The 72,089-nt window shown below is 35.8% G+C and overlaps 3 protein-coding genes across 3 annotated transcripts in view; all 3 read left to right on the plus strand.

Annotated features, from left to right (window-relative positions):
• Positions 1-22,786: 22,786 nt before the first annotated feature.
• LOC142347008 (protein lifeguard 2-like) lies at positions 22,787-56,351 on the plus strand. The gene is made up of 8 exons (XM_075398904.1): positions 22,787-23,059; positions 27,833-27,942; positions 28,752-28,894; positions 29,206-29,296; positions 32,240-32,277; positions 33,139-33,316; positions 33,793-33,840; positions 55,585-56,351. The coding sequence occupies exons 1-8, from the start codon at positions 22,942-22,944 to the stop codon at positions 55,735-55,737; spliced, it is 879 nt and encodes a 292-aa protein (XP_075255019.1). The 5' UTR covers positions 22,787-22,941; the 3' UTR covers positions 55,738-56,351.
• A 1,720-nt stretch (positions 56,352-58,071) lies between these two features.
• On the plus strand, positions 58,072-61,515 carry LOC142347024 (adenylate kinase 8-like). Its single transcript, XM_075398905.1, has 3 exons — positions 58,072-58,438; positions 58,873-59,034; positions 60,331-61,515. The coding sequence occupies exons 1-3, from the start codon at positions 58,268-58,270 to the stop codon at positions 61,453-61,455; spliced, it is 1,458 nt and encodes a 485-aa protein (XP_075255020.1). The 5' UTR covers positions 58,072-58,267; the 3' UTR covers positions 61,456-61,515.
• Positions 61,516-71,692: 10,177 nt separating this feature from the next.
• LOC142347040 (uncharacterized) overlaps positions 71,693-72,089 on the plus strand; it is a 15,063-nt gene continuing 14,666 nt past the window's right edge. Inside the window, exon 1 of the mRNA XM_075398907.1 lies at positions 71,693-72,089. This exon is cut by the window's right edge and continues 472 nt beyond it. Within this exon, the coding sequence (XP_075255022.1) occupies positions 71,946-72,089 (144 nt within the window). The 5' untranslated portion in view covers positions 71,693-71,945.

Consider the following 72,089-nt stretch of genomic DNA (forward strand, 5'->3'; position numbering starts at 1 on the left):
CCATAAAGAATTCTGATCAGAAAGAAAAAGCTATCTTACTAGTTCTTCTATCTCCTTCACAGCCTTGCGTCTCCTTTTGTCTGCGTTGTTTTTGAGGACGTCAGCAATTGCTCTAGAGCGGACCATTCTCTGCTCGTGTCCCACCAAAAACTTTTTGAAGTTGTCGCACACTTCACTGCACTGTGCCCTAGATTCTTCTTGCGTTGCAGTCGGCTCAGGTTCGTTGCTGACACCAGTTGGTGAATCGTCAAACAGAAGAGCTCTACATGGCTTCGAAGCCTTCTGTTTTCCCGAACTTTGTGTTGCCGTGGCCGTTTCACGAGCGCCATCTGCGGTATTCGAAGGCAAGGCAGCTGCACTCTTTTGAACCTGAGTCGGTACGTGAGTTGCGGGAAGCCCTCTTTTCAGTCTGTCCAATGTCTGTTTTTGGTGCTCAGACACGAGTTTTGATGGCCCCTTTCCCAAGAAGATACAATTCTGCGGCATGGATCGATGCCACATGTCAGTCCTTTCTCCGGCCTTCAAAGACAGTTTGAAATCCGTGGTTGTCTTGGCTGGCCAGTTATCAGCGTTCAGATAGCAAGAGAATAAAGCTTGCGAATAATAGAAGAGGAACTTCGTATCTCTGTTCTCTTCTTGCAAAGATCTTTCAACAACTGTCTCAGGATCAGTTTCGAATTGTGTGCCTTTAATAGGACGGCCAGATGATGACTTTCCGGTATTTGACTTTCTGGTCTGAGACATGGTTCTGAAAAAAAACAAATTCCGTTTTAATTTGATCGGAGAAAAAATTAATTTTGTTAACAATTTTAACACCATGAAAACTAAACATTTGACAAGAACTAAATATGTTAATCTGGAACTACTACGCCTTTGCTGTGATTTGTCATGAAATGGTTTAAGAAAGAGACAAAAACTCTGCACAAGAATCAACTACAGAAAGTTCAAAAAAAATCTGATACAAAACTTAAACAAAACTGGAATTTCAAAGACATGCTTCTAATGGAGTACTTTCACAAGTGACAATATGAATACAAAATCTAAAGCTATATAAAACAAAAACGTTCACATAATGAAGCTACAATTTAGGCTGCAATCAGGCATCAAGCAAAGTCAAAAATCATCACATGCAAGCTAATCTTGGTTCCCTGCACTTGCATCCTTTCCTTGAGCTCTTTTTGCTTTCTGAGATTTATTTCTCTCAGCTTTACCAGCCTCACTGTATTTGCCCGTCCCCAGCACCCGCTGTCTAGCATTGAGCCCTGTTCTATTAGCAGCGTTCTTTGCTTGCAGTTTTGCTTTTGGATACTTGTCTCTTGGGAACTTTCTTTCAACAGCTCCTAAAATTTAAAATAGCATTTCAACAACATAGAGAAAATATGTTAACTATGGGTTTGTACAGGTTATATTAGGCAAATATAAAAAAAACTAGTGGTCAAATTTTCCATTCATAAGTGCAAAGACATGTTGACTAATAGGTTGCATAACTTATATTTAGGATGCATAAGATCAGGAAAAAGTAATTTTAAAATATTTGTAAAATCTCACGGAAGAACGTTAGCATGGATTCCTTTGAAGCGCATTTTCGACCTTCTTTAGTATGTTTTGCAGGCATGATCATTTCAAATGCCAGTCCATTAACTCCGAAAATCCATTTTCTAAGAGCAGTTCCATATTGTGAGGGTAAATGGCCATTGTACACCTTGTCCAAATTTTGACCATTTAATCCGCATTGAACCGGTGGATTCCTCTCTACAGCAAGAAACAAATTCGTATCATCGGCGTCTACAGCCGCAATTTCTTCATCCGAATCCCCGTTTTTGTCAGGAACACTTTCGGTTACATCAATGGAATGAAAAACGTCGTTCACCTAGTGAAAACAAAAACACTGAGAATCAGAAATGCGAACTCATACTTAAAACTTGAAATCTGCCTTACAATAGTGGCCACACTTTGCTTCAGGTTCACAAATTCCTCAGATGACTGGTTCGAGGACTTCTGCATCATATCCACGACCTCATAAAAACGTTTTTCGTTTTGTAAGAGTACTTCTGCAATTGCACGATGATCCTGGCAGCACTAAATCGATCAGAAATTGATGGTAAATAAAACAAACAAAAAATGAAAGACCTGCACTGATTAAAACATTTGCGCTCATTTTAAAACCACAATAGAACACGATAGTGACTAAATTACGACGATAATAACCAAATCTTTAGAATAATTTTAAATGACATTAAAATTACCGTTACGGAAACTGTGTCATCATTCAGGGGCAGCTGGGATGACGATGAGCACGAGTGCGGTTGCGGTAACAATTTAGCTCTCTCTTTCTGAGAAGTGGCATCATTAGATTCCATAAGATTCACGTTCGCTGAGGTAGGTTGAATAGACAGATCTTTTTTCAAATTCTCCAAATCCTTATCAAAGTTTGCCATCCCTTGCTTTACTACTATATAGGGAACTTCAGCACCACCTATGAGAAGGTTTACTACTGTCCCTTCTGATTTCCTCAATTTCTCATAATATGATAGTGAGCCCCCAACGACGAATTTTTGTCAATTATCCTAGCATCATCTTTGTTTGCTGACATTACCAACCACACGATCGAACAATTCAGAGAAGTCATTTCAATGATCTGAAAAAGTCAAAATCAGCGTTAAACAGAATAAAACAAACTTCAGGGCGGATTTTATCGAAAAGTGAGGCCAGGAAAAACGAGTTTATATCAGAATAAAATTGATTTGAAAATTGTCTGGATGTAAGTGCTTCTGAAAAAATCTAACATAGACTAATGACTTTAGCTAAATCAACCAATGATAACAAACAACATCAAGGCAAGAATAAGCCACGTTCACAACAAAACAAAAACTATATGTCTGATCTACTTGAATTTAGAGAAATTGACCTTCAAAAGCCATTTTCCACAGGACTCATATCTTCGGAATGAACAGAGACAGTTGTGCTAAAACTGTCGTCTCCAGTAAGATCGACAGTTTCAATGGCAGCTTGCTCGAGTTGTCTTACGCGCCTCGTAAGATCTTCTACTTTAGCCTTTAGTTCTTTCACTTGCTCTTCCAAACTACTGTCCTGAACTAACCCCTCAATTTGACGCAAGTTTGATGCACGAGGTCTTTCTGCAATAATTTCATTTTGCCTGACAACAATAGTTGTTTGTTGCAACATGTTCACTGAAAAGTATTTGAGAAAGTGTAAAAACTCTTCACCAGATAAAAAATAACTAGTTTGGAAAACAAAATAAGCAATGAGTGAAATAATAACTTCCTTCTAGGAACGCTAGGCGGATCATTCTTTCTATTATACAACTACACACTACTGGTATTCTGGGATAACAATTCGGTTCACTTTCAACAACTCTTTGATCCAGTAAAGTTTCTCTTTGAAAAAATAAAAGCGAAAAAGTCGAAGTCGAAATTTCCGAAAGACATATTTTTTGAAATTCAATAATCTAATTTGAAAAATTGCAAATTTCCGTATGAAAAGCTAACTTTTTTCCTAGGCACGCTATGCCAAAAATTCTTTTTGTTTTAGACTCTACATGCACAGTGGATACTCCACACCAAGTTTGGTACAATTTGGACAAGTCCTTGACCCAATGAAAACGGCCTATTTTTAAAATTCAATAATCTCAAGTTATTCGAAATAATTGCAAAATTCCGTATGAATAACTAACTTTTTTCTCAGGCAAGCTATAGCAAAAACTCTTTTTGTTCTAGACTCTGAATACACAGAGGATACTCCATAACGAGTTTGGTTTGATTTGAACAACTCCTTGACCCGATGAAAAAGACCTATTTTTAAAATTCTTTAATGGAAATAATCGCAAATTTCCGTATGAAAAACTAACTTTTTTCCTAGGCAAGAAAGAGCAAAAATACTTTTTGCTTTAGACTCTAGGTACACACGGGATACTCTATACCGAGTTTGGTTTGATTTGAACAACTCCTTGACCCGATGAAAAAGACCTATTTTTAAAATTCTTTATTCGAAATAATTGCAATATTCCGTATGAAAAACTAACTTTTTTCCTAGGCAAGTAAAAGCAAAAGTTCTTTTGGCTTTACACTCTAGGTACACACGGGATACTCTATACCGAGTTTGGTTTGATTTGAACAACTCCTTGACCCGATGAAAAAGACCTATTTTTTAAAATTCTTTATTCGAAATAATTGCAAATTTCCGTATGAAAAGCTAACTTTTTTCCTAGACAAGCTATGCCAAAAATTCTTTTTGTTTTAGACTCTACATACACAGTGGATACTCCATACCAAGTTTGGTACAATTTGGACAAGTCCTTGACCCAATGAAAACGGCCTATTTTTAAAATTCTTTATTCGAAATAATTGCAATATTCCGTATGAAAAACTAACTTTTTTCCTAGGCAAGTAAAAGCAAAAATTCTTTAGGCTTTAAACTCTAGGTACACACGGGATACTCTATATTGAGTTTGGTTTGATTTGAACAACTCTTGACCCGATGAAAAAGACCTATTTTTAAAATTCTTTATTCGAAAAATTCGCAAATTTCCGATTGCAAAACTAACTTTTTTCCTAGGCAAGCTATAGCCAAAATTCTTTTTGTTTTAGACTCTACTTGCCCATGGTATACTCCATACCGAGTTTGGTTCACTTTGGACAACTCTAAGACCTAATCAAAAAGACCTATTTTTTAATATTATTTAAAATTAACTATTCGAATTAATCGCAAATTTCCGTATGAAAAACTAACTTTTTTCCTAGGCAAGCTATGACAAAAATTCTTTTTGCTTTAGACTCTAGGTACACACGGAATACTCTATACCGAGTTTGATTCGATTTGAACAACTCCTTGATCCGACGAAATAGACCAATTTTTAAAATTCAATAATCTCAAGTTATTCGAAATAATTGCAAAATTCCGTATGAAAAACTAACTTTTTTCCTAGGCAAGCTATAGCCAAAATTCTTTTTGTTTTAGACTCTGCTTGCCCATGGTATACTCCATACCCAGTTTGGTTAGATTTGAACAACTCCTTGACCCGATAAAATTTCTATATTTTTGAAAATATAATAAGCGAATAACTGGATATTTCCGATTGAAATACGAACTTTTTTCTAGACAAGCTATAGCAAAAACTCTTTTTGTTCTAGACTCTAGGTACACACGGGATACTCTATACCGAGTTTGGTTTGATTTGAACAACTCCTTGACCCGATGAAAAAGACCTATTTTTAAAATTCGTTATTTGCGAAATTCGCAAATTTCCGTATGAAAAACTAACTTTTTCCTAGGCAAGCTATACCAAAAATTTCTTCTGTTTTACACTCTAAGTAGACCTAAGATACTCCACACCGAGTTTGATCCGATTTGAACAACTCCTTGACCCGATGAAAAAGACCTATTTTTAAAATTCTTTATTCGAAATAATTGCAAATTTCCGTATGAAGGGCTAACTTTTTTCCTAGGCAAGCTATGCCAAAAATTCTTTTTGTTTTAGACTCTACATACACAGTGGATACTCCATACCAAGTTTGGTACAATTTGGACAAGTCCTTGACCCAATGAAAACGGCCTATTTTTAAAATTCAATAATCTCAAGTTATTCGAAATAATTGCAAAGTTCCGTATGAATAACTAACTTTTTTCTCAGGCAAGCTATAGCAAAAACTCTTTTTGTTCTAGACTCTGAATACACAGAGGATACTCCATAACGAGTTTGGTTTGATTTGAACAACTCCTTGACCCGATAAAATTTCTATATTTTTTTAAAATAGAATAACCGAATAACTCGATAATTCCGATTGCAAAACTAACTTTTTTCCTAGGCAAGTAATAGCAAAAATTCTTTTTGCTTTAGACTCTAGGTACACACGGGATACTCTATGCCGAGTTTGGTTAGATTTGAACAACTCCTTGACCCGATAAAATTTCTATATTTTTTAAAATAGAATAACCGAATAACTCGATATTTCCGATTGCAAAACTAACTTTTTTCCTAGGCAAGTAATAGCAAAAATTCTTTTTGCTTTAGACTCTAGGTACACACGGGATACTCTATACCGAGTTTGGTTAGATTTGAACAACTCCTTGACCCGATAAAATTTCTATATTTTTTAAAATCGAATAAGCGAATAACTGGATATTTCCGATTGAAATACGAACTTTTTTCCTAGGCAAGCTATAGCAAAAATTCTTTTTGTTCTAGACTCTAGGTACACACGGAATACTCTATACCGAGTTTGGTTTGATTTGAACAACTCCTTGACCCGATAAAAATTCTATATTTTTGAAAATCGAATAAGCGAATAACTGGATATTTCCGATTGAAATACGAACTTTTTTCCTAGGCAAGCTATAGCAAAAATTCTTTTTGCTTTAGACTCTAGGTACACACGGGATACTCTATACCGAGTTTGGTTTGATTTGAACTACTCCTTGACCCGATGAAAAAGACCTATTTTTAAAATTATTTAAAATAAAATAAGCGAATAACTGGATATTTCCGATTGAAATACGAACTTTTTTCCTAGGCAAGCTATAGCAAAAATTCTTTTTGTTCTAGACTCTAGGTACACACGGGATACTCCATACCCAGTTTGGTTAGATTTGAACAACTCCTTGACCCGATAAAATTTCTATATTTTTGAAAATAAAATAAGCGAATAACTCGATATTTCCGATTGCAAAACTAACTTTTTTCCTAGGCAAGCTATAGCAACAATTCTTTTTGTTTTACCATCTAGATACCCATGGAAAACTCCATACCGAGTTTGGTTCACTTTGGACAACTCTAAGACCTAATCAAAAAGACCTATTTTTTAAAATTATTTAAAATAAAATAAGCGAATAACTGGATATTTCCGATTGAAATACGAACTTTTTTCCTAGGCAAGCTATAGCAAAAATTCTTTTTGTTCTAGACTCTAGGTACACACGGCATACTCCATACCCAGTTTGGTTAGATTTGAACAACTCCTTGACCCGATAAAATTTCTATATTTTTGAAAATAAAATAAGCGAATAACTCGATATTTCCGATTGCAAAACTAACTTTTCTCCTAGGCAAGCTATAGCAACAATTCTTTTTGTTTTACACTCTAGATACCCATGGAAAACTCCATACCGAGTTTGATTCGATTTGAACAACTTCTTGATCCGACGAAATAGACCAATTTTTAAAATTCAATAATCTCAAGTTATTCGAAATATTTGCAAAATTGCGTATGAAAAACTAACTTTTTTCCGAGGCAAGCTATAGCCAAAATTCTTTTTGTTCTAGACTCTAGGTACACATGGGATACTCCATGACGAGTTTGGTTTGATATGAACAACTCCTTGACCCGATAAAATTTCTATATTTTTTAAAATAGAATAAGCGAATAACTGGATATTTCCGATTGAAATACGAACTTTTTTCCTAGGCAATCTATAGCAAAAATTCTTTTTGTTCTAGACTCTAGGTACACATGGGATACTCCATAACGAGTTTGGTTTGATTTGAACAACTCCTTGACGCGATAAAATTTCTATATTTTTTAAAATAGAATAAGCGAATAACTGGATATTTCCGATTGAAATACGAACTTTTTTTCTAGACAAGCTATAGCAAAAATTCTTTTTGTTTTAGACTCTACCTTCCCATGGTATACTCCATACCCAGTTTGGTTAGATTTGAACAACTCCTTGACCCGATAAAATTTCTATATTTTTGAAAATATATAATAAGCGAATAACTGGATATTTCCGATTGAAATACGAACTTTTTTCCTAGGCAAGCTATAGCCAAAATTCTTTTTGTTCAAGATTCTACATACACATGGGATACTGCATACCAAGTTTGGTTTGATTTGAACAACTCCTTGACCCGATAAAATTTCTATATTTTTTAAAATAGAATAACCGAATAACTCGATATTTCCGATTGCAAAACTAACTTTTTTCTAGGCAAGCTATAGCAACAATTCTTTTTGTTTTAGACTCTACTTGCCCATGGTATACTCCATACCCAGTTTGGTTAGATTTGAACAACTCCTTGACCCGATAAAATTTCTATATTTTTTAAAATCGAATAAGCGAATAACTGGATATTTCCGATTGAAATACGACCTTTTTTCCTAGGCAAGCTATAGCAAAAACTCTTTTTGTTCTAGACTCTAGATACACATGGAAAACTGCATACCGAGTTTGGTTCACTTTGGACAACTCTAAGACCTAATCAAAAAGACCTATTTTTTAAAATTATTAAAAATTAACTATTCGAATTAATCGCAAATTTCCGTATGAAAAACTAACTTTTTTCCTAGGCAAGCTATGACAAAAATTCTTTTTGTTTTAGACTCTAGGTACACACGGGATACTCTATACCGAGTTTGGTTTGATTTGAACAACTCCTTGACCCGATGAAAAAGACCTATTTTTGAAATTAAATATTCGAAATATTCGCAAATTTCCGTATGAAAAACTAACTTTTTTCCTAGGCAAGCTATAGCAAAAATTCTTTTTGTTTTAGACTCTACTTGCCCATGGTATACTCCATACCCAGTTTGGTTAGATTTGAACAACTCCTTGACCCGATAAAATTTCTATATTTTTGAAAATAGAATAAGCGAATAACTGGATATTTCCGATTGAAATACGAACTTTTTTTCTAGACAAGCTATAGCAAAAACTCTTTTTGTTCTAGACTCTAGGTACACATGGTATACTCCATACCGAGTTTGGTTTGATTTGAACAACTCCTTGACCCGATGAAAAAGACCTATTTTTGAAATTAAATATTCGAAATATTCGCAAATTTCCGATTGCAAAACTAACTTTTTTCCTAGGCAAGCTATAGCAAAAATTCTTTTTGTTTTAGACTCTACTTGCCCATGGTATACTCCATACCCAGTTTGGTTAGATTTGAACAACTCCTTGACCCGATAAAATTTCTATATTTTTGAAAATAGAATAGGCGAATAACTGGATATTTCCGATTGCAAAACTAACTTTTTTCCTAGGCAAGCTATAGCAACAATTCTTTTTGTTTTACCATCTAGATACCCATGGAAAACTCCATACCGAGTTTGGTTCACTTTGGACAACTCTAAGACCTAATCAAAAAGACCTATTTTTTAAAATTATTAAAAATTAACTATTCGAATTAATCGCAAATTTCCGTATGAAAAACTAACTTTTTTCCTAGGCAAGCTATGACAAAAATTCTTTTTGTTTTAGACTCTAGGTACACACGGGATACTCTATACCGAGTTTGGTTTGATTTGAACAACTCCTTGACCCGATGAAAAAGACCTATTTTTGAAATTAAATATTCGAAATATTCGCAAATTTCCGTATGAAAAACTAACTTTTTTCCTAGGCAAGCTATAGCAAAAATTCTTTTTGTTTTAGACTCTACTTGCCCATGGTATACTCCATACCCAGTTTGGTTAGATTTGAACAACTCCTTGACCCGATAAAATTTCTATATTTTTGAAAATAGAATAAGCGAATAACTGGATATTTCCGATTGAAATACGAACTTTTTTTCTAGACAAGCTATAGCAAAAACTCTTTTTGTTCTAGACTCTAGGTACACATGGTATACTCCATACCGAGTTTGGTTTGATTTGAACAACTCCTTGACCCGATGAAAAAGACCTATTTTTGAAATTAAATATTCGAAATATTCGCAAATTTCCGATTGCAAAACTAACTTTTTTCCTAGGCAAGCTATAGCAAAAATTCTTTTTGTTTTAGACTCTACTTGCCCATGGTATACTCCATACCCAGTTTGGTTAGATTTGAACAACTCCTTGACCCGATAAAATTTCTATATTTTTGAAAATAGAATAGGCGAATAACTGGATATTTCCGATTGCAAAACTAACTTTTTTCCTAGGCAAGCTATAGCAACAATTCTTTTTGTTTTACCATCTAGATACCCATGGAAAACTCCATACCGAGTTTGGTTCACTTTGGACAACTCTAAGACCTAATCAAAAAGACCTATTTTTTAAAATTATTTAAAATAAAATAAGCGAATAACTGGATATTTCCGATTGAAATACGAACTTTTTTCCTAGGCAAGCTATAGCAAAAATTCTTTTTGTTTTAGACTCTACTTGCCCATGGTATACTCCATACCCAGTTTGGTTTGATTTGAACAACTCCTTGACTCGATGAAAAAGACCTATTTTTGAAATTAAATATTCGAAATATTAAACTTTTTTCCTAGGCAAGCTATAGAAAAAATTATTGTTGTTTTACACTCTAATTACACTGGTAACCGTACTGTTGGAAAAAAACTCACGTTCCCACAAATGAGGTGCACAAAATCCCAGCGGGGGGGGAACCGACTAACCGGCGTCTCAACGGGGCAGGGGGGGGTGCACCTCAAGCGGCCCCGATGCCCTCACCTTAGAGTAATAGTAAAACTTTTTTGCTAGGCAAGCTATACAAAAAATTCTTTTTGTTTTAGACTCTACTTGCCCATGGTATACTCCATACCCAGTTTGGTTTGATTTGAACAACTCCTTGACTCGATGAAAAAGACCTATTTTTGAAATTAAATATTCGAAATATTCGCAAATTTCCGATTGCAAAACTAACTTTTTTCCTAGGAGAGCTATAGCAAAAATTCTTTTTGTTTTAGACTCTACTTGCCCATGGTATACTCCATACCCAGTTTGGTTAGATTTGAACAACTCCTTGACCCGATAAAATTTCTATATTTTTGAAAATAGAATAGGCGAATAACTGGATATTTCCGATTGCAAAACTAACTTTTTTCCTAGGCAAGCTATAGCAACAATTCTTTTTGTTTTACCATCTAGATACCCATGGAAAACTCCATACCGAGTTTGGTTCACTTTGGACAACTCTAAGACCTAATCAAAAAGACCTATTTTTTAAAATTATTTAAAATAAAATAAGCGAATAACTGGATATTTCCGATTGAAATACGAACTTTTTTCCTAGGCAAGCTATAGCAAAAATTCTTTTTGTTCTAGACTCTAGGTACACACGGGATACTCCATACCCAGTTTGGTTAGATTTGAACAACTCCTTGACCCGATAAAATTTCTATATTTTTGAAAATGTAATAAGCGAATAACTGGATATTTCCGATTGAAATACGAACTTTTTTTCTAGACAAGCTATAGCAAAAACTCTTTTTGTTCTAGACTCTAGGTACACATGTGATACTCCATACCGAGTTTGGTTTGATTTGAACAACTCCTTGACCCGATAAAATTTCTATATTTTTGAAAATAGAATAAGCGAATAATAAGCGAATATGTCGATATTTCCGATTGAAATACGAACTTTTTTCCTAGGCAAGCTATAGCCAAAATTCTTTTTGTTCTAGACTCTACTTGCCCATGGTATACTCCATACCCAGTTTGGTTAGATTTGAACAACTCCTTGACCCGATAAAATTTTTATATTTTTGAAAATAGAATAGGCGAATAACTGGATATTTCCGATTGCAAAACTAACTTTTTTCCTAGGCAAGCTATAGCAAAAACTCTTTTTGTTCTAGACTCTAGGTACACATGGGATACTCCATACCGAGTTTGGTTTGATTTGAACAACTCCTTGACCCGATAAAATTTCTATATTTTTGAAAATAGAATAAGCGAATAATAAGCGAATATGTCGATATTTCCGATTGAAATACGAACTTTTTTCCTAGGCAAGCTATAGCCAAAATTCTTTTTGTTCTAGACTCTACTTGCCCATGGTATACTCCATACCCAGTTTGGTTAGATTTGAACAACTCCTTGACCCGATAAAATTTCTATATTTTTGAAAATAGAATAGGCGAATAACTGGATATTTCCGATTGCAAAACTAACTTTTTTCCTAGGCAAGCTATAGCAACAATTCTTTTTGTTTTACCATCTAGATACCCATGGAAAACTCCATACCGAGTTTGGTTTACTTTGGACAACTCTAAGACCTAATCAAAAAGACCTATTTTTTAAAATTATTTAAAATAAAATAAGCGAATAACTGGATATTTCCAATTGAAATACGAACTTTTTTCCTAGGCAAGCTATAGCAAAAATTCTTTTTGTTCTAGACTCTAGGTACACACGGGATACTCCATACCGAGTTTGGTTTGATTTGAACAACTCCTTGACCCGATGAAAAAGACCTATTTTTGAAATTAAATATTCGAAATATTCGCAAATTTCCGATTGCAAAACTAACTTTATTCCTAGGCAAGCTATAGCAAAAATTCTTTTTGTTCTAGACTCTAGGTACACAGGGGATACTGCATACCAAGTTTGGTTTGATTTGAACAACTCCTTGACCCGATAAAATTTCTATATTTTTGAAAATATATAATAAGCGAATAACTGGATATTTCCGATTGAAATACGAACTTTTTTCCTAGGCAAGCTATAACCAAAATTCTTTTTGTTTTAGACTCTACTTGCCCATGGTATACTCCATACCCAGTTTGGTTAGATTTGAACAACTCCTTGACCCGATAAAATTTCTATATTTTTGAAAATATAATAAGCGAATAACTGGATATTTCCGATTGAAATACGAACTTTTTTTCTAGACAAGCTATAGCAAAAATTTTTTTTGCTTTAGACTCTAGGTACACACGGGATACTCTATACCGAGTTTGGTTTGATTTGAACAACTCCTTGACCCGATGAAAAAGACCTATTTTTGAAATTAAATATTCGAAATATTCGCAAATTTCCGATTGCAAAACTAACTTTTTTCCTAGGCAAGCTATAGCAAAAATTCTTTTTGTTCTAGACTCTAGGTACAGAGGGGATACTGCATACCAAGTTTGGTTTGATTTGAACAACTCCTTGACCCGATAAAATTTCTATTTTTGAAAATAAAATAAGCGAATAATTCGATATTTCCGATTGCAAAACTAACTTTTTTCCTAGGCAAGCTATAGCAACAATTCTTTTTGTTTTACCATCTAGATACCCATGGAAAACTCCATACCGAGTTTGGTTCACTTTGGACAACTCTAAGACCTAATCAAAAAGACCTATTTTTTAAAATTATTTAAAATAAAATAAGCGAATAACTGGATATTTCCAATTGAAATACGAACTTTTTTCCTAGGCAAGCTATAGCAAAAATTCTTTTTGTTCTAGACTCTAGGTACACACGGGATACTCCATACCGAGTTTGGTTTGATTTGAACAACTCCTTGACCCGATGAAAAAGACCTATTTTTGAAATTAAATATTCGAAATATTCGCAAATTTCCGATTGCAAAACTAACTTTATTCCTAGGCAAGCTATAGCAAAAATTCTTTTTGTTCTAGACTCTAGGTACACAGGGGATACTGCATACCAAGTTTGGTTTGATTTGAACAACTCCTTGACCCGATAAAATTTCTATATTTTTGAAAATTAAATAAGCGAATAATTCGATATTTCCGATTGCAAAACTAACTTTTTTCCTAGGCAAGCTATAGCAACAATTCTTTTTGTTTTACCATCTAGATACCCATGGAAAACTCCATACCGAGTTTGGTTCACTTTGGACAACTCTAAGACCTAATCAAAAAGACCTATTTTTTAAAATTATTTAAAATAAAATAAGCGAATAACTGGATATTTCCGATTGAAATACGAACTTTTTTCCTAGGCAAGCTATAGCAAAAATTCTTTTTGTTCTAGACTCTAGGTACACACGGGATACTCCATACCGAGTTTGGTTTGATTTGAACAACTCCTTGACCCGATGAAAAAGACCTATTTTTGAAATTAAATATTCGAAATATTCGCAAATTTCCGATTGCAAAACTAACTTTTTCCTAGGCAAGCTATAGCAACAATTCTTTTTGTTTTACCATCTAGATACCCATGGAAAACTCCATACCGAGTTTGGTTCACTTTGGACAACTCTAAGACCTAATCAAAAAGACCTATTTTTTAAAATTATTTAAAATAAAATAAGCGAATAACTGGATATTTCCGATTGAAATACGAACTTTTTTCCTAGGCAAGCTATAGCAACAATTCTTTTTGTTTTACCATCTAGATACCCATGGAAAACTCCATACCGAGTTTGGTTCACTTTGGACAACTCTAAGACCTAATCAAAAAGACCTATTTTTTAAAATTATTTAAAATAAAATAAGCGAATAACTGGATATTTCCGATTGAAATACGAACTTTTTTCCTAGGCAAGCTATAGCAAAAATTCTTTTTGTTCTAGACTCTAGGTACACAGGGGATACTGCATACCAAGTTTGGTTTGATTTGAACAACTCCTTGACCCGATAAAATTTCTATATTTTTGAAAATATATAATAAGCGAATAACTGGATATTTCCGATTGAAATACGAACTTTTTTCCTAGGCAAGCTATAACCAAAATTCTTTTTGTTTTAGACTCTACTTGCCCATGGTATACTCCATACCCAGTTTGGTTAGATTTGAACAACTCCTTGACCCGATAAAATTTCTATATTTTTGAAAATATAATAAGCGAATAACTGGATATTTCCGATTGAAATACGAACTTTTTTTCTAGACAAGCTATAGCAAAAATTCTTTTTGCTTTAGACTCTACTTGCCCATGGTATACTCCATACCCAGTTTGGTTAGATTGGAACAACTCCTTGATCCGATAAAATTTCTATATTTTTGAAAATATATAATAAGCGAATAACTGGATATTTCCGATTGAAATACGAACTTTTTTCCTAGGCAAGCTATAACCAAAATTCTTTTTGTTTTAGACTCTACGTGCCCATGGTATACTCCATACCCAGTTTGGTTGGATTTGAACAACTCCTTGACCCGATAAAATTTCTATATTTTTGAAAATATAATAAGCGAATAACTGGATATTTCCGATTGAAATACGAACTTTTTTCCTAGGCAAGCTATAACCAAAATTCTTTTTGTTTTAGACTCTACTTGCCCATGGTATACTCCATACCCAGTTTGGTTAGATTTGAACATCTCCTTGACCCGATAAAATTTCTATATTTTTAAAAATATAATAAGCGAATAACTGGATATTTCCGATTGAAATACGAACTTTTTTCCTAGGCAAGCTATAGCAAAAATTCTTTTTGTTCTAGATTCTACATACACAGGGGATACTGCATACCAAGTTTGGTTTGATTTGAACAACTCCTTGACCCGATAAAATTTCTATATTTTTGAAAATAAAATAAGCGAATAACTCGATATTTCCGATTGCAAAACTAACTTTTTTCCTAGTCAAGCTATAGCAAAAATTCTTTTTGTTCTAGATTCTACATACACAGGGGATACTGCATACCAAGTTTGGTTTGATTTGAACAACTCCTTGACCCGATAAAATTTCTATATTTTTGAAAATAGAAAAAGCGAATAAGTGGATATTTCCGATTGAAATACGAACATATGAGAAAGACGATTTGATAATTTTCCTATAGGCCAGTCTGTTGGTAATCTAGGGTTTCCCCTGCAGACTGGCCTCAAAAATTGAATATAAACATCATAAATCGTAAATCTAGAAAAAGATAAACCGTGGTGAAAGCTGTCAATTAGGGCAAATTTCAATGAATCAAATTCCAAACATCAACAAATTCCAAACATCATCAAATTCCAACTATCAAAACAAACTAACAAATTTCTGATCAAATCTAAAAATTTGGGTGCGGCTTGACAATGGGTTTGTCATTCTTCGCTGGTTTCTTTGAAAATTTAACCATTCTGACCAGTTGTTTGGTTCCATCGCCGTTATAGCAACTCGCAGGTTGCACTCTCTTCTGCTCTTTCTTCTTTTCTGAAAACTCACATACCAGTTCGCGCACTTTTCCAATCTTCACTATCTGCATCCCATTCGTTTTTTCTTCGTTGTTTCGTATAGCCTCCATAGCTCTATGACAATCACCAACAGAAAAAAAATTGATCCACCCGTTATATCGGTACTTTGTCTTGTCGTTTTGCTTATCGTTGGGCCTCAATCTACCCAATTTAACATCCGTTGTTCCCTCGAAAAGATTGAAAATTTTGTCCTGAGCCTCGCCTGGCAAGCAGTTTCCAACATACTTTTGAAACTTGAAAGATAGGGCGTACTTTTCGTCTTTGGGTTTCGGGGGAGTACGCAAGAACTTGCTAGTTGCTTTCTCTTCTTCGCACTCTTTCATGCGTTTTAACATCAATTGCTTCTTTATGCCTCCAGGGTTTATCACTTCATCACTTCGGGTGGTTTCCCCAAACTCATATTCACGTTCTTCTGCGAATAGAACCTCCATTCTGCTCTGAAACAGGTGTATTTGACTACAAGAACCAATGCTTCTACCCTCACTGCTTCTACTGCGCGCACTAACTGGCTGCGCAACTACCCTCTGGCTGCTCAACTGCTCTTTCGCTGCTCAACTACCCTTAGCTGATGCTAATTTCCTCCACACCCACTAATCCGAAACTGATAAACTGATGCTATACACAATCTGAACTTCTTATTTCATTTCATGTTTATTTATACCTCCTTTGTTCGCAGTCACCAGTGTACTGTCTTCGCTGTCTTCATACCCCTCTGCTGTCCACCTAATGAGCATGTGAACTGTGGCAGACTGCGGACAGCTTCGAATATTTCACAAGGCGAACGCAGGTGATCTAGGACGAAGGAGGACCAAATTTTAAGTGGTATCAAATATATATCGTTGAAAAGCTCTTGATAAGGCGAGTTCAACTAACTGAACGGAATCTATTTTCGAGGCCGGGAACATCATTAAAAACAGCTATAAAGTTTCTGTTATAAATAGTTGCGTTTCGGCAATTTCATATGTATTAGTCCACGTATAAGCCCGAATTTAAGGACACGTTACCAAAATTGTGAAACTCACAAAAAAGGCTATTTCTCCGAAACTACTGAACGAAAATTGATAAAAATTAGTGTTCTGAACTCAAGATGAACCGGGCTTGGATGCCATATAAAAATATAGCACTTTAACAAGGTTTTCATCTTGACGATTTTAGCCCCAGACACCGGAATTTGGTCAAATTGACTACCCCTTGAAAAAGGTTAAAAATTCCCTTTGAAACTAGTTTTAACATATTGAATATATATATATTCAGAAAGACCGTTAAAAATGCAAGAAAATGAGCTATAGTACGCGTCTTAACTCACAAAAACCTAAAAGTTATTAAAGAAAGAAACTTTGAAAATGACCAAAATTTATCAAAATTTGCAGCTCTTTGTAGCACTACAGAGGCTTCTTAGGGCACGAAAATGGAGAGAACTACATTATTTTTGTTTTGTATTGTGAGAACCAATAGAAATGCTAAATTTTGGTTATAAAAACTTTGCAAAACATTGCCTGAACAAAAAGTTATTAATGAAAGATTCTTAAAAAAACCGTAATTTTTGTTGACAAAAGTTACTCTTTTACAAAATATTTGGTTCAAACTGAAAAAAAAGTATTTAATATACATATATTCAAAAAGTACGTTAAAAATGCAAGAAAATGAGCTATAATACACGTCTCAACTCTTTCTAAGTGAAAAATTATTGAAGGAAGAATTTTTAAATATGACCAAAATTTCGAAAAATTTGCATACTACAGAGGCTTTCTACGGGACAAAAAAGGCGAGAACTACATTATTTTTGTGTTGCATTGTAAGAACCAATAGAAATGCTAAATTTTGGTTATAAAAACTTTGCAAAAGATTGCCTGAACAAAGTTATTAGTGAAAGATTCTTGAAACAACCGTACTTTTTGTTGATAAAAGTTACTCTTTACAAAATATTACGTTCAAACTAAAAAAAAGTAAATAATATACATATGTATATATATATATGTTCAGAAAGAACGTTAAAAATGCAAGAAAATGAGCTATAATACGCGTCTCATCTCTTTCTAACTGAAAAATTATTAGAGGAAGAAATTTTTATAAATGACCAAAATTTTGAAAACTTTGCAGCTGTTATTAGCAATACAGAAGATTCTTACTACAGGAAAATTGTTAAAACTACAACGTTTTTTTCATCGCGGGACCTATCCAAAAGGCTAAATTTTCTTTATAAAAACTCCAATAAACAAAGCTTACTTAAGAAAATATTGGTGAACGATTTAAGAAAAAGATGACTACTAATTACCGTTATTCAAAACAATTTGCATCATAAGCTTTTCAATTCTCTTTTTACATTTTTTTTCGTTTCTTATCAAATAAAATTCTTTTTGATTGATAGTACGTCCTCTCTTCTTAGACTTTTTCTGAAAATTGAGTAGGAGTAATTGAAACAAATTACTTTTTGAAAATTTTTGAAAAAATTTCATTATTTTGATCAATATCAGGGGCTGTTTCTGAAGCATTTTTACATCAAATCGTCAGCAAAAAGATATTTTGTTTTCGAGAAAAACTTGCTTTATATTTGATATTGTCCGATGGCGTTAGTGTCTAAAGAAGAACTACAAAAACCAAAAAGAAATATTTACTAAAATTTTACAATGTGTCTTTTTTATGATCTGACCATCAACTCGATTTGCAGAAACAATAGAAACTTTCTGCAGAATTATGAAAAAGGTGCAATTAGTAATATTTTGTCAAAAAAAGTTTGCGATAGTCAAAGATTCATAGCAAAAGGATGCTCAAGACGTTAAAAAATGTTTAAACTTAGCAAAACAAATTAGTTAACTTTTTAAAGTTATTCCGATTTAAAATTTAGTTGATTTGTGTTATATGTCTGATTTGGCGTTGAAACTAGCGTTTTGTGCGTATCAGTTAACAGGGAACACGTATATTGTTGGAAAAAATTTGGAAGCCGAAAATGCTTAAAAACTTGAATGTAGTTTTTGTTTTTTTATTCACTTTGCGGGATGATTATTCATATATATCAGTTAGGCAGACCACTCTGATTGTTTGAAAAGTTTTATATTTATGGTAGTCTGGGGAATCAATTCGGTTTACTTTAAGCAACTCCTTGACGCGTTTTTTTTTTCATTTTTGAAAGTGAAATTAGGTAAAAATAAAATAAACTTGAATACTTCTTGAGCTTTCATGAAGAAACAGTCATATGTATGAAAAAGCAGTTCACTAAAATAGATACATTGAACAATAAGCATTACGATGATTAAAATAAACTTGAAGAAACAACAAAATTAACAAAAAAAGAACATCTATTTGTGAAGAACAAGTTAAAAGAATTTAAAAAGAATAGAGGATAATTCATTTTAAATCCATATAACCATAGATTGTTTTAACATGGATTTTTTCAAAATATATTCATTAATAAATATAAAACAATAAGAACCTTATTTTAAAAAAGGTAAATCAGGTAAAATATACGAATTCTCCGCATATCTCTAAATACTAATGTAAGTCTGGGGCAATAGTACTGTAGGTCAAGGGGCAAGTTTAAAGTTAAACAAATTGTTATCTTAGACTTGCAATAGTATTTAGAGATATTTGGAGAATTCATTTATTTTGTCTGTTTTACCACATTAAAATAAGAATCTAAATGCTCTTTTATATTTATTACTGAATATATCTTGAGAAAATCTATGTTAAAAAAATTTATTGTTACATGGGTTTAAAATCAATTATCCTCTTTTCTTTTTAAATTCATTCAACTTCTTCTTCACAAATAGATGTTCTTTATGTGAATTTTGTTGTTTCTTTATGTTTATTTTAATCATCGTAATGCTTACTGTTCAATGTATCTATTTTTAGTGAGCTGATTTTCCATACGTTGTCTACAATACAATTGTCAATTCACTAAAATTAGATACAATGACCAATAAGCATTTCGATGATTAAAATAAACATTAAGAAACAACAAAATTCACATAAAGAACATCTATTTGTGAAGAAGAAGTTAAAAGAATATAAAAAGAAAAAATGATAGTTCATTTTAAATCCATGTAACCATAGATTTTCTTAACATATATTCATTCATTAATTTTTTTCACAATATATTCAGTAATAAATGTAAAAGAACATTCAGAACCCTTTTTTAAAATGGTAAATGAGGTAAAATATATGAATTCTCCGCATATCTCTAAATACTATTGTAAGTCTGGGTTAACAATTTGGTTCACATTAAACTTGCCCCTTGACCCGATCAAATTTCTCCTAGAAACGTGTCTGAATAGTGGCATTTTTCCTTTGGGATAGTCTGATTGGAGATCATCTGACTTAAAAACTGTCGGGAAAATGGTCTGGGTTTAGTGGGGGCCATGGTTGCAAAATCGTCTGGACAATGGTCTGGAGGTGGTCAGAAAATCTTGGGAAGATGGTCTGATCAATGGCACTTTTGGTCTGGGGATAGTCTGATCAGAGGTCATCTGACGCGCACAATCGTCTGGGCCATGGTTGCACAATCGTCTGGACAATGGTCTGGAGGTGGTCAGAAAATCTTGGGAAGATGGTCTGATCAATGGCATTTTTGGTCTGGGGATAGTCTGATCAGAGGTCATCTGACGCGCACAATCGTCTGGGCCATGGTTGCACAATCGTCTGGACAATGGTCTGGAGGTGGTCAGAAAATCTTGGGAAGATGGTCTGATCAATGGTATTTTTCATCTGGGGATAGTCTGATCAGAGGTCATCTGACGCGCACAATCGTCTGGACAATGGTCTGGGTTTCGTCTGGTCCATGGTTGCACAATCGTCTGGCAATGGTCTGAATTGGGTCTGATCAGAGGTCACTTCCGGATGGGAATGGTATGATCAGAGACCATTTTGAGCGCACATTCAGCGCACACGGTGTTTTGAGCGCACATTAGTCTGATCAGAGGTCATCTTCGTCTGGGATGGTCTGATCAGAGGTTACTTTCGTCTGGCACGGTCTGATCAGAGGTCACTTCCGGATGGCACCTCAACCTGGGCTACGCTACGCTATTTTATATTTTTAACAAAAAGAATTGCCTTTAAAGTAATGAGTTTAAGATCAACGCCAATCAGAGCACTTGAAATATTCAGCTTTAAATCTCATTTTATGGCATTCTGCTCGGCGCCCGTTCGGCTCTACCGTTATCCTCCTGTTAAAAATTGTAACGGCTTGAACTGCGGGTAATGAAATATAATGCTGAGTAGACAACGCCATGATTACGTGGGGATATGAAGATTGACCGCCAGGGCATTCAGTCGACAATGAAGAAATGAGAAAATGAACCAACAGTTGAAGCCTGATTGGTTGATAATTCTGATTGGTCAAAATATCACTAGTTAGTATAATAATTGCATTTTTTCGCGGTTGGCCTGAGGGTTTAAAACCCCCTTTTTTAATTATAGGCTGAAACCCCCGTCGGCCAATCCGGTGACTGTCGAATGACGTAATGATGAATACGTGTAAATAACTGTCTATACATCATCATTAATCAACATGGTGGGTGTGCTGGCCGATGTACCAGTTAGCCGACAGCAAATTGCAAACAGTAAAATCAAGCAGTTGCGAATGACAATCACAATTGCTAATTGACCCACAACCTGAGTTAATCAATTTCCCAACAAAGCTTCTGGCAAATATAAGAGCTAAAACACCTTTTTGTTCAAACCAAGCTTTCGCATCGGCTGTCCCTTTCCAACTATTTGATGCCCTCATAAACTTTTTGATATAATTTTTCGGCTTAGCGGTGTCAGTTGAAAGCATATACTGACGGATACGACTAAAATGGTGCTAGGAAAATTGGTTGACAGGGCGTTTAGCCGACAAGGAAAAAATGAGAAATTTAGCCGACAGTTTTTTCATAATTCGTAATAAAAGTCCATAATTGGTCCATAAATCAGCATTTCGGTTGTGATAGATTCATATCAAGTCCCACGGGCCGCTGAGGCATGGCCATGGCCCGCGAGGCATGGCCAGATGCGGTAAAATACGGTCCGATCACGGAGACCTTCGTTACACTAGTTGAAAAAACAGCGGTATATTTTTCCTCTTACGAAATAGTGTTTTAAATTGGCCAATCACAGCTCTAGAGTAAGTTTTATTGCTCATTTTACTTAAATTGTCGGTTAAATTTCTAATTTTTTGGTTGTCGGCTAAACGCCCTGTCGGCCAATACAGCGGCCACCGGTTGTTAATTATCTCGTCAATTAATATCGCTTCGTGACTATATTTAGGGTTGAAGCCAATCAGCCGGGTGCTCATTCGGCTAGAATTTCTTTCTCCATTTTTAGGAATCAGTTTCATCACTCTAAACAAGCCTCTCCTAATTCATTCCACATCTTTCAACCATAGCCGGTTAATTGGAAAACATAAATTAGCCGACGCACCTTTTAGCCGACAGTTAAGCAAATATAAGCATTTGAAAACCACCGTTCACAACAACTTCACGCGCACTGAGCGGGTAAAGTAGCGTCCCTTAGTTTTAAAGAAACATTATTTGGCTATAAATACTAGCTAATTTGGCCATGCATCAGCGACCCGTGGGACTTGATAGAACTAACAGTCGGTTCAGTCATAACAAGCCGACGTTAAAAAGCGCCGAAACCTGAACTAATGAAGAGCCGAAATAAATAAATGGCCCTTAAATTGTAATCACGCTTTTTTAATAGCTTAAATTGCCTCTAAACTTCTAATGACAATAGATAAATTATACTATTCTAATTTCTGATCGCAATGAAATCCGTCGGCCAATTAGCAATGAAATCCGTCGGCCAATTAGCCTGTCTAATTTGTGTCGGCTACGACCTCTAGCCCCATCATCATAGGTAAACAGATTTTATGACTATGATTAAATGTCTTAAATAAGTTAACTTTATCCAATTTGAGGAGGTTTTAGTGGATATGGAATCACATTTTGACGTAATGAGCTCAAAATGTTTCTAATTGGTGTTTCGACACTGTATTGTTTACTTAAGTTGTTTATGAGTAGTTAGTTTAGCAAGCAATTTAGTTATTGTTCATTGCATAAAGAAAGTTCACCGCTACTGAGCTATTTGCAGTTAATTTTGTTGCAGTTATTAACTCTATCAATACTTAACTTACAATATAAATTGAGAGAAATAATATAAACGAGAATGGCCGACGGGAAACCGACAAGTTCTGATCCGCAGCAACAATACGGTGCCACGACTTACGGCTTCGTCAATCCTCAGGAACAGCCCAAACTTCCCACTTACGATGATGCAACCAAAGGTGCGTTCATTGACCCTGTCTTCTCCCCTCCCCTCCCCGTCCTATATAGCCGACAATTAGGCCTAGCACCCAAATATAAATGTTTGTCTCACCACTGGAATTTATAATGCGTTTTCATAGCTACATGCATGGTATAATAGGGCGTGAAGCTGGGCGTAAGACAGACGAATGATAGACAAAGGAGGGACCAATTTTCGTATGCATTAGGCAAAAGTTTTCATCTAACATTGTAGAAATTGGGCGAAATCAGAACATGATTTTACAGCCAGCACTTCAATATCCACAATAAGTTTCCACAACAAAGGTCTTGAAAGTTATGTTTCATGAAAGTGAGTTACCGGGGACGCCACTTCTTAGTAGTCATACAAGGATCATATGATGTCAGCATCCAAATCATAATGTATTTCCTAGTACGATCCTTGTACGATCCACTAAGAAATCAAATATGAACCTAGTATGATTACCAATAATCATACATCGATTTTTCATAAATCTTACCATTTGTTTTTTTAATTTTTTTTGGTCAGGCATTACTTATGTGATTCCCCGGCATCCGCCAAAAGACCCTAACGCGCAATATCATTTGCAAAATTGGGCACTAAATAAAATAGTAAGCCGAATAGATAAGTAAAGTTTTGATATTCTCTGAAGCCAGTTAATGCCTTTAAATGCTCATTTATAAGAAACGTTAAAATTTTTGCATATAACCTCAAACTCGTTTTGTGAATAAGTGAACGTTTTGTGAATCGTTTTGTTAACCTTTGGCGTGATAATTAATTGCTCGTGAAGTGTACTATCATTTGTACTTGTACACCATTTTTTCAACCCTCGGAAATATCGGGGAAAATGATTTTGACAAAAGTTACACTGGGAAAGCTGGAGAACATGATAAAAATTTTTCTGATTCAGTCTAAATAGTTGAGAACTATGGGGTGCAAAAGATTCTGCAAATGTTAGCATAATTGGGGTGCAAATGTTAGCATAATTGAAAATGGACCAAAATTGTAATGCTTAAATCGGAGATTTTTCCTGCTAGCGCACACCGAGCCCTATATAGCCATTATTTTAGTACCGCCCTATAAAAAAGTTTTCCCGATTTGTAAGAGGAACATTTGCATTTCATTGAAACATGAGTGTCGGGGTTTGAAGGGATTTTAGAATTTTTTTCATTTTCATTTAGTAAACTTTGAATTAACAATTAACTTGGTTACCATAGTAGCTATGTTTATCAAAACAGCAGATCAACAGTTTAATGAATCCATTTTGATCAGTCCATTTCATTTTTCCGTCCAGGATGGTAGGTGTCCCCTGTTTAAGAATTGATATCAGCGACGAGGTTCCGTTTTTCAACCAATGGAGATAAGTTAGCTTTTGAAGAAGCTAATAAGAGTTGATCTCGAATTCTGTATTGTGTTGCAAAAGCGTCTCCCCTTCCTTGACATACGACAGCATTGTCGCCAAATAAATCCAGAGAGCCCGAAGCTCAAAAGACATTTTCGTTCAAGGTTGTAAGTTTTAATAATAATTCTTCTGTACGTTGTTCATTAGGGTGCAAATGCTAACCCGAAATTCATTAGGGTGCAAATGCAGACCTAGAGCAGGTATGTGTGCTGCAGCTAGCTATGCGCCTAATTGTGGAAGAGACAACGACTCAAGTCTAACCATTTCCCTCGCTGAAGTGTGATCTTCCATCAGGTCTCAAAGTTTTTGGAGATCTATGTTCTCTTGAATTTTCTTTTGTGTAAATAATGCAACCCAAAGCAAACAAACTTGTACAAAACTGCAAATTTAGATTTCTCTATGGGTGACTTGCCTTTGATTTTTTAACCAAATCACTTGACGCTATGAGGGATCTCACAAAAGCAGCTTTGTATTAATCTGGAGATTGTCTGACCCCTAAACCTGATAGACTAATTGAGAGGCATGCCTGCTGCCAAGCGTGTCGGAAATAACAGTTACGAGAATTTGATCCAAAGTATCTCTTTGGCAGTTATCAGAAACTTTTATGAACTCAATTAATTCAATCGTTGGCGTAACAGTCCGAAGCGAATAGACAGGTTTTAGTGCCTGAAACAATGCGGAAGAATGCCCAAGGTACATTTTTTCAAGTATTCCTGTTGTTTTTGAATCCTTTTGTTCAAACATGAGGCAGCGCATTTTTGGGGTCCTAATACAGCCCCCAGCAACTCAAAAACATCGCCCAAATTGCGTGTCACGTCACTATCAATAGATGGTATATCTTTTATTCGACAGAATTTTGCGTGTCTTTTCTTGAAAAGAGGGCTCGTTCAGGCCCATCTTTAAGAAGGATTTGTAGAAATTGGTTGAGCCTTTGTTCTGACCCGGCCAGAGTACCGTCATCTAAAAACCAGCTGTGTTGTGTGAAATTGGGAACTAGCTCCCCAATTTTCAAAATCAATGGCCACAAAGTCGATGAGAACAGCAATGGACCCAATGGATCACTTTGTTGTACGTCTAATTCACTATGCACTGGTATGTTGTAGAAACTGCCACTTTTAAAAAAATTGAGCCCTTGTAGCTGATAACGCCAAAAATTATATAATAAAGAAATTTTTTTTGATGCTTAGGTTATATGCAAAATTTTCGTTGAAATACGTAATAGTTGCAAACCATAGCTGCGCTAGATTTTAATAAATGCCTATTGTTCATATAAGTTCCTGTATAAACTTATTTAATTTTAACAATGTGTTTAAACATGTATAAAGGAAGATGGGGTGCAAAAATAAGCGTAGTGGGGGCACTAGCCTAAAAGATCCTGAGATGCTCAATTTATAAATTCCTACTATGTTTTTGTGAGCCATTGTGTAAAGACCGGAAAATTGTCAAAAATTTGACTTTGATATAGCCCCTTAGAACCGTTATTAAACAAACAATATATAGCACGTATTGTTTGAACAAGTGATTGCCAAAGTTTAGTCTAGTGAGCCAAGCATACTTTGGCTGATTTGGTATGCCCGGCCGAAGGCCCCCTCGTTAATTTATCCTTCTGTTGATAAAACCCCCCACATCGTAACTAAGTGAAGTCAATTGAGGGTCTTAAATAAACTGGTACGGTGGCGGAACTCAGGTCAAATTTCGTCTTTTCCGGCTAAGTTCGGACTGGTCTCGGTTCTGGTCCTCTGATTTTGGTGCCGAGACAGGAATCGGACCGATATTCAGCGAATTCTGGCTAGCTGAACTCCAGGAGAGCATGGGTACACTCAGAGTTCCAGCGTTTCCATATTTGTTCCTCTTGTTGCACTAATGCATTTTCGGTTAATCTGGAATACTGTTAGTTCGGCTTTTTCGGGCTGAAATTTGGTTGAACGGCTCAGAAATTCCTGAAAATACCCCAAAGGGAACCCATTTGGGCTTCTTTCACCGCCCAAGTTTCTCTGCTTTGTTATCTTTTTGTATCCCCATTGTTTAGGGATCCCGTGATTATACATCAAAAAGAATCCAGAAATCGTGACACGGTACATTTTTTTTTTGAAGTTAAATAATTTTTACTCAGATTTTTTTTTAAAAAAAATTGGTTTTGACTTGGGAATCAATTTGGAATTGTTGCACATGTCTCAGGCCAGGACATGTGAGACTTGCGTTAAAACTTTTCCAGCACTGGGAAACGACATATGACTTGCATGTAGACTTGCCGAGTTCTGATTTATACTTGCAGTTCGGTACAGAATTACACATAGAGCTGCCTGTTTCTGCTGTCACTTCTGGCCTCTTTTAAAAGCTAGTCAAAATGCTCAAAAGAGTATTTGCTTAGAAATGGAAAACAAAATTAAGGAAAATAGTCTAAGAAACTAGTCTAGTTGGTTGATTTAGAAGATGTTTGTTGATGAATAACAAGAAAATTTATTCCTGTTTCAGTTTGATCATATGCGCGATTACATCTAATGGCACCAACAAAATTATCCTTTTTTGCTTACAAGGAAATATATGAATTTCATGATAACTGTGATCGTAGGTTGTCATAACATCCTCGCTATGATTATTGTGGTTATTTTTGCAATTTTGAGTAATTTTATGACCTCTTGTATGATTGAAATCATATATAATCTTGCATGATTGCTTGATATCCAGAAAAAATGTGCTCTTTGGAGATTCTCTTGGTAAGCACTGGAAAATGCAGCAAAGGTTGACTTTAGTTACCAACATGATATTGAGGACTGAACTCACGACAAACCTCAACTCAGCAATGTTAACAAAAAAGGAAATAAAATCATGTGATCGTACAAACGCTTCGGTTCGATAGCTATGCTTTAATTAAACTCTACAATAGTTACTCGTTTTTCTTCAACTGGTCATAGAGCTTCGACTTTACCTATAATTTGTGAGCATTTTTGTTTACAACTCGCTTGAAACAGTCAACTTGCAAGTTTAAAAATGCCCAGATTTCATCGAAGTCAACTTTTGACTTTGTATATAGGAATTTCAAGCATTTCCACTTCTCATCGCAGAATTTGGGTACTTTAAAACTTGCACAATCGTGTATGAAATTGAATGGCTTTGTTCTATGCATGTGACCGTAGGAGGTCAACTATGTCTGAAGGTTTTCATTTCACTTCAAAGCAAATTTAAAGTTTACGTATCCAGACAAAGCAGGCTCCGACAAAATATTTCCAAATTGTGAGATATTCCCAGACAAAATAGTCCAAAATTCGTATTAAAAAATGCAAATATATTCTCTTGTTTTTTTATTTATTTCAATTGAGACTAACCCTTTTCTTTTGCATTGTTGATGTGTGTATTATTTGTCTGCTTAAGCTGGAGAGACGAGTAGAGTGGACGAGGAGGCATACGGGTCGACAGTCTATGGTGGGATCATGATCAGTGACTGTACAGATGCCTCCCTCAGGGCTGCGTTCATATGCAAGGTTATATTCCACTTCACCCATTCAAGTTTACCCATCAGTTATAATTATACATGCACAATTTTTATACCTGTTATGTGCGCATATTTTAATAGTGCTCAAAACTTCCTGAACACAATAGTAGTAATTACAGCAGTAGTTTAAGTAATACTATCAGTATTGCTTCTTACAGGGAAACTTTGTTGAAGAAAAATTATGCAAAATGTTATCATGTGAAAACCCGACCTATTCCGTTTGTTCACATCGATAGTGTTATCTGTCGTCAAATGTTCTCATTCACTTTTGCGAAAATTTCAGGAAGGTAGAAAATAGAAACCAATAACTTGAATTATTTCCAGAATGGCTAATTTTATCTCAGCTTTGTCAAAGTAATTGCGTCAAAAGATAATGAAATTGGGAATAATTTTCAACGATAGAAGTTTGAGGAATCGAGCTCAGTATTTTTTGCTCTCATTGCATGTTTTCTGCAGTTGAGTGCTTTGTACAATTCTTCTGCTATTTTGCTGAGTGACAACCACCAGTTGATATACTCCCAACAAAATTGCAAACTAGGGTCAAATTTCAACAATCAAGACACTGGGTTCCTTATCTAGAGATAGCTGGTTTGGTTCTCAGCACTATTTATTTTTAAAATTGCTTTTTGCTGTACAGTAGTCGGTTGAAGAACATGCAAAAAATAATTTCCCATCAAGATCAGTTATTCGACGATGAGTACGAGCTCTTTTACATATTACAGTAGGTTTTATGAAACTTTATGAATTCTATTGTATATGATCTCATAAAAAAGTTATATTATGAATCTAATATTTTAGGTGTATGCCATCCTGTGTTTCCAACTGTTGATAACTTTCGGCATCGTATGTGTGTTCACATTTGTGGAGCCAGTGAAGAACTATGTCAATGGCACTTCTAACCCAGACAGCAACGGATGGTGGATCATGCTCGTTGTCGCCATGTTAGTGCAAAACCATTTCACATTTGTACATGTTTTATAATTACCAGGATGAGATCAAAACCCAAGTCAAGTGTGAGTCAAAATGACATGGGTTAAAGATGCGAGGGGGTGCGGCTATGTCACAGCTGCAATGAATTTCCCTGTGACTCAAGTATATCGCCTATACCTCTTTCGGTCTCGGGCTGGGACCTTATCCTGGCTCAAGATTAGATGAAATAATTAGGAATATGCTTTTCTATTGTCATTATTTGAAAAAATAAGTTCGGGAGACGAGATTTAATACGACTGAGAGACTTGATTGTCGTGTTTAGGTGTGTATTTCTTGTGGTGTACATTGTGATCATATGTTGCAAGACAGTCAGAAGGAAAGTGCCCTACAACTACATATTCCTCACCATCTTTGTAAGTATTATAGCCTATTATCGCCTTGCAAACAACGAACTGTTTTCTTTCACCTCGTGAACAAAAATTTTGTTTTCATTGACCTGTTTGAACAAACTAAAACGTGTTTTTTTATAAAGGTTAACAATTGACAATTATATTGATTGAGCAAGTATATACGATAGTTAAAGGAAACAGTTCTCAAGCAAATATTACTCAATACGGTTTCGAGGAAAAATAATAATAAGGCTCCTGGTAGAAAGAAATTACTCTGAAAAGGGTAGAGTTATGCATTAAAACAATTATTAATTGAGCACTTAAAAGACCCCATAATTATCCATGAAGTTTTAAAATATCTAACAATCATTTTTTCTCCTGGAAATGTCATGAGGTCAGTAAATTCTTATAACCATTTAAACCTAGACAGCTCCAGCCTGCCAAATGGTTCTACTTCATTTCACCCCTATTCATTTTACCCCTTATCATTTAACCCCGATTTATTGCCTTCCCTATCATTTAACCCCTCTATCATTTCAAACCTCCATCATTTCATCCCGCCAATTAGCAGTCAACATTAAAGGCATGTTTTGTCACAATTAAGTGGATAAATTAATCCCACGTTCGGTTGTGATAGTTTTATATCAAGTCCCGCGGGTCGCTGAGGCATGGTCATGGCCCGCGAGGCATGGCCAAATGATTATATTGCTCATTTAATACTCCTTATTTTATAGAAAGATTAAAATCGGGGTGAAATAGTAGAAGGGTTAAATGATTCAGGAGTAAATAAATCGGGGTTATATGATAGGAGGTTAAATGAATAGGGGTGAAAAAGCGGGACACCCGCCAAATATGATTTAGTTAACCAAAAAATTTCGAGACGGAATACAGGTCAATTTTTTGTTTCCATGTTTTCAGTATGCATGCTTATGAACAGCTGCTGAGCTAATACTATAGCTGTTTCAGTCCACTTTAGTAAGAGAGGGACTATATACCCAGATGGTTTTTTATTCGGACAAGTTTGGCCGATCGATATATTTTTCGTAGAAAGCTACGAATGATATCAATGAAAAGCCCTTCAACTGTAGATTAAGATAGAGAATGTTTTTGAATTTATGTTCAATTAATCTCTAAAGGTATACTGGTGCTTATCTGTGTTTGCTGAATTTACTGCAAATTGTAGTGCAACAAGTTATGTTGTAAAATTTTTCCTTTGGATTTGTTGTGGCTTGAGTGGTTTTCTTCACTACATATTGGTCTTGATCCCGTAAAGTTAGCAATTCAGTGTAAAATTCGATGATTTAAATCGTCGAATTAAAATTTTGATCAAATTTGATGGCATTTCGGTCCTAAGTTTGTTACTTTTTTTTATAATTTAATGGTTTGATATTTTCTGTGTGGTCATTATCTTAATACTATTTAATTAGAATTTTAGTGAACTTGTTGCTTCGATGTCATACTTGAATATCCTATTTGGTAGTGGTTATTGATTCCTTAAACAATTTTTTCAATGCTATCATATTTCTCATTTTTTCGGTTTTTTTTGCTCTTTAAGGAGATAACTCAACTTGTTGGAAATTTGTAAGTTTTTCCTCAAATTATTATTGTATTACATATATCACAACGCACAGAAAATTGAGATCTTATTCTCAGTTTAATATTCATTATTCAATTTCTAATCATCAACTTTTTTGTTTTAAGCATCAACGAATTGTTAAAAATTTTCAATCAATTTTTCTGTAAAATTCTTTTAATTTGTCAAAATGAGTTTCGAAAGTTGAAAATTTCAGTAGTTCTTTATTCAAGTTGTCATTAACAATACCTAAGCTGTAAAATGTATTTTGTACATATCAGCGATAGTGGAGAACTCAAAGCCAGTCGTCCTATTCAGCAAACACGAAGCATCGAAAAAATTTCGGGCAACATTTGTTTTTTTTTTGGCGCAATATCTCATTAGCATCTATTGTTCATTCCAAGAAGCTATCTTACTCTTTTTCAAAATGTTGAGAAAAATGTTTGGTTTGCAATGAAATTAAAACGAAAAATTGCATATATCCGTGTTATTAGAGTTCAAAAATGAGGTTAACTCCGCCTTGTATCATCAGTCCCTATTTAATAATAAATCAATTTCGTTTTGAACCAAAATGAATCAGCATCATATTTTTAACAAAAATATTTTAAAAGTGTGCTGCAAATACCGTACATATTGCGGATATCTTAATAGGGGAAAAACCGACAGTCGTACTGACGATTGAAAGTGATGGAAAGCAACAAAAGTTGCGGAAATTTTTTTATAATTAATTATCTTCTTCAAAATGAAAAGCAGGAACCCAAATGTTTGGTCGCTTTTTATTTCGTTGTTTTCGAAACCAAAGATCTTTGATTTTCGTTGCATTTTAAAGGTTAGGAAATATAAATTTGTTTTTCGTATTTTTCAGTGTGATTCTTCTGCATTTTCTTGGTCTTGTTTAGGAAGCAATATGTCATTGTTTGCTTAAGTTGTTTTGTGTAAACGGCGAATCATTGAGAATTATAACTGGAAAAACTTGAGGTCACTTTGTTTAGTTTTTCTTTCAAAAAAGGTATCTAAGACTGGCTCCTCGAAAAAGTAAGTTTTTTTGTTGTTTTGATGTTATTTTTTCACGTAAATGAAACATATGTAGACTCACAACTATATGCAAGAACGATTGACTTTCGAAAATCAGGACCAATTGAATTATGGCTGACTCGAATTACGTCATTAGTTGAATTCCTTCATACTATTGACTCACAGTTTTTTAAAAAAGAAATTGAAAATGTTTTTGACCAGAGCCAATTCTTGTAAGCCTCAGAAAAAAACAGTTCTTAATCAACTAGGGTTGAGTTAGTTATTCGGCAGTCGTTTAGCTTTCATGCAGCAGTTCGAACAGTACGTCAAATGAATGCATTTTGAAAATTCAACTAAGTACTGTGTATTTTGTGTTTTAGTCAATGGCCACTGGATACATGATGGGAGTTATAGCAAGGTAGGTTGAGCAAACCTCCAAAAAGGTAAAATATAAAGCATAACAGAGATGCAGTAAGCACATATAATATCTTTTTGAGAGATCACCAGACGGGCATTGAAACTTTTGGAGTGGTGCCCGAACAGACGAATGGACGTTTGCAGCGTACGCAGTCCAAAATCGGAAGCCAGTTAATTTTCAATGAAAAAGAACCACAGTTTATATTGGATGTTTTCTGTTTAAGCGATTAACAGAGAGTTTGCGTAATATTGGGGAAACCATTAGGTGCATCTGCTATTCAAACTTAAAATTATAGCGTGTAAAATAGCGAAACATAACTTGCGAGTATGTTGCAAAACGTGCGCAAAACTCTTTAGATGATATACTCTGGCAGTTTTCCGACAGTTTATATAGAAATGGCCTGGCTTTCGAGTTTTTTTAGAAGGATTATCGGGTTACGCAATGTTCTCATACTCTATGATTATTTTGGGATCTTTTCCCTTAAGCACTTTTCAGTTAAGATCTTCTCCGTTGACAATTTAGATCTATTCTGTCCCCCCCCCCCCCCACCCCAGCTTAGTGGGTATATAACTTTTACGCCCCCAAAGCGCACGTGCTGTTTTTTTTACATACTAACTTGCTGTATAACAAAATATAATTTGTGATGGGGGTTTAAAAACACTGGTGGGGGAGGGATAGAATAGATTCATCTTTTCAGATGAGATCTGTTTCTTTAAGAAACCCTTCCCTGTTTGCTATGGTCCTCGAGTTGCAGAGTGTATTATGACTCGTGCGCTTGGGATTGTAAATAATATGTTCCATTAAGCGGGACGGTGTCACACAGGGAGATGCATGTTTTGTAATGTGCAATGTTTTTTTTAGTTTGGTGGACTCGATCGCAGTGGTGCAGGCCATGTGTTGTCTGGCTGTGATCTGTTTCATGATGACAATGTTCGGATGTCAGACTAGGATTCCTCTGGGTGCCATCTTCATCGCCATCTTCACACTCTCCATCACTGCTTTCTCCTTCGCCATCATGGCCATTTTCACGTGGAACAACGTCAGTACCACAAAATCTTTTCGTTTAATACTGTTAGCTAACACGTGTAACAATAACCCAAATAAATTCCCCCCCCCCCCCAAATAGTAATCATTTCATAATACAGCTAGCATCTAACATATGTTAAAACCTTGTTATATATCTACCTTGAGATATCTACCGCCCTCCTTTTATACCTAGCAGATTATATTGTCTTTACTTCTGTTACCGTATAACATTGCAAAATGAAGAGATCTGCTAAAAAGTTGAAAATTTAATTTTTTTAATTAAGTAAATTGAAAATATAACCCATGGGTTAAATATTACAAGTTTAAAATTATATAAACAAAATTAGTACAATGTTAAAAATCAAAATTAGTGGTTCCGTTTTCTAAAGGTAAAAATAACTTTTGAAGCCACCAACGTTTGCAATGATTTTTGATGTAGTCTTCAAAAAATCCATATCTCTATTTTGACGATGTTTTCTCTGATTTCAGCTGATGCCAACTGTGTATGCTACGATTGTGGTCGCCATTTTCTCACTTGTGAGTAGAAGATGCATTTTCAATCATTACTCAACTAAGTCTCGTGAGATCCTACAGTACTGGAGCTCTTGAGCGTCTATAATTTCTGTTTGTAGCACTATAACATGGGGTGACTAACGGAATCATCTCATAATTTATGTTTGAAAACTCAAAAAAAAACATTTTTCTGGCAATATACGTCATGGTTTCGAATAGCTAATTTTACCTGAAAGTTTTATAACCAAACACCGTCATATTAGTAGTTCGTTTTTTTAATATACCACCCCTTCTGCACTGAAAGATGGGCATGGGTAGAACAAACGACTCCTCTTTGAATACTCATATACTTTAGCCCTATCCGGGCAGTTGCTGGGTGAAATCATGAATGTTCGAACCCAAATCGGGCTTTCAGTTGTGCGCTATCTATTGGAAAATTGTTACTCTTCAACATTAACCGGATACTTGTCGAGATAAGTCTATACAGTCATATACCTCAGTAGTATAAGTAAATGACTAGTAGTAACACTAGGGGGGGGGGGGGGGGGGGTCGTCACGCACTGTAAAAAAACGACCCCCTCTAAATCTTTACATTTGACCACTAAAATTCTTCAGAAAAGCCCTTGGGCACGATGGTACAATATATGAAGACAAAATCAGAACATGAGTTTGGAAAAATTGTCTAGCAAGATCATTTTTCAAATTACAGTTCCAGTAAACAGACGTTAAGTAAAATCGATAAAACTGTTTCAATGAGTACCCGAGTTACGAGAGACGAAATTGATGGGGGTATTACAAACTTGGTTTTTGATGATGGAAAACGAGAGAGACCTCCATGGCGTTGCTGTTCCAATACCGTAGTCCCTCGATCAGAGATTATATTTTTCGTTCAAGTGAGTATTATAGTGCTCATGATTAGTCTCTGTTTTGCCATGCTATTTTTGATATCGGAGAGTTGCGAAGAGAAATCATTTTGGATTGCACTGCTTTCGAGTCTGGTTGGTTATATTTTACCAAATCCTAAATTATGAAAGTCATTCTCACAAACGATAGGATCTTCATGGCGGTTGTAGGCCCAAGTGGTTCTGGGAAAACTGACCTCATATTCAACATGCTGCAAGGTAGGTCCTTCTACCCAGCATTTCTCAAAATTTACTCCTACAAAGAGTTCAAGGACACATTTACAGCTATACAACAACAAAATACCACACATTGAGTTCATCAAGTATTCCGGATTGGATATAACGAAAAAGCTTTCGGACTGTCTGCTCATTTATGATGACTCATGCGAGGAAATTTTTAACGACAAAGAGTTTGTGAAAATAGCAACGTCAGGAAGACACAGAAAACTTCATGTGATCTACATCAAACACAACTTATTCCAACAGAGTAAATGGTTGCGGACAATTGATCTAAACACAACTCATATAGTTTTATTCAAATCATTGCGTGACATTCAGCAAATAGAATACCTCGGAAAACAGTTAAACTGTCTCCAATTTCTCAAGGACGCATACAAATTAGCAACAGCTCAACCCTATGGACATTTAATCATTGACCTGGATCCTAAAACAAGTCAAGGCTTACGATTTTCTTCACAACTCATTGGTCCCGAACCATCAGTATTCTATATTCCTTCGGAGGAAGCTGTTATTACACCAATTACGAATGAAAAAGAGACATTTGCTTATGCTGAAGCGCTGGTGCGTTAACAGCAACCCCAAATCGAAAAGCAAGAGAATTTTTCTAGCCCAAGATATTGAATTCATTTGGTTCCTTAGCGATTGTGTAATGAACGTGCTCTCTGGTGTTGTCCCAATCAACAAGAAAGAACTACAACAATTCGAACCTCAACTACGACAACTTGCTGAAAAATATTTCAGTGCGCTGGAAAGAAGTAAATTATTCCAGACAACGAGAGGGCATTCTCTGATTCAACTAATTGCCAGATCTTGTCTGGAGTATCTACAGAAAAATGCCAACTGAGGAATTTGTGCTCATTCCTCGCAACATGTTTACAACTGAACAACCCCAAGTTTCGCAAATATTAAACAACCCACTAACAAAAAACAAGTCGAAACAACTATCGCTTCTACAGAGAACTTCAAAACAAGAGCCACCAGAAGCGGTCATACAGCAGAACACAGAGCAACAAACAGATGACGTCATGGTTTCCGATGAAGAAGAAAAGCAACAATGTATCCCAGAGGACACTAAACGAAAAGAATTTGATGAAATCAATCAGAGTGTGATCGATGATATAGATTTTCTCGATAAAGACAAATTTGGAAAAGCAAAAATAATTTTGAAGAAAATCAATGGATCACGCAACATTTCACTGGACTTTGAAGGTAAAATCCTGATTAATGGAAGGAACACCGACATTCCAGCATCATCTTTCCTCTACGCATTACAACAAACATCATCAAAACTTTTGCCTGACGATTATCAAGTATTGAATTATTTGAACCTTGCACCACATCTCACTTGTAATACTTACGCAAAGAAGTTCATAAAAATTCCGAAAGAGCAAAAACTACATCAGTTTCCAGATGGAGCAGCCAGTGAACAGAAACCCTCTATCGAGAGAGCAGAAAAAACAGAGACTGCTAGCTTTGATGAGGAAGGCTTCGCAGACGCAGAAGAAGAAATTATAACGCCAACAGGCTGGAAAACTCCATTCAGCGGAAATGAAAAAACTAAATAAAGTTTACACGAAAGGAAAAGCAGCATTTGGAAGTGTTGCTAACATAAAAGAGGAAAGCGGTTTTTCCCACAGAAAACTTGATAAATTCCTTCAATCGAAGAACTCATACACTAAATATCGTCAATTCCGGAAAAGTTTTCCACGATTGAAGGTAGTTGCTTACAGAATAAACGAAATCTGGTCCATGGATGTAGCTTATATGGACAAAATAGCCAAGCACAACAATGGGGTCTAATACCTATTGATTGCAGTTGACGTTTTATCACGCTATTTACGTGTTCAACCTCTCAGAACGATGTATTCGAAGGATTGTGTTGAAGCCTTCAAACAAATGATAAAGACGAAACAACCAGAGAAAGTGTGGACAGACAAAGGCACCGAATACAAGGGCGAGTTCAAAACATTCTGTGAAAACAAAAAGATTCATTTGTATACAACCGAAAACGAAACCAAATCTGCGTTTGCGGAAAGAAATATTCGATCACTTAAAAACATTATATACAGATACTTGGAAGAAAAATGGACTTGGAACTATATAAAGGAGCTTCCCAATTTCGTAAATATCATTAACAGTCGTGTTAACCGCGTTACAAAGTTAGCCCCAAATAAAGTATTCAAAAAACATTAACCATTTTTAATTTCGATTGCTTTGGACAACAATAAATATAAACCACGATTCGAAGAGGGGGACCTGGTACGAATAGCGAAACCAGACGATACCTTCAGAAACGGTTACACTCAGAATTATACAGACGAAGTTTTCACAGTAGTAAGGTTGGCTACAACAAGTCCACCCACCTACAACCTGATTGACGCAAATAACGTTAAAATCCTAAGGAAGTTTTACGAACCGGAATTAGTACAAGTTGATGCGTTAAACACTGGAGAGGAGCAATGATTTCTAACAGCAATGAGTTTACAATTGACTTGTTATCAAATGCATCAATGGACTTTTTTAATGGAAATACTATGGCATCATTTTGGAACCAATTATCACAACCGATACACTTACAGGGAGAATGGCAAGTAGCATTGACATCTCTATCTTTTCCATCAAACATCAACAACGTAAACTCTGGAGAAGTAGTTGTTTACAAGAATTCAATGTCCAATCCAAATGGGTCGAGTAATCGATCAGGACAACTCAGGAAAATTTGGACTGGTATTTACAACAGCTGGGAAGATCTAGTCTCCGAGATTGTTCGCATTGCAAAACTAAAACAGTTCGATCGAAAGTTTGACATGATAACGAAAAAACTTGTGTTAACATTTGGGGAAAATGAAGGATTGTCGTTTCAAGACGATGAAACTCCCAGCATTCTTGGTTTCAAGGGGACCCCGGACCCTGCACACAATGGTTTTGTTCACATTGGTGACAAGACAAACTTTGAAAATGGGTCACAGCTTATTTTTGTGTACCTTGATATTATTGAGTATCAACATGTGGGTGACTCACGTGCACCCATTCTCAAAATCATTGAATCGGAGAGACGTCTGAGAAACGGTAGCCTCAACACAGTAGCACCTATTTACCATAAAACCTATACAAACTTGGACTACAAGCGTTTACTTTCAAACAATATCCAGAGCATCAAAGTTGAGCTGAGAAGTGAAACTGGGAAATTGATCCCTTTCACTGGAACTGGTAAAGTTGTTATAAGTCTCAAATTCCAGAGAACAAGCTAACTGATGGAAGCCTATTATAATAATCAAGCATCCAATTCAATGCCCCATTTCTCAGGACATTATAGACAAAGAGGAAGTGGATTCGGCGCATTAGCTGCTGGCATTGGTCGTGTTGCATTACCCCTAGTCCGACGACTTATTTGGCCAGCAGCAAAAACAATTGGAAGAGAATTGCTGGTGCAAGGTGCACCAGAGTTATTAGAATTTGCAACAAAAAAGAAATCAGCGAAGCAAGCTCTGAAAAGTACAGTTGCAAAAACAGCTAGAAAACAAATCGGAGGAGCACTTCAACGAGGACAAAAAGCAATCTATCGAAGGAGGCCGAAGACGAAAGCATACAAAAAGCAGTCTCCATCAAAGAAAAAGATCATTTCGCGAAAAACGAAGCCACAAAGGAGTCGATAAGATTTCTTCTCAAAAGTAAAAAATGCGTACTAACATTGTTATTCCCACAGAGGCAACACATAGCTCATTGGACTTGTTTGAGAAACCTCCCCTTCTTGTAACATTTGATCAATCGTTCGAGCAAAAAACAGGACCTTTGTACTCGCCCACTGGATCTTCGTTAGAGTTTGAAATAGTCGGTGATAGAAATAACTTCATCAACCTACAGAAAATTTATCTGGAAATCAAATTTCGAGTTGTTCGAAATAATGGAAACGATTTACGCTTCACCACGGGAGTTGCCAACAACAGTGACACGCCACATCTAGTCAATAATGTCTTACATTCCCTTTTCGCCGATTGCACAGTATCAGCAAACGGCATCAAAATTTCTTCCGCCAATGGTCACTACGCACACAAAAGTTTCATTGAAACAGAATTTTCTCATGGATCGGATGCGAAAAAAACCTGGCTGAAATGTCAAGGATATGATTATGAAGCAGACCCAACAGGTGTCCCAGCCGCTACAATCACAGCTCGACAAGAAACTGTGAGAAGATCTGCTCAACTCACACTGTATGGAAAAATAGCTACCGATTTTTTTTCATGCGAGAAGCATCTAACGAGTGGAGTAACGCTGCGAATTTCTGTCCGACGATCACAGGATGACTTTGCGATTGTGAGTGAAGACGGGGCTAAACACTATAAAATCAAAATCGATGAAGCAAATTTGTTCGTGCGAAAAATGACAGTCTCTGATATCGTGCTTGTTGCAATCGAGAAAACACTTCTCAAGACACCTGCAATGTACCGCTATAATGAAGTTATTTCGAAAGCTTTTCTAGCAACAGCTGGGCAACAGAGCTGGAAGCAGGAGGATATTTTCACAAAAGAACCTATTCGTAGACTAATAGTTGCCATGTGCCGCAGCGATGCGTTCATCGGTACTAATACGCTCAATCCATTTTCATACCGGAAGTTTGATTTGAATGAGATAATAATTTACCGTAATGGGTTCGCCACAGCTGGTACAGCAATGTCAACAACTGATAATAAACGACTATACTACAACTCAATGGCTGCACTAGCTTATGTAGAAAATGGTCACGGGATATCTCTATCTGATTTTCCTAACCATTACATTATGGTGTTTGATCTCACCAGCACTCAAGAAGCCACGCATGATTTTATTCATCCCGAGTTAACAAACTCTTCATTATCTGTGGAACTCAAGTTCGGTGCAGCGTTGCCCCGCAACATTGAAATTTTATTTCTCGGGGAGAAATGTTTAACAGTTTATATCGATTCTTCGAGAAACGTTTCCAAAAACGCTCTTCCTATAATCTAATGGATGAAGATAAAATATTCAAATTGACTCTACAATCCGGTCATTTGATGTTTAAATTCAACGGTGTTTATGCAGCTGACAATTTCCCCTTGCACATGCCAACCAACTCATTTGCTATCGTTAACGCTTCACCAGCCTCTTCACCTGGATCTCACTGGATTGTGCTTGCAAAGAGATATGCCTACCCAATGACATACTTTGCCGACCCGCTGGCATTACCTCTCTATTCATATAAACACATATCAGACCGATTTCGACAAAGCACTAATGATAGCATTATAGTGGACCTCATGAAAGACAGACGTGACACAAATAAACCCCTACAAAGTGCAGACTCTCAAATGTGTGGACTTTATTGCATTTATATAGCACATTGTGTTCTCAATGACAATTTTCCATTCATTCCCGATATCAATGAAATTCAGCTGTTGTCTTTTATAAAACATATGAAGTAAACAATTATACACGCTTTCTTTTTTAGTTAGGTCAATGACTCACCAACCAAAAATTCACCTTTATAAAGAACTAAATTCCCCCTCCCCTGGAAAAACAAACTAAATCGTTCGACTATCACAAAAACGTTGATGGCTTGTAAACAAATTCAAGTTCTTCAGACTTGTGTTGATGGCTTGTAAACAAATTCTTCAGAGTTTTGTCTGGACCCGAGTGCGCTATGTAAACAAAAAGTAACGCTACCAGGTTGAATTGCGTCACTGTAACGCGATGGCCCCTCGACAAAAACAAACAAAAAAGAGACAGCTTGCTTGCATCCGATTGGCCAAACAACTTGTTGAAAGCGGGGTCCCCTCGACTGAAAAATTACTCATTGCTTTTTGCCTTACACTTTGCGTTCAGTTGATTCAAACTTGATACATTTTTGTCACTACTAAACTTTTTAGTTAATCGTTCCTTTAACCGTTACTCTCTTACAGCAACATTCAATTTTGTGGGATGGGACAAGCCAAGTGCGAAATTTGTCATAAACTACTGGCAAATAGAAGAAGCGTTCGTCGACATCGGAAAGAAGTGCATAAGATCTATCCTCAAGCAAACTCATTCGAGTGCACTGAATGTGGTTTCACCACGAGAAGCCTCTGTGAGCTAACAGGACACATGACTTTGCAGCATGCGGCGACCAGTCCACGATACTGCATATACTGTCAAAAATGTTTTCCACGTGACGCTGATTATCTTGAGCACATGAACACTTTCCACGGTCTACCAGCTTGGAGTGTAGACGTAAACAACCTACAGGACTCAGGCATCATACCAAGCGAACGCGCTTTCGGCGATACACTGAAAGTCTATGAGATTACCGTCGGGTCAAGAGACGTTGATCTATTACACGTTATGCAGCTAAAACGCCGAGAGAATGAAAACATTATCAATATTAGTGTTCAGCAACACTCACAAAAAGTTCAGTTCAACTCAGTTATCGATCTCGTTAAACCCATGAAAACCGATGATGATCTATCATCAAGCCAGCCCGATAGAATTTCGATTCATGTTGCATCAAAAATGGAACGAGTGGAGTTCGGTGGTCTTGCAGATAAAACCTTCCATGCAATGGTAGAACAGATGCTCCTAGCGCTCAACAATTTTGCTTCCCATGGTAGCGGTTGGACTCTCAACCAAATTGTCAACATTGAAATCCGATTAGCAAAAGCTAAACCGATAAGGGCATCGTCATATTTAGCACTTCCAGGCAAACTAGCGCGCACATGCTCTCTACTGAATATCAGAAACCGAGAAGACGAGAATTGTTTTCTGTATTGCTATACTGCCGCCTACCATTTGAAGTTTGGCCCTCGACTTCTTCCTCGTGGTGGACCTTCACGCAGAATGACCAGCCCTGTAACATGTGGACCAGACAACCCGCTTGCAAAACAAGCAGATGGTGTGTTTGACATGCCTATGGGCTTCCACCAGATGACTCGCTTTGAAGAATTAAACAAGGTCTGCGTCAACGTATTTCGGTAAGTTAAAAATCTTTCTTTTCGAAAAACTTTAAAACTAAAAAGAAGATTATGGCACAAAAGCAAATGAGGAAAAAAAGATAAAAACAAAAAACTTTGAATATTTTAGCTACGCTGAAAACGGACTGATACCATTCCGAGTTTCCAAAAAACAGAACTGTGAATTCAACATGGACCTTCTTCTTCGTAGCAACGGTCAAATGCATCACTACGTTTTAATCAGAAACCTGCGATCTCTTATTCATAAAGTCAAGGAACGAGTAGTTAGAACAGATAATCATATTTGTAGAAACTGTTTTCATGTTTGCACCTCAAAAGAACGATATGAAAAACATTTAGAACTTTGCTGGAAAAACAAACCAGCAATCGTGCGAATGCCAAAAAACACAACGTTTGTCTACAAAAAGTTTCAGTCCCGTTGGTTTGCTCCAATTGTTGGCTTCTTTGACTTGGAGTCTATAATTGAACCTGTCTCAGGATGTCAAAACAACCCAACCAAATCAGAAACAAGAACAATAGAAATACATAAACCGTGCAGCTATGCAATGCTGTTTGTTGCTCAGAACCAAACTAAACCGTTTCATTTTGAATGTTTGACAGGTCCAAAGGTCATGGAACAATTTGTTCAGTCTTTAGAAAGCATAGCAAAACGAGTTTACAGCGTTAAACAACAACACAAATATTTCTCTGGCCAGCCTCTCATTGCGAAAGAAGATGCCGCCAATTGTTGGATATGTGAAGAACCATTGGAACACAGTTTCAATAACTCGACAGTTCTAGATCATTGTCACTTCACTGGAGAATTCCTCGGATGGGCGCATAACATTTGTAACATCAACAGGAGTTTTCTCAACTATACTCCGCTATATGCACACAATCTCTCAAACTACGATCTTCACCATGTAATTCTCGCTCTCCAGGGTAGCAGCATGCGAAATACTGTATCAATTGTTCCAAATACAGATGAGAAATATATAGCTCTGGAAATTCGGGTTCTAGTCTACAACCGTCAGGACAAGAATGGAGTAATGAAACCGCTGTATGAGTATATCAGGCTACTAGACTCATTTCGTTTCATGGCCTCGTCATTGGATTCTCTAGCACAAAACTTACCCTCTGATCAGTTCACTTTGCTAGAACATCACTTTACGGATTGGCCAGAAAGTTCAGTGCAAATGTTGAAACGGAAGGGATTTTTCCCCTATTGTTACATTGATAATTTCACTAAACTGAAAGAGACCGCACTCCCACCACGAGAAAAGTGGATGAATAGTCTCCAACAGTATCAAGTGAGCGTTACTGAAGACGAGTACAAACATGCGCTGGAAGTTTTCGAGAAGTTTCAATGTGAAACAATTGAAGATTACTATAGTTTGTATCTCAAAACTGATGTGTTTCTTCTAGCTGCAGTTATGCTCTGCTTCCGCAAGGTGTGCTACGAAACATACGGACTGGATTGCTGTGAGTACTATACCGCTTCCAATCTCTCTGGTGATGCTATGTTAAAGTTATCTTAAGCGCCTTTGAGACTCCTAAAAGAGAGAACAATTGGATATGGTCGAAGGATTGATTCATGGTGGCGTAAGCTCGATATACAACAAGCGGTTGGTGGTTGCGAACAACAAATATCTACCAAATTTCAACCCCAAAGCACCCTCAACTTTCATAGGGATGATTGATGCAAACAATTTGTATGGGGGCATAATGGAAAAGTTTCCCTTGCCATTGAACAATTTTGAGTACACTGACGGAAACTGGGATCCTGAAATTCAAAAAGCGTTCATCCAAAGCGTGTTGGAGACACCTGACGATAGCGATATTGGCTACGTATTAGAAGTGGATTTGTTGTACCCAGATGAACTTCATGATCTTCATTCAGATTTTCCCTTGACCCCAACAAAACAGAAAGTTGACGCATGCTGGTTAGGTGACTATCAGGAGGAGCTTTTGAATGATATGCAGATGAATGCGCCGCCTTCGAGTAACAAATTGATCCAGACCTTGTTCCCCAAAAAGAACTACATTTTGCACTATCAAACGTTGAAGCTCTACGTACAGTTGGGGTTGAAAGTTGAAAAACTACATCGATCACTCGCTTTTAACCAGTCGAAATGGCTAGCGCCATATGTAAAGTTGAACACTCAGAAGCGAAAGCAAGCCAAGAACAAGTTTGAGGAGAACTTCTATAAACTAATGGTGAACTGCGCATTTGGGAAAACGTGTGAGGGGAAACGCAATTGCATAAAAGTAAAACTGGCTTGAAGTGAAGAAGAGACGCTGAAATGGACCAGCGCTCCACAGATGAAGTCGTTCAAAATCATTGATGAGAACTTGGCAACGATAAGCTTGAATCAGACTGAAATAGAGTGGGACAAACCAACTATCGTAGGTGCTTGCATCTTAGATCTTTCGAAGAAATTCATGTACGACTTCCACTACAATACAATGAAGAAACACCAATTGTAAACTACTGTACTCGGACACGGACTCGTTTGTTTATGAAATTTTCTCAAACGACTTCTTCGCAGACTTGAAGCGGAAGACCACAGTGAAGGACCTTTTCGATTTCTCAAACTTTCCAACTAATCACGAGATGTACGATCAAAGCAACGCAAGGGTGACACTAAAATTTAAAGATGAGATGGGAGGCAAGATGATTTCTGAGTTTGTGGGGTTGAAGCCAAAGCTGTTTTCCATCAAACTGGCAGATGGTTAGTCAACTTTTTTTTTTCAAAACCTGAAAAAAGCCAAGAAAACAACAAAAAGCAGAATGAGTAAAGAAAAACCGGATAAAAAGTAAAAGACCTAGGATTAGATTTCCAAGACAAAACGAAAGAAAAAAAAGTGAAAAACAAAAACTAGAATGCATGAACTTCTATTTTAGGTCTTGCAAAGCAGTCGGCGAAAGGTGTGATTCAAGACGCCAGGCGCATGATGACACATGAATTATACAAACAGGTTCTCACAGGAGGAGAAACTGTTCGACTTATCAACACAAGAATTGCGTCGAGCGAACACCAACTAATGACAGTTGTGTGCAACAAGAAGTCACTCTCGGGATACGATGACAAGCGGTATATTTTAAACGACAAGATCACAACTCTACCACTTGGCCACCACGCTCTGCGCGAGGAAATGTTCATGCGCAACGTAGTACAGGATCCCGATTGGGGTTCGAGTGACGAGGAAGAATTTGTTGTACACGTTGCCGAGTCATTAACGCCAGAAAGTCAACTACCAACTCAATACACAGGTCCCCAAATGTCAGCAGAAGTCTTGTCTCCGCCTGATCCCCGTCTCAACCATCGTGTTTACAGTGGCGATGAGCTTGAAGCGGACATTGCAGATTTTGCTAATCTGACTCAACAAGTGATTGAGGACGAAATTGAAAGATGTTCCTTTATAGACGATCAGGCTGCTGAATCAGGTTCGTCGCCTAGTCTTCTAGACCCAAGACCCGTATCCCCCATTCATGTTTCTAGTAACTCTTCAACAGAAGAGCAACCCATCAACCATCCCGGACCCTCAAAAAGTATGAAAAAGTGCGCAAAACGAACGCTGGAGCTGATATCAGACAAAGAATCTATCAATGTAGAGAGAATAAAGAAATGGAGAGTAGTACAAATTGACTCTGATAGTGACGACAATTAAATTCTGTGAAAGAACTCTGCTTTAGTTTTTGTGACTTGTGTTTTGCTTTCCCCGTTTGATGGAAATAAAAAAATCTTTTCAACTCGAGTTACAGAAAAATTGTGCTGCATAAGTCACTTTCATCCTCAGTACCTTCAATCCATAGTATAAGTCTTTTAAAAAATCTTAGAAGCAGGTGATCAATTAATAACTAATCATTTTTGTCCTGAGTACCTTCAATCCATAGTATAAGTCTTTTAAAAGCTCTCATATAAGCAGTTGATCAATTTATATCTAAGTCATTTTCATCCTCAGTACCTTCAATCCATAGTATAAGTCTTTTAAAAGCTCCCATACTAATAGTTGATCAATTTATATCTAAGACATTTTTATCCTCAGTACCTTCAATCCATAGTATAAGTCTTTTAAAAGCTCCCATATAAGCAGTTGATCAATTGTTAACTCAGTCATTTTTATCCTCACTACCTTCAATCCATAGTATAAGTCTTTTAAAAGCTCCCATATAAGCAGTTGATCAATTGTTAACTAAGTCCTTTTCATCCTCACTACCTTCAATCCATAGTATATGTCTTTTAAATTAAAAGCTCCCATATAAGCAGTTGACCAATTTATATCTAAGTCATTTTTATCCTCAGTACCTTCAATCCATAGTATAAGTCTTTTAAAAGCTTCCATACTAGTAGTTGATCAATTGTTAACTGAGACATTTTTGTCCTCAGTACCTTCAATCCATAGTATAAGTCTTTTAAAAGCTTCCATATAAGCAGTTGATCAATTGTTAACTAAATCATTTTTATCCTCACTACCTTCAATCCATAGTGTATGTCTTTTAAAAGCTCCCATATACGCAGTTGATCAATTGTTAACTAAATCATTTTTATCCTCACTACCTTCAATCCATAGTATAAGTCTTTTAAAAGCTTCCATACTAGTAGTTGATCTATGTTAACTAAGTCATTTTTATCCTCACTACCTTCAATCCATAGTATAAGTCTTTTAAAAGCTCCCACATAAGCAGTTGATCAATTTATATCTAAGTCATTTTCATCCTCAGTACCTTCAATCCATAGTATAAGTCTTTTAAAAGCTCCCATACTAGTAGCTGATCAATTTTTATCTAAGACATTTTTATCCTCAGTACCTTCAATCCATAATATAAGTCTTTTAAAAGCTCCCATATAAGCAGTTGATCAATTGTTAACTAAGTCATTTTTATCCTCACTACCTTCAATCCATAGTATAAGTCTTTTAAGAGCTCCCATATAAGCAGTTGATCAATTGTTAACTAAGTCATTTTTATCCCCACTACCTTCAATCCATAGTATATGTCTTTTAAAGCTCCCATATAAGCAGTTGATCAATTTATATCTAAGTCATTTTTATCCTCAGTACCTTCAATCCATAGTATAAGTCTTTTAAAAGCTTCCATACTAGTTGATCAATTGTTAACTAAGACATTTTTGTCCTCAGTACCTTCAATCCATAGTATAAGTCTTTTAAAAGCTCCCATATAAGCAGTTGATCAATTAATAACTAAGTCATGTTTGTCCTCAGTACCTTCAATCCATAGTATAAGTCTTTTAAAAGCTTCCATATAAGCAGTTGATCAATTTATATCTAAGTCATTTTTATCCTCAGTACCTTCAATCCATAGTATAAATCTTTTAAAAGCTCCCATACTAGTAGCTGATCAATTTATATCTAAGTCATTTTTATCCTCAGTACCTTCAATCCATAGTATAAGTCTTTTAAAAGCTCCCATACAAGCAGTTGATCAATTCATAACTAAGTCATTTTTGTCCTCAGTACCTTCAATCCATAGTATAAGTCTTTTAAAAGCTCCCATATAGGCAGTTGATCAATTAATAACTAACTCTTTTTTATCCTCAGTACCTTCAATCCATAGTATAAGTCTTTTAAAAGCTTCCATATTTGCAGTTGATCAATTTATATCTAAGTCTTTTTTGTCCTCGGTACCTTCAATCCATAGTATAAGTCTTTTAAAAACTCCCATACTAGTAGCTGATCAATTTATATCTAAGTCATTTTTATCCTCAGTACCTTCAATCCATATTATAAGTCTTTTAAAAGCTTCCATATAAGCAGTTGATCAATTTATATTTAAGTCGTTTTTATCCTCAGTACCTTCAATCCATAGTATAAGTCTTTTAAAAGCTTCCATATAAGCAGTTGATCAATTTATATCTAAGTCTTTTTTGTCCTCGGTATCTTCAATCCATAGTATAAGTCTTTTAAAAACTCCCATACTAGTAGTTGATCAATTTATATCTAAGTCTTTTTTATCCTCAGTACCTTCAATCCATAGTATAAGCGTTTAAGAAGCTTCCGCGCTATCAGATGGAAATGAAAAAAGTAGCTGATGTTTATTGCCAAACAACAATTCCTCTTTGTCTCGAAAATATTAGGAACATGTTCATAGTTACCTCCGTAGATCATCTGTGTCGATTGTAGCAATCTGTCATAATCTACCCTACAACTGATCTAAGTGTCTAAGTGAACTCAGTGAGTGTTTGTGAATGGTGGTGCGTGTTAAAACTTTGTGAACTGGCGCCGTCTAATTTTCGCAATGGGGTTTCTCAAAACCAGCAAGGTCCGCTTCTCAATCATTGGGGTTGCCAAAGTTAAGAAGGCAAGGAGTTTACTGGCGTCAAGCGAGTACAGTTCCTGCTACTCTTCAGACTGTTTATCTCAAAACTTTGTACTCCAGACAAGATATTAAAATTAATTCCTAATATATATATAGAATTTATCAACAAACAAAAATATAAAGGTGAGCAACATCGGAAATTGTTGATGAACTAAAATGCCATGAGACAAAGAGGAGAGTTTTGAAATAAAAAACCCTAAAAAACTAGTCAAAAAGATGTAAAACTTAAAAGGACTAACTGAATTATTCCTTTTCTGCAGTCCGTTTCCAACTTGCTGTCCTCGTTGCTCTCCACTTTTCTCTCCGCTTTGCACTCCCTTTTGCTGTCCACACTACTTTGTTCGGCCACAAAAATGTCATCAATACCCTTGATATGTACAAGTTAAAACCCGCTTGGGTAACCAGCAGATAGCTTAGGATCCAATATACAAGTTATTTTTCATCAATATCCTTGATATGTACAAGTTAAAACTCGCTTAGGTATCCACTAGGTAGCTTAGGATCCAATACACAAGTTATTTTTCATCAATATCCATGATATGTACAAGTTAAAACTCGCTTAGGTATCCACTAGGTAGCTTAGGATCCAATACACAAGTTATTTTTCACCAATACCATTGATATGTACAAGTTAAAGTTCGCTTAGGTATCCACTAGGTAGCTTAAGATCCAATACACAAGTTATTTTTCACCAATACTCTTGATATGTACAAGTTAAAACTCGGTTATGTAACCAGTAGGTAGCTTAGGATTCAATGCACAAGTTATTTTTTACTAATACTCTTGATATGCACAAGTTAAAACTCGGTTATGTGACCAGCAGGTAGCTTAGGTATCAGTGTACAAAAAATTTTTATCGATACCATTTCTTGATTAAAGTCAAAGCTCAATTAGGTACCGCTTGGGTAGCTAAGGTATCAAAACACCTAAAAACCTAAACACCTAAAAAGTAGTTTTTCATTCTTACTTTTTTAATGAAAGTCAAAACTGGCTTAGGTGCTACTTGGGTAGCTTAGTTATCATTGCACAAGTTCTGTTTTTTTATTACACCTTAGTAAAAAAAAGTCAAAACTCGATTAGGTACCGCTTGGGTAGCTTAGGTATCAAAACACAACTTCTTTTTCACTATTACCCCTTATTAATAAAAGTCAAAACTCGATAAGGTACCACTTGGGCAGTTCAGGTATCGATACACAAGTTGCTTTTCATTATTACTTCTTATTGATAAAAGTCAAAACTTGATTGGGTACCACTTGGGTAGCTTAGGTATCAACACACAAGTTCCTTTTCATTTTTAACTCACCTCTTATTGATAAAGTCAAAACCTGATTAGGTACCACTTGAGTAGCTTAAGTATGAATACACATGTTCTTTTTCCTGATTACGTCTTTTTGATGAAAGTCGAAACTCGATTAGGTACCGAGCAGCTAATTTAGAGCTCGGGTATCGATGAAAAATTTTCTTTCCAATATTCTGTGTTTTGAAGAACGTTAGAAGTTGAATAGGTACGGAAAAAACTAAATAAGAACTGATGTTTGACAAAAAGGTGGTTTTCAAGAAATGAATTAGGCTATCAATGAAAGAAGGCAGTGACCAGACTATATAAAGCAAGAGTATACGAACAGTCAAAGTTTTTGTAAAAATGCGAGCTGTAAAAAGTTTTTGAGCTTTGTAATCAAATTTGTTTGGTTTCGCTCTGTTTTTTCAAAACTTTCCGCGCCTTCACTGCAGCTTTCCGATCGAAAGTCAGTTCCTCTTTGATCCATTTCAGCTGCAGATTCTCTGATTTGCCGATGATTAGTTTTTGAACTTTGGAATCCGCAGCGTTGTAGTATTTTTTTTGCATCTTCTCGAATCTTCTTGTTTTCACGATCTGATTTTCTGTTCAACTTTTCCGCTTTGGCTAGTTTCAAGGCCCCGGCATTGTAGTATATTTTAGCCTGGTTGTACATCTTTTCGTAGTACTTGCACTTGGAACATGCAGTTTCCAATAAAACTTTTTTCGAGGAAACCGACCGGACACCAAGGTTATGGGGTACAGAAAACACACTACCAGTTTCTTTTACAGGGGGCGAGTTCTCCATTTCATCCGATGAATCCAGCACAATGACCTCTGATATCTTTTTTTGTGTTTCAGGGAGATCATCAAACACAATCACTTCCGACCTGAAGAGAGTGTTAACTTTTAAGTATCCTAATGGCAACGTTAATCCATGGGAGAACTACATAATCAAAAAATCCTCCATTCTATCAACAAATAGAGTCTGCATGGCTCAAGTAAACAATAACAAACCTCATCGTTTTTTCTACCTGCCTAACTTTCAGTCACCAAAACCCCATTGATTATACTTTTTTACTTACGGCATAGAGTTCTGTTTCATTGTTGTGTCTGACCTTCTTTTGAAACCAGTCTTAAAAATACTGCTGCTGATCGTGTTGCCCTGCTGCCGAAAAGTTTGACAAAAATTGGCCTTTTTAAATCAACATTATTACTGAGCTGGTTCGATTACCAATTTCTTAAATTTATCCAGTGGGTTTGAGCTCAAATCAAATCAAGTTAACGACAATATCCCTTTTCCTTTTCCCTTTTTCCTTTCCCCCTTTACCCAATCCCCTTTTCCTTTTTTAAAAAGCAAATTATTTGTGCTTTAAATTCAGCTTGAATCTATCTTTCTGTTCATTACCTTAAGAGAAATGCCAATTCTTGTTTTTTTTCATTACTGTTCCCTCCGTTGGTACGGTAGATTTGTAGAATCAGAAAAGCAAAATAGAAACTCAAAATACTCAACAAAAGATTCGGGATAAGTGTAAGGGAAAACTGAAAGTAAAACAATTAGGTACAAGAAACATGAGATTGAAACTTGACTACACGCTGACAACTGATTTTGTGATAACCCGGACTCCAGGTAATAAAAGTATGTCTGGACTAGAGCGTCTCCCCGGGGGAAATTGTTTATTACTAATTTCTTTGATGTTGAGGAATTGATTTGTTTCAGTTATAATAACAATAAAAACTTGCATTGTTTTAGCTCCCATCTTGACAAAAATTACTGGGCCGGTAGGCTTCAGGTCGATTTGTTTACAAGCTAGTCATCACACGTAACAGTTCCCATTTTTTTACAAAGAAACTAAATCAAAACAATTTCAAAACCACAAAATGCGTGATTAATCCCAAATCAAATGTAGACAAATAGGTATTACATTGGCCATTCTCTGTGCGATGAGTAATGTCTGTATGCAGCTTAAATAATAGCTAGACAATAAAGCAGTGCTAAAACAAATGCGTAAATTAGCCAGACAATCAGTACAAGCTAATAAGTTCAAGCGAGAAAGAATTTGGAATAGTCCCAGAATGCCGAAGGTTAAAAAGCCGAAATTTTAAAAAGGGTTTAAAATAAGCTCGAAAATAAGAAATAACATCCCCCATTTAAATTTAAACCGTTTATAAAAATTTTTAAAACTTAGAATTTTCGGCCAAAAATGAGGGGGGTCGTTTTTCTACAGTGCGCGACCCCCCCTAGTACTACTACTAGTCATTTACTTATACTACTTACCTCCAATAGGACAACACTTTGATTTCTAATTGTTCCGATCCCTCTTGAGGGGGGAGGAACTATATAGTCAAATGGTTTTTTTTGTTCAGTCAATTTTCGCCGATCGATATATTCATCGTAGAGAGTTGAGACTGGTATCATTAGAAAGCTCGTCCGGCGTAGAATATGGAATTAAAAAAAGATTTTTTAATTTTCGTTTTTTACAGGGAGTTATCGAGGTTTAAACTTCTGAGAAAAGTTTAAACTTCTGAGAAATTTTTGCCTAATTTTTCGTCAATTTTGCTAAAATTTGTTAAAATCTTTAAGAATAGTGTCGTTGATTTCGTTTTTAAAGACAAACAAGCTTTGTTGATTATTATGATTTATTTTTTTTGGTCAAAAACTCTTTGGATAAATATTTTATTTGGGTAAATATTTCAAAATTCAGCCTTTTTCATCAAAAACAGCACGAAATAAGCTACTTTAGTCCATTTTGATTAAATTTGCCGACAGTATACCCCCAAACAACACTAATACAATTTTTGTAGACTCAGAAGGGGGCTATTCCTACTTCAACTTCCGCTGAGAGTGCTCTGTAATTAAAACTTGCCGTTTTTTGCTAACTTTACTCGTTGATTATCAAAAGTGCAGAATTTATTTTTGGGTTTTCAACTAACAAATTATCTATATCTACAACATTCGAAAAGTAACTGTTCCTAACGGACAATAAGCCTTAGCAGGGCTAGTTTTGGGCCAATCTTGGACTGTTACAATCCAAAAAGAATTCGGATTGTAATCAGTCGGTCTTTTTTTTGAAAAAAGACCTTTTTTTTAATAATAAAGAACAGAACATATCAAATTAAAGCTCAGGAGTGATAGGTCAAATTGGCTTCTTAAGCAGCTACAAGCTAATGCATTTAATTTTTTACTTGAAAATTTATGATCGTTTCGACTTTTAAAAATAATTGTTTTTTAAAGAAATAATGGCTTAATGAACTTTTCCTCTATTTTTTTCTTAATTTGGTCAACTTGTAGCTTAGTGTAAGCAAATAAAGAATGCTTCTTCATTCTATTGAATTAAATTTTTTATCGATTGCAGTTTTAAGCCTTAAGTTATTTTTTTCTGGCTTTGATACTACTAGATTTCAGATTTTTTTTTGTTTTTAGATATTTGCGTTTTCTAGTCACATTTTTTCACGTTTTTTAGTCACATTATCACATTATTGACAGTTCTCATATCACATTATTACCGTTCAAAATAAAGCACAATTGAATATATTAAAATCCTGAAAGATATAGGTTATCGTTTTAACGGCCTCGACGCTTCTTTCTTGAAGAAATTAATTGAATTTTTTAATTTTGTCTTTAACTGTCATTTCTACTTTGTCATTTTGGTCGTATGAAACTTCCTGTATAGTGATAGGTTTCACTGGCTTTTCATGAATAAATAGATGAGCCAAAATTCTGATAATAATAGATAGCTGATGGCTTTCATGATTTTGAAAACAATTGTATTCCAAAACTAAAAAAAAAACTTTTTAACTTCGCAAGTATGTTCTTTTTATTTTTCTTTTTTTTAACCTAATCTCCTTTAATTACAGGTCAAATATGACATTATGGGTGTCAAGGGAAGGTGTCAAAACAGATTGATGTCCCAAATTCTGTTTTTTTAAAGAATGCGTTATAGCCTTACTGACTTCGACACCGGTTTTTCACAATAAATTAAATTAATTTGATTTTTGTCTTATTTTACGTTCTTTTTGTTGACGCATGACATATTCTGGATAATTGCAGGTCTCAAAGGCTTCCTATGGATGAATAAATGAACCTTTTTAAATATTTCATTTTGTAATTTATGTCTTTCATGACTTTGGATATAATTTTCTTTCGAAAAAAAAATCAAAATTATTACATACATTTGCCCCTTTTCTCTTTTTTTGTCTACTTGTTACCTAGTCTCACTAATAAATGGCCACAGACTATATTATCGGTGTTCGAAGAAGGCGCATTGGAATATATTTTGAATGCCAAAATAGGGCTCGACGGTTTTGACAGCGTTTTCTGGCAAGTTTCAATTGATATTTTGTTTGTTTTTTTCTTTTTGTTACCTAATCTCCTTTAATTACACGTTAAATATGACATTATGGGTGTTAAAGGAAGGTGTCAATAGGGATCAATGTCCCAAATTTTTTTTTTTGAAGAATGTGTTATGACCTTACTGACTTCGACACCGATTTTTCACAAAAAAAAGTAAATTAATTTGATTTTTGTCCTACTTGACGTTCTTTTTGTAGACGCAAGACATATTCTGGATAATTGCAGTTCTCAAAGGCTTCCTTTGGATAAATAAACCACCTTATTTAAATATTTCATTTTGTAAATAGAGTCTTTCATGACTTTGGATATAATTTTGTTTCGAAAAAAAAATAAAAATTCTTACATACTTTTGCCCTTTTCTCCTTTTTGTCTACTTGTTACCTAGTCTCACTAATGAATGGCTACATACTACATTATCGGCGCTTGAAGATGGAGCAATCGAATATATTTTGAGGGCCAAAATATGGCTTGACGGTTTTGACAGCGTTTTCTGGCAAATTTCAATTGAATTTTTGTTTGTTGTTTTTTGTTGTTCTTTTTAGCCGCTTAAGAAATTGAATAAGGACAGGTCCTAATGCCCTTCTATAGAAGAATTGGTAGTCGTAAACCTTTGGGATAATTTACTTGATTTCTAATGGTTTTCATTACTCTTAAATTAATTGTTTAAAAAAATAAGCGAATCTTTTAACTTTACTGTTTTTGTTCTTTTTTGTCCAATTGTTACCGAACCTTTTTATGGACTGCTCCATATCTTTTGTGGTGATTTATAAATTATTTTGTTTAGTTTTAGGTTTTTCTGACGGCATGCTGACTTTGTTATTAAATTTTGTTTATTAAAACGGACATAAAGTTTTTGATGTAATTAATGTTTGTTGTTGTTGCTGTTTTATTTTGCTGTTCCTCTCGACTCGCTTTCTTAATATTGGCATACCATAGCAATCTAATGCTTCTATTTTTGCTTCACTGAGTTGTGTGCTTTGGAGGCTATCTTATCATTCATACACAATTTTTTTTGAAAAATACGGGCTTTTTTGGGATTCCCAAAAAATAATTTTTGGGTTTTTCTATCTGTTCCTCATTTGGTAGACAATAATGCTAAAATTGTGGATACGCGGGGTCGGAACCTTATGTGCCATTGCACATTACCGAGCCGCCTTGTTAGTTATCTTGTAACGAGCAATATCACTTTCAGTTTCTCAACGTCCCCTAAATGGCTTGTATGGATTTCCTGCCTTTTTCAAAGGAGCCCCGATTGGATGTTGTTCCAAATTAATAAATCAAAACTATACGCTGTTCATTCCAGTATCTCCCACAATTTTCGTGGGAAGAAATCTTCCATTTTGGCATAGAGAAGAGCTAAGTGTTGAAAGATATTTTATTGTATGTGTAAGGAGTCAAGATTTCTTTACAAAGTCCCAGTTAATGGTCAACAGGCAAGAATCAGTATAAAGCATTCAGCACCAGGAAGAGATTTACCAAAACCGTTTTGAATGTCGATGACAACAAAATAGCAGAATCAATTAGTGTCTCTCAATAGCAGAATCTCAAACTTCGTATCAAAATTTAACAGTTTATTTTTTTTCTAAATTTCGTTGTGCAATTTTTTTTGTCGCTCACTCAGCAACGATCTTCCATCCTATAAAAATAATAAGCGCAAGAAAACAAAACTGATATAACGTGATGTTTTGATTGAAATCTATGTCTTCTAATGTTTGCAGATTCTGCTGGTGGACACGTGGCTGATAACTAACAGTGGACATCATGAAGTGCTGATGGAGGAGTATGTGTTCTGTGCACTCATCCTGTATGTCGACATCATCTACATATTCATGTATCTGCTCATGATACTCGGAGGATCTGCACGAAACTAAACAAACAACAACATCACAACTATTCAAGGAATCAATTCTATTCTGACTATCTTTGCGATATTGACCATCTATTTCTATTTTGACCACCTTTACAACCAATAGAATAAACCAAACACATCGGCATTAACCCTAAACAACCAAGTATGCATAATGCTATTATGAACGAGTCAGTCAACATTGTAATTCAGAAATATTCACCAACTTTAACAGTGTAACAACTCTTTATTTAGACCTAAAAAGCTAAAACTGAAATTCACTCAACTGCACTGACCGATGGGCAGGTATTGACCTGTCTCAAAGAACATAACAACTGGTTTCAATCATAGCACCTATGAGGTACTGAATTATGAAAGAAGACTATTATGTAACAGTTGGATAGTTTCACTATAGTTTCTGTCAATTTCTATGAAATTATTTTCCAGAATCTCAAGATATATTGAGAGTGACAGATAGATGTTTCGGTGGTTCTAATTTGATAATGTGGTATATTTATTCATTTTCAGTTATTTTTAGAGCCATAAATTTGTTCAGGATTGTGTTCACTATTTGTCAATATAATTCAATCGATGCTGAAATGATAAATTGCTTTCCAGGAATTCAGTTTATAAGATTGACTTTTAACTCCGCAAAAAGTGTTTGGATAGTGAAAGTTTCAGCTTATTAGGGAACACATTTTCATTTGTTTTATGGTTTATTTGATGAATGAATTTAAACTTAGCAAGCTAGTTTAGAATATAATAACTATTGCGAAGTCATGGCCTCCGACGAGTAAAACTACAAAATGCCCCTTTTTTATTATTATGAAAGAGGTGTTTTTAGGATAACCGCCCTGCATGAAGGCCTTATACGAAGAAAGCCAGCTGCTCAAAGCTGAATTTTCAGTACGTTGAGTTCTATTTTCTTGTAAAATATAGAAATGACCAATGTTCATCGAACTTTTTGTAGTCTTGGTTGTTTGACGTTAAGTATTTGCCATTTTTGCACTCTAAACATTAAGATTGGAGAGAATCAAACAAAACAGTGATTAGTGGAATCAAATTGCTAAGTTAAGTTAAGCTACAAAGCTCGATGGTTTCTTAATCGAAAAGCAATAGAATTGCAATAGAAATTTTTAAAATAATTTAATTTGTTGAATTATCCCATTTGTTAATTCCAAAAAATGGGAACAAATTTTCTATGCAATTATATCCTAAAGTCTGCAATTCCGTTCAATCGGGAATCACGAGGGAGAGCAAAACGTTCACTTGCAAGATGTCGAAAATGTCATGCATAATTACATAATTTTTATCACTCAAATTAGCCTGAAAATTTTTTTCTCAGATTAAAAAAATTATTTTCTTACAAGAATCTAAACTGTGCTAAACTCAAAATCATCAATATGATATTCAAAAGTTGTTAAATTTAGAATATAGTCAAGATGATGGAGCACAAATTTACTTCGACAAAACTTATTACCTAATTTTAGATTCTTTGAAAAACATTTACCGTCGACAGTACTCTGATTACAGTTATGTCTTCTTATTTAAAAAAACGAAGATCAAATGTCCAGATGTCTAAAAAAGCTTACACACTCAAGTGTTTCAAGGTTTTGAGGGTGATATTGAGCATATTTTCAAAACAATGTTTAATATTGAGAACCTGTTTTTTTTGCGAGTGTTTCCAATTTTCTAAATAATTTTTCCTTGCTGCTTCTGAATTTCTAAGAAAGCAGTCAAAGTAGATATTAACATATAGTGTCCATCAAGGTAAAACAGAAAATTTTTTCGCATGGCTTGCTGCTGGAAGACCCAAAGGATCAATCTTACGTTTTTTTTGGCAAGGCGGATTTCGGAACTTCTCTCGATAAAAAGAGCCAATCCGTAAGAAGATTAGTTAATTAATATTCTAATTAGACAGCAATAGACTCTGGAGTTTTATAGAAATGAATTTCTCATTGTTAATTTATAACATATTTTTGCTCCCATTAGCCTGCTGTCTTGGCACGCTTGTCTTCACCTAAATACTACCTGCAGGGATAGTGAAAAGACTGCTAGGACATAAACTGAACTGATGACGAACAATAGTAAAAAAATATTCGCATGCGTTAAGTCAATAATTCCATTGTACTCAAAGTGCGTTCATGCTTAAAAATTGTAGAAAAAGTGAAAAATTTATCATTTTCCGGTTATGTAAATATCACCCACTTTATAATTGATTGAATGACCACAGAGAATGGTCGTAACAGTTTATGAACGTATTTTTTTCCAATGAAGTTTTAGATTAGCTTCTAGCACTGTTAGCGTACGCATTTTTAAAATTAAATTCGCGCTTAAATTTGTAATGCTCACTTTGTGCATACCTTGGTATAGTCTACGCTCCGGATAAATTCAGCGCACGTGCGTTTCTGCCATTTAATGCACAGACTACAATATTTAGCTCAGCAGCACAAACATTGAACAGAGAAATAACCAGAAACAATATCATTTTGTTGAATAAATTTTCAAAATTTTGCTTTCCTTAATTTTTGAAACTTTCAAACATTTGTTCAGAAATGACAGTTGATCAGACAGCTCGTCCTCTTAGGATTCCTCCGCACTATGGACTGTATGCAGAGGAGAAAGGGATCTTCGAGACTCTGAAGCAGATGTTGCAGAATGTCATCATCAACAGACCTTCTGACCCTCTGCAACACATGATTGACTGGCTAGACCAGGACACTCAGGTAGGATCCAACAAACATACCAACACTCCGGAACTTTTTCGTAAATAATCACCCTTACTGTTTTGTATAGAAATGGACCGATGATAAGTTGCTTCGGCATAGAACAAGCCCGGATATTCAGCCCGATGAAGTCTGATAGTATACAACTTCCCATTATATTAGTCATGGTACCTTTTTTTACTCAAAAGACTTGCGTAAAAAAGGCTTTCGTAAAAAAGGCTTGTGAGCGATTAATGCCACTTTCTTCTATTTGCATTAAAATTCTGGGTCCTTCCCATTATACCCCCCCCATGAAATTATAGCCCCCCTTTATGGTATAATTACCGTGATTGGTAGGACTGTAATTTATCTGACCACTAAGCTGGGGGGAGCTATAATGGGAAAGACCCAAAATTCTCACCGATGTATGTTATTTAAAATATTTTTTATTTCAGGATCTGCCCTCCATTATAATCCAGGGACGTTTTGGCTCCGGTCGCCATTCGATTGGGAAGGAGCTGGCGCAGAAACTGAGGTGCACTTTGGTGTTGCCTGAGAACCTGGCAGAGGAAGACTCAACTGGGGATGGAGACAGAGCAAGGGATCTTGTCACTCAGGTGAGGGAAAAATGATCTTATTTTACACACGTTTATTCAGATCTTGTTTTACACGCGTTGAAATAGTTGAAAGCACATAATTAGAAGTTCATAAATATGGGGTCTTTCTCATTATAGCCCCCCCCCCCCCCCAGCTTAGTGGTCAGATAACCTATAGCCCCCCAATCATAGTAAATATACCATAATGGGGGGATATAATTTAATGGGGGGCTATAATAGGAAAGACCCCATACATGAATCTTTAAAATTATGTACCAATTTGGAAGAAAGCTGCTCAACATGTGTTCATTGCCTGTTTTTAGAAAAGTTTGATAGAAAGTTTTATTTTGTTTCTACCAATAGTTTCAATGTTGTTTATACTAATACAAAAATACAACCAATAATAAATCAATTAATTTTTGACCCAAACGCATTTTTAAATAATAGGTGTTTGAAATAGTGAACTGATCACTGCCTTAATTGAATTAAGCAACCTTTAAAAATTAATTAAATGCCCATCGTATGGCAGAAATATCGACAAATTTATGTATCTGAAGGATAATTTAGGATCTGAATGACTTTGATGGCCTGATCGTCTTTCCGTTAAGCAAGTTGAAATAAAATTTCTTCAATATGTTTTATAATTCAAGTCATCATTATTAATACACAAGCCGGCATGTCATATAAGTAAAAATGGGATGCATAGAGGACTACTTCCAATAAGGTAGTCTGTTCTATAAGGTACCGTACCGAACCGCAAGGGTAAGTAAGTACTGGACAAGTTTAACTCTCCAGTCGCACGTCATTGGATTTTTGAGCCGCTAAAATCGACGCTTCAAAATGGCGAAATTCAAGCGTGAAAGCAAAGCAAAATGTAATACATATAAGATTTGCATTTATAATTTTCCAGAACTGATTTACACGTGGAGGTCGGTACGGACTAAATAGTCGTTCTCTGATAATTTAAAAAAAAGGATAGGTTAAAGATGGCTTTGGGTAGAAGGGCAGGTTGTGTATAATGGCATTGGGTATAATGGCAATGGGTAAAACGGAATTGGGCAAAATGGCATTTGGTAAAATGGTATTGGGTGAAATGGCTTTGGGTAAAATGGAATTGGGTAAGAAGACATTGGGTAAAATCGAATTGGGTAATTTGTCCTGACACCGGGTAAAACCTCCACATGGTCAACTAAAGCGAATCTAAGTTTTATAAAAATCACTCTGAACAGCAAAACTTAAAATTGTGCATTCAGGCTTCTAGCCATTGTAAATCTCTTTTTGACACCTTAGCAGAAGTTTTTTTTAATTCATTTTCAGGGCAGAAACATTCCAGACGATCTGATGATAAAACTGATCAAAAACCGAGTCACAAGTCCAGATGCCGTCAAAAGAGGCTGGGTTCTTGTCGGATTCCCCGAAACAGGCGTGCAAGCCCACATGCTGCAACAAGCTGCAGTTCTTGCAAAACATTACATCAATCTGCAGATTCCAGACGAGGTCGTAATGGAACGGGCAAAGGGCAAGCGGGTTGACCCTGAAACAGGGAACATATATCATATAACCTTCGATTACCCTTCGGACGTTGACACTGAAAAGCGATTAATTTCGCCTCCGAATTGCGAGAAAGAAGACTATTTAGTGGATCAGCTTATCAAGTATCACCGAAATTCAGGAGCGCTCGAGACCTCATACGAGCCGTTTTTTAGTCAAGTGAACGCCGACCAGCCCAAAGCTGATGTCATGATGCAGGTAGTCAACATCATATCGCGAAAGCAACGTTCGGCAGCACCCCATACTCCCAGAATAATTCTCCTGGGCCCAAGAGGCGCTGGTAAGTCTGTTCAAAGCGCCTTGATTGCTAAGAAATACCGCATAGTCAATGTTAAAATTGACGATCTGGTAAAAACGCACGTTGCCGGTGAGACCAACATTGGCTTGACTTTAAAACCTTACTACGAAAATAACAAAGAAATTCCTGACAATTTGTTGTTCAAACTGTTGGATGAGCGCTTGGGCCAACTTGACTGCGTTGCCAATGGTTGGGTTCTGAACGGATTCCCGAAGAACGGATCTCAAGCTGAGAGGATGGAGCGACTGGGTTACAAAGCGAACCGGGTTCTTATGATGGATATTCCTACAGACAGCATCATAGAACGTGTATGTCAAAGATCTATCGACCCCCTTACTGGGGAATCCTATCACACCTTGTACAAACCAGCACCCACAGTCGAAGTGAAAGAACGACTTCGAATCCACCCGAGAGACGAGGAGGCCGAAGTTCAGTTGGAGCTGAACGAATTCCACGCGAACAAAGAGGACTTGGTGGACTTTTTCCAGATGAGTGATAATCGACTGCAGATTGTGAATGCCGATCAAGATACGCATAGTGTGTTTGAAACTATAGAATCCATGATTTGTAACCCTATTCCTGCCAAAGTTTAAACAAAATTCTGCTGTCAATTAAAGATAAAGCAATGATTGAATTCATGTATTTACTCTTCATATCCTGTTCAGACTATGATTCAAATTCCAAAAAAACTAAATAAGCTAAGCTGTAGTATGATGAGCTATTAGTCTATTAATCGTCATATTACAGTTTTTAACTGCAACTTAGATTTGATTCAACATTGATAGGGTTTCGGCAAATTTAGCAAAATATGGCTTCCATTTAGCGTGTAACATGTAATTCGCCAAATGGAAGCCATGGGTGATATATCGAGAAAGGGCGAACTTAGCAACTTAAGTTAAAACTTCGATATATAATTTATGTCTTCTATTATGTCTTCTAATTTGAACCGAATCGTCGATTCAAATTTGTTCATACCACAAGTTTATCAGTGTACATAAACCATAAAATTGTGTAATAGATTCGAGCTTCCCACCACCAGATTTGACCAGAAACCAACTCTCCGACCCTCGCAGTAGATAGAAATGACATGTTCTCAGGTAGGGAGAACAATGTGTTAAATGCAAAAAACTGCACTAGTACTTGCCATATACGGCAAGGGGAAAAACTTGTTCACAACTAAGGTGTAAATTAACCCATATCAGTTTATCTATATCTAGACGGATCTGTAAGTTTTTATACTGATACGCACTATAAATACCTGTGAAATTTTGTACATATAGGCCATTTTTAATTCAATTCTTAAGATAACAAAATTCTTGTTTTTTGCGCTCGAGACCACGACAGTGGTGTCCAGACCACCAAACGACCGACAAACCTTGGATCTGCAGAATGCTGAATCCGGTACTGCGTGGATCATGTCTTTAGTGGCGAAATGTCGCGCAGAGAAGAAAGAAGATAAAGTCAACACCTACGATGCGATCGAGGGCCTAAAGGTAACAAATCTCTTTCTTAGTATATGCTGCCAGGACGCATTTCTTAAACTTAGGAGCCTTATGAGCCCTAAAAAATTGTTAGACACTCCTTTTGAAGAGATCAGACAAGCTACTCAAAATTATATTTCCCCTAAAGAGAGAGAGAGTAAAAACGGCAGAAAGGGCTAAATTTCTGTCCATTGTCCAAAGCGTTGGAGAATTGGACATCGATTTTCTAGCGCGCCTCATGGAAGAAGCACGTTATTGTGACTTCGAAAAACTTAAAACAGTAACCAAACCTGAGGGAGAGATGGAAAAAATTAAATTTATCTCAGGTTTGAGAGACCCTGAGGCCAAATTAAGACTATTAGACGGCATTAAAACTAAGCCAACGATGTCTCTGTCTGAAATGACATACCGCTCAGAAGTCAAGCAATGGCTTTTGCGAGTTCCTCAATAGGTAATAGACCATTTGTAATAAAAGAAGAAGTGGGATAGAACTTCAAAAAGACCTTCAGAAAACCAAGTGAAAAGTTCACTGGTAATAAAGGCAACGTTAACTTGTGTAATAGATGTGGAGGTAAGCCACACAGTAGCAGGCCGTTTCATACCTTGTACAAAAAATTTAACACCTGTGGAAAGGTGGGGCATTTTTCAAAAATATGCAGAAGTCAATCCCAGCCTAAGTCAGGTAAGTCTGACCAGCACAACAATTTCTGCGAGGAAGAGGGTAAGTTGTCTGGTCAAACATCATCCGAAATGGAGATGGGCATGTACTATACACGGGAAAACACGTGACATGGGAGTACATTACAGTAAAAGACCATAAAATAAAAATGCAAGTTGATACCAGTGCTGATAGCACCGTGATATCATCATTAATCTGGACTGAGCTTGGTATACCTCAGTTAAATGGGAAAGTCAGACGTCTTGAGGCCTATTACGGTCATCAACTGACGCTTCTGCGATCACTAACATGTGATGTTGAGTGGAACGGAAGCATCACTGGGCAACAACAACTAGCAGTTGTGCAATCCGACAAAAAAATTGGGCTTCTTGGTACAGACATACTACTCCAAGAAGGCATCAATGCAGTGAGCGACGAAAGACTACCTGCAGTCATAGGATACAAAGCGCATGTGAAACTCATACCGGGATCTCAGCCAATGTTCTGCAAAGCCAGAAAGATACCTCTATCTCTCCAAGACGGTCAAAGAGAAGTTTGAGACAATCGTACGATAGGGCATCCTGGAGCCAGTACAACCTGGTGAGGTCACAAAAGCATCACCAGTAGCGTGGCAGCGGAACAAAAATGGAGCTCTGAGACTATGCGTGGACCTGAAAGTTCACATCAATGGCAAAGTTATGGACGAGGACTATCCAATCCCAGACATGGAGAACATTTTCCATTATCTCCATGGGGCCTCTTACTTTGGAAAAATTGACTTATCAGACGCATACTATCAAATTGACCTGGATGAGGATGCAAAAGAAATATGCACAATCAACACATCGCAAGGATTGTTCAAGATGTGCAGGCTTCCTCAGGGCCTAAAGAACTCTGCATCAATCTTCCAGAATTGCATTGAGTCGACTCTCAAAGGAATCAAGGGTGTGGTCATCTTCCAAGACGACGTCCTGGTATATGGAAAAACAAAGGATCAATACGAGAAACGAAGGCTTGCAGTCCAGAGTCGGCTAGATGAAAAAATTTTACCATCAATGAGAAGAAATCCAACTCAAAACCAGGTTCAAGCGTAAGTTTTCTTGGTTACTCTGTTTCCAAAGAAGGAATAGTGCCTGATCCTAAAGATGTTGAGAAAATCAAAAATGCAAAACTGCCTTCAAATAAGAAACAACTCGAGTCCTTTGTCGGCTTCGCAATATTTTATGGTCGAATGACACCGGATTTTGCAACAAAAATGCTACCCCTAAACAAAATTCGAAAAGAAGAATTCAGATGGGAAAAAGAGGAGCAAAATGCTTTTGAAAACTTCAAAAACGAGTGATGTGCTAACCCTCTTGTACAGCCTTACAGCTTGACGAATGAAGCAACCGTGACAACAGACGCTTAAGAGAAAGCTATAGGTGGGGTACTCTCACAAGAAGGACATACTGTGATCTACGTCTCGAGGAAGTTGTCACAATCCGATAAAAATTACTCCAATATTGAGCGAGAGGCACTTGCAACCGTCGTTGTGGTCACAAGATTGAAACAATTCCTACTCGGAAGAAGGTTCTTTCTAAAGACTGACCACAAACCTCTCAAATATCTCTTCGCCCCAGACGAAAAAATTCCGAAAACAGCATCAGCAAGAATTACGAGATGGGCGATAGCGCTGATGGGATTTGACTTCGAATTAAAGTATACACCTGAAACACAGATCCCCACGCTGATGCTTTGAGCAGACTAGACTTTGACGACGACGATGACAATGATCGAGTCTGCTTTGCTCTTGACAATATCTACTTCGTCCAATCCGACCTGGTGACCCAATCGGACATCAAAACTGAGCTGGGATTGAATCGCCTCTTTCATGATGTCATCAAAGGAATAAAAAGCGGCATCTGAAAACATCGCTCAGAAACAGAGAAAAGATTTGAACAGAAAGTCGCCTTGACCATTGACAATGGAATCATCTTTCCAGAAATTGTGCATTTCATTCCACGCAAACTAAGACCCATGGTGATGGCCAAAGCTCATGAGACTCACCCAGGCAAAAATGCAACTGAAACAGCAGTTCGAATGATGGCTTGATGGCCCGGCATCAGTCAAGATGTTCTTCGATATGTTAGTAAATGTCTGGAATGCCCAGAAAACAGGCCTAGCCTGGGGAAAACAATATCTACTTGGCCGGAAGCTGCGGTTTGGGAAAGACTCCACATAGACTGGGGCTACGTTAAGGATCAAGGTAATATCTTAGTGATAGTAGACGCGGGATCAGGTTGGATAGAAGCCTTCCCTGCAGGAAATAGAACCTCACAAACCGTGAAGGTGCATTTGAGTCAAATGTTTGCAAGATTTGGGACACCAATAATATTAGTATCAGACAAGGGTCCTGAGTTTGTGAGCAGTGACCAAAAGCAATGGTGTGAATAACTGGGGATTAAAAAGACGGAATCTCCCATCTAAGATCCAAGAGCAAATAGGATCGCTGAACGAGCGGTCCAAACAGTGAAACTGGCTATTTAAGCCTGGAGTGCAAATCTGAATGTGTCATTTGGCGTTTTCCTACAGCGGGCTTTGATGACACATCGGAACACTTCCAAGACGCGGGGCAAAACTCCTGAAAAACTGCTACTGGGACGCAAAGTAAGACTTCCAGCAGTCACTAATTTTGATCTGTGTGAACGAGTCCTCTTCAAACCGACGATCAGCTCATCAACGGTTCCAGCTACTTTCATTATCCGTAAAGGAATGAACACTTCGTTCATTCAGCCGGAGAATTCAAACAGGACAGTGCTTGTTAGTGACAACCAAATTGCACGGCTGGAACCTGACCGCATCGAGACTGAATCTACTGGCTCACAGTCTGAGAGCAGTAGGGACGACATGGACGTGGCATCACCCAATTCTACTGAAGAAAATTCAGTAGATGAAGGGGAACAACCTTCAGTGGCCACTAGAACTTCAACCAGAAACAAAACAAAACAACAAAGATTTGGAGAAGCTATTCCTACGAACTTGCTTAAAAAAAGGAGGGAGGATGTGATATATCGAGAAGTGGCGAACTTAGCAACTTAAGTTAAAACTTCGATATATAAAGAAAATTTCCTTACCTGATGTTCGGTGAAGTGAAATTGAATAATGGCTTCTAATTTGAACCGAATCGTCGATTCAAATTTGTTCATACCACAAGTTTATCAGTGTACATAAACCATAAAATTGTGTAATAGATTCGACTTTCCCACCACCAGATTTGACCAGAAACCAACTCTCTGACCCTTGCAGTAGATAGAAATGACATGTTCTCAGGTAGGGAGAACAATGTGTTAAGTGCAAAAAAACTGCACTAGTACTTGCCATATACGGCAAGGGGAAAAACTTGTTCACAACTAAGGTGTAAATAAACCCATATCAGTTTATCTATATCTTGACGGATCTGTAAATTTTCATACTGATTTGGACAATAAATACCTGTAAAATTTTGTATATTTAGGCCATTTTGAATTCAATTGTTTATTTAACAAAATTCTTGTTACTCGTGCTGGAGACCACGACTTGTTACACCGCGCTGATTTTTCAAAATTTGTTGAAATCCGATCAATGATGAATTACGTTATGATTTCTGAATGCGTTATGATTTTTTGTTTCTTTTCAAAACCGGAAGTTCGAGGAGTGAATAAAGGAAGTAAAAAATTGCTTCAGTTAACGTGTTTGAAGAGCAGGGAGAATAGGGTGTTGATTTCTATCACAGCTAATTTATAGACAGAGCGAGAGATATGGGTGTCAAAAAACTTTTGCTATGCGAGAAATGTTTTTTTTGGTCAAAAATTTTTTCTATTTGGTTTTACAGGTTACTGTAGACTAAATCAACAATATGCACAATCTCTAGATAGCTTTTTGACCTTTTCTGGTAACTAAATGCAGTTTTAAGATATATTGATCGTTTTATGAATATTTTGAGACAATTAGGCTTTGGTTTTTGGCCGATATTAATGTTCTACTCCCTTTATTGTCAGCTCAAATGAAACCAATGATCCTATGCAGTTTCCACCACGAATTAAATATTATTTGTTGGAACAAAGCAGTTTTTTCTCTAGAGTGTCCTTAAAGATGAGAAATGTATTTCATTCTTTAACTCTTCGAGTCCCTTTCGGAGCTCTTCTGGATAATTTTTACAATCTGTTATCTGTCATTTAAACAAGCCGCATTTGAACTTAAATTTTTAGATCAAGTTGTTGAAAAAATGACAAAATGGAAGAGAGAAAAGAGTATTTTTTGTTAAATATAAATTTACGACAGCAAGAAAGAGATGTAAAATTTTTTATGAGCGAAAGTTTTAATTTTCACGTGCGGAATTTTTAATGCAGTTTCCTTAGTTTTAGTTCTATTTTTCCGCCAAGAGGTGTTCCATTTTTTTCACTAGTTATGAAAAATGACGTTTAGATGCATTTCTAACCATCTGAAGCAAATACTAGAGATCTAGTTGAAGTTTTTATCATTAGAAACCTAGAGAATATTAGAACTCTCGGGCTATTTTCGACCTTTTCCTTTCAGCAGTCTTTGTATACTTTTTTAATAGACTCTGGATGATTTTATGCTTAAAACTAGTCTCAGACAATTTTGGTGATCTTTTCAATCGATTCATACTGATTTTTTTACTGGTTTTGTTAAAGAAAATTGAATAACTTTTGTTATTTCCTATAACTTGAAGGCAAAACTAGGTTGGTCAATTGATCAAGAGGAAAATTTTTTTAAAATACTTCTCAGAATAAACAAGGAGATTGCAATTTTGTAGAAAATTTTATAAAAATAACATTATATTGAAATTAAATTTTTTCCTTTCTTTTTTTCTTTTCTTTGTTTCTCCTTGGTATTCATTGTATGCACCGTTTTTTTTTCTTCGTCTTATCAATTCATAGTGATTAGTTAAATAAATGCTATTTTTATATAAAAGTGTTTCGCAGAAATATTTTGGAGTAGCAATTTGTGAAAATTTTCTCCAGATATTTTACAGATTTTGTTGAATTTGCCTTTTCCCATCTTACTTTTCATCTATTGTATTCTCTTATGTTCCACAATACTTTAAAAAAATAAACTACAAGACTCGCTGCCTTAGGTAATAGGTGAGTAGTTAGATGACACCTAAGTGAATATCATCGTCGAGTCATTTCTGGAGACTTTCGGCTATATTTTTTGGTTGACAATTATTTGGATGTAAAAGTCAAAGCCGCACATGAGAGCAAAATATCTATGTAAAAATGCTGACAAAACTTGAAGAGCTCAGGAAAAAAGTGGTTTTTCGTTTTTCTCAGTTTTTGATGAAAAATTAAGGTGTGAAAAAACTGCTCAGCGGGAAAGATTTTTTCAAACGCTTTTTTGTTTTTTACTAATTTTTCATAACAAAATTGGCCCACCAGCCTGCGTTGAAAATGCTCAATGGTTTCTCAATGGTTTGGCTCCTTTTAGGTAATTAGAAAACTTGTTTGTTAAAGTTTCTCGTTTTTAACTTGTATGGTAATTTTCACCCGTTTATATCACTTTTAGTCCTATAATTTTTTTCTGCTTCTTGAAGCCTTCTGCTATAACTATTTTTCGCTTTTGGCAGCTTCTGTATAATAAACCTAACGAAGTTAAGCAAAACATAGGGAAAATTTACTGTTTTTGTCAAATTTTTATTGCTATTTTTCTTACTACAGTTAAGATCTCAATTTTCCTAATGCGCATTTGTCATGCTCAGATTTTAGGTAATTTGACCCTTATGATAAATGTGTAACAAGTTTGAGTTGTTTTGTATTTTTCTCAAACTTTATTTACTTTTTTCCGGTTTTTGTGTTTTCTGATTATTCTATGAAACTCAAGTTAGCATGAGACTTTTGTGCCTAATTTTCTAGCGACAAAAAATTTTTAATTAGTGTTTTAATTTTTTCTTGTGAAATTTAATTTTTTTCATTTAAAATTTTCAGGGATTTTTTGCGTTTGTTTTACTTGTTAACAAAAGGCTCCGTTTTGTCTATGGGCCGTAAAAACACAATAGCAAAGGCAAAACGTTCAAACATCAGTTTTAACCTGTTTCATTAAACTTGAATGCATATAATGTGAGTTATATAAGATCCTGTTACAATTTTTTTTGTTTTTTTTTTGTTATCTGGCTCAGCATCTGGAACAAGATCAAAAGACAAATGCGATATGAGAAACGAAAAGGTGACAAAATTGAGTGATCTTATATTTTAAAAAGTTTGTAATTTGCATGTCATTTTTAGATAGCATTTCATTGCTTGGAAACTGAGGGATTTTTTTCTGAGCAATTTTTATTATTTTATTTTCAATTAGTTTGTTTTTTAAATTGTTTATATAGAGTTTAATTGTTAGATTTCACCGAGAACAATAAAAAATTGATATCCAATGGAAAATCAATATCAAAAAATTATTTTTATTTGCAAGTTTATCAATCTGTAGCGTTTAAATAGCTGCTGTTTTCTAAAGCAATTTCAAATCTAATTTCATTTTTTCTCTGAATGTTGTCATTTTCTTCAACCGCTTTAAAAACATTACCCTAACTTTGTTTGCAATATGTTAGCATTTTTGAATTAGAAAGGTCAGTTAGAGCGGCCAGTTATCTACTTCTATTTGTTTTTGGAGGAGTTATTCAGGCTATGGTTTTTAAGATCTATTCACGCTTCTTCCCACTTTATCTTTTTTTAAATGAGAAAGGAAGTTAAAGTGTTAATTTTAGTCACGCTGGAGCAGTATTGGACTAAAAAAGAGAATAGTTTTTAATCCTGCACTTTTTTGAGACACAGAGAGAGATTTTTTGTGCGTAACTTATACTAGCGTTTGAACTGTCCTTGCTGATTATTTTAGCCGCAACAGCTATTAACGTCAATCCACCTGATCCAGCTGTTGTTAGTTGTTTTTTTCATTACCTCTATGGGCGGCCAATGGTTTGCTTACTTCGGATTTTTTGTTTTCAATGAAAACACTCGTGTTTTTTGTTTTCGACCGTAATTGACGTTTATTGTTATGTTTTCAGTAATGCTCTTTGTTCCGGGCCAGTTTTGCTGTTTTTACTTGTTTTCTCACTTAGTCGCTTTAATGGCAGGTAGCACTTGGTTTTTAATGAGATACAATTGAAAATATATAATTTTTACAGTTATAAAAGAACATTGGTTTTTAAACTATGTGTTAGTATTTTCTCAACCATGCCCTTTTTGATTTTTCCTTTTTTGATCTCATCACTTTGTCTAGCCAATGACATGCATTGTTTTCTGGTAAATCAAAGTCGAACCTATTAAATGCTTGAAATTGAGAGTTTTAGGTTTTTGTTTCGTTGTAGTTAATTTGATTCTTAAAAAAATATTTTTCCGCTTTTGTTTCAAAATTAATCAAATGATGCAATTTTCTGTGTCATATCTGTGACTCTTTTTGTTAGAAATAAACTACATGTAACTAAATTTTATTAATTTTAACAGAATTGTGTCAAAAATTAACAAGAAGCATTGGATGTTTTTACGCTGAAAACAGTCCTTAATTCTGCAATGTTTTTTGGTAGATCAGATCTTGATATCGTTTGTTAGAGATACAGAACAACATAAAACCAGCGTGAACAAAAAAAACAGAATTGACGCTGAACTTTTTGTATGTGCAGAATAACGCAAATATGACAAAAAGTCCCGTAAAAAGAAAAAAATGATTAGTTAAAATAACAAAGAGAAACTGATCATATAAATTTCTAATCTAATCTAATCGTATCTAAAACCTTAATCAGATGAAGAAAGCTGAAGATCAAAAACTTTAGTTCAGCAGTTTTTTGAGGGATAGTTGAATCTCATTGTTTCCTCTATGAAGTTAAATTTCGTTATTCATGCTGGTCGGTCTAAGATGATTCTGAGCAAAATATTATAGTTTGGAAATTATGTCATGGTTTATTGCGAGTTTACCCAAAATTCGGTTATATAAACGCTAAGATCACTAATAATTTTCATAGAGGGTTGGTGACTGAAACGGTGAATGAATACTTTAGTTATGAGTTGAAAAAAATTAGGACAAAATCGATTTATATTGTCAAAATGAAAAATAACAAACAAACAATGAAACAAACAAAGTTAGTGCTGGTCATCTTGTAGGGCGAGGGTGTAAAATTTTACGATTTGAAAAGACTGTTTTGGCACCTGTTTTTTCTTTCTAAAGTAATGAAAAGTTGTTTTGAACTTTACTGAAGGCAGCATCGCTTCCGCCCATTTTCTTGGAAAATATTGGTAACTTAATGCCATTGTCGAAAATTATGTCTCATAACTTTTTCTCTGACCTTTTTTTTTCCTTGTAAACCAACTGCTGCGAAGTTGATCAAGACGCTTCGTTCAGCACTTAATCGGCACATAACAGCGTCTCGTCTGAACTTCCGAAAAAATCATTAACGCTTGAATTATGAGGAGTTAGTGATGTTTGAGCCTTGTTTTCTGTCATATTTAATTTAGATCGAATCTTGAAAATCTATTCAATTTTCGAAGAACCTTAGAACGGTGATACCAATTTGGCTTTATTTCTGCAGTTTACTTTGGTAGCCTTTCTTAGTTGAAAAAACTTGTCTGGTAGAAAGATCGCTACCTCGGGCTATATTTAGTAGAAAAATCACTGCAATTATTGCCAAACTGTGTTTCTATCATCTACTTATTTAATGTTACAATCAGCATATAACAATATAAAATGGCAATCAAATGGTCACAACCAGAAGCACGTGAACTGAAAATGCACCATCAAACCACTGAAAAACATCTGCTTCAATATTAAATGAAAGAGAGCAGCTTGATTAAACGTTGATACATGCATCTACTCCGAGATTTTAACTATCAATATACCACCGCATAAAATTCGACGCAAAATTCAATCAGATTTAATTCTGCTTAACGCTTTTCTGCCTAGTGGACGGTATTACTTTGTCATAAACATGGGCCTTAACAGTGTTTATTTTCTGCCAGCTGTCCGTTCAGGTGCAGTTAGCATAAATCTAGCTAGTAAGAATTTGGAAGAAGTCCCCGAAGAATTATGTGCTTTATCTGGCTCACTTGAGAAGCTTAATTTGAAGAAAAAT

Source organism: Convolutriloba macropyga, chromosome 1 (genome assembly GCF_964194025.1).
Source record: "Convolutriloba macropyga chromosome 1, txConMacr16.3, whole genome shotgun sequence".
NCBI classification, from domain to species: domain Eukaryota; kingdom Metazoa; phylum Xenacoelomorpha; order Acoela; family Convolutidae; genus Convolutriloba; species Convolutriloba macropyga.

What these genes read in the sequence shown, in the direction of transcription:
- LOC142347008 (XM_075398904.1), top strand. Translation starts at nt 22,942, where the DNA reads ATGGCCGACGGGAAACCGACAAGTTCTGATCCGCAGCAACAATACGGT. An exon ending in TTACGATGATGCAACCAAAG is followed by an intron (nt 23,060 to 27,832) that starts GTGCGTTCATTG and finishes TGTCTGCTTAAG; the next exon opens with CTGGAGAGACGAGTAGAGTG. An exon ending in GGGCTGCGTTCATATGCAAG is followed by an intron (nt 27,943 to 28,751) that starts GTTATATTCCAC and finishes CTAATATTTTAG; the next exon opens with GTGTATGCCATCCTGTGTTT.
- LOC142347024 (XM_075398905.1), top strand. Translation starts at nt 58,268, where the DNA reads ATGACAGTTGATCAGACAGCTCGTCCTCTTAGGATTCCTCCGCACTAT. An exon ending in GGCTAGACCAGGACACTCAG is followed by an intron (nt 58,439 to 58,872) that starts GTAGGATCCAAC and finishes TTTTTATTTCAG; the next exon opens with GATCTGCCCTCCATTATAAT. An exon ending in CAAGGGATCTTGTCACTCAG is followed by an intron (nt 59,035 to 60,330) that starts GTGAGGGAAAAA and finishes ATTCATTTTCAG; the next exon opens with GGCAGAAACATTCCAGACGA.